The sequence below is a fragment of the Arvicanthis niloticus genome, chromosome 29 (assembly GCF_011762505.2).
Source record: "Arvicanthis niloticus isolate mArvNil1 chromosome 29, mArvNil1.pat.X, whole genome shotgun sequence".
Classification (NCBI taxonomy): Eukaryota; Metazoa; Chordata; class Mammalia; order Rodentia; family Muridae; genus Arvicanthis; species Arvicanthis niloticus.
The window spans coordinates 22,799,980-22,872,068 of record NC_133437.1 but is presented as its reverse complement, the minus strand read 5'-3'; the positions used below and the strand labels follow the sequence as shown (position 1 = coordinate 22,872,068).

The following is a 72,089-nucleotide window of genomic DNA, read 5'->3' as shown; positions in this document are numbered from 1 at the left end:
ATGATGCTGGTGATACTGGTCTGGGGACCTTACCTCAGAAATTGTCTTAGTCTATTTTTTTTTTTTTTTTTTTTTGAAGCTTTAAGCACATGCTTGAGGCTAGGTTCTTTTAGAAAAAAAATATATCTCTATCTATCTATCTATCTATCTATCTATCTATCTATCTATCTATCTATCTATTATATCTATCTATCTCACAGTTTTGGAGGCAGGAAGTCCAAGATCAGGCAACCAGAACTTTTTTGGCTTCTGGGAGGGCCTCATGGCAGATAGCATTACAGTAACCAAAACATACATAGAAGAGAGCCAGGTGGAGGGACAGGAAGCCAGAGGGGTTCAGGGACCTGCTTTTGGGAGAATTGGTTTACTCCAGGAATCACTGTTAGTCTCTTTTGAAGGTGATGTCTCTAATGACTTAAACAGTTTCCAGCACCTTTCTATGGTGCCGTCCAGAGGGACAAGCCTGGCACATGACTCTTTGGGGGTCACATTCAAACTAAACCCAAGCCATAGCAGAGACTTACTTTGGGAGAGTAAATCAGACAGGGCAGGACCCACGAGACTCTTTGTTCTTTAAATGGTCTAGCAATACTGGTGGAGCCTGGCTAGGCTTGCTGAGGGCATCACCTTTAACAGAGATATTTAATTTTTAGTTACTCCAATTAGAACCCAGCAGCAGAGCCAGGATGTGGTGGGTGGAATTCTAAAAAATGCCCTCCTCTAGGAAAAAAAAATCATTCCCTTATTTTCTCCCCCAACCCCCCATGGTGTGTGTGTGTGTGCGCGTGCGCGTGAGTGTGGGATATTTAATCACATAGAAACCAGAGTCCCACTTCCATGAGTGTGTGTGAATGTGTGTGTGTGTGTGTGTGTGTGTGATTTGAGTGTGTGTCTTTGTATATGTGTGTGTGAGAGAGAAAGAATGTACGTGTATGTGTGATATTTAACCACATAGAAACCAGAGCCTGATCCCTGTGTTTGTGTGAATGTGTGTGTCTGTGTGAGAGTATGTGTATATGTGAGAGAGATATTTAATCAGATAGAAACCAGAGCCCCACCTCCATGAGTGTATGTGTGGGTGTATGTGTGAGTGAATGTATGTGTGAGAGAGAGAGAGAAAATGAGAGAGAGAGAGAGAGAGAGAGAGAGAGAGAGAGAGAGAGAGAGAGAGTTAACTACATAGAAACCAGAGAACTTTCAATGGTTCTTGAGGCAGAAGGTCTGGCTGCAGAGGGCTGTGTGAGAAAGGCTGGGTACTACTAAAATTATAGGGTGACCCAGTCCAACCCCTGCTGGGGAGTAAATTCCTGCAGTGGACAGTTGATGTGTACATACACACATGAATCCCCAGGACCAAAGCACGTTTGCTGGTCAGGGCAGACCCACCCCTTCAGAATCTCCTCAGACCCAAAGCTGCGCCCATCCAGGGTGACTGTGATCTCTATTCCTGTTCTATCAAGTGAACATGGAGATCAATAAAGGAAAATGACTAAAAATTGTCAGAACATGCTGGAAATCACCTGACCAGTCCACCCTAAGCGAACACGGGCAGACGTCCTTCATGGAAGAGCGGTTCAAAGACACGTGAGGGAAACAGACCACCACCCCTCATCTGCTATTAAGCCAAACGCCTCCCTTCCTGCTTTTGAGATTAATTATTTAGAACGTGGAGGCCTCGCCCCTCGCCAGGAGCCTGGGAAGCCTGAATCAGGGGAAAGTCCAAACAGGCAGGGTTCACAGAGAGATGTCTAAAAGTGCTGGGATATTTTCCATTTTCAACAACACTGGGATAGTTAGAGCAATATAGCCATGAGATAATGGACCCGTCTCTTTATCTTAAGACTAATATTCATATGTTGCCATAGTCAGACATAAATAAATGAAACAGGTCACTTCATAATTACAACTACTGTTAACAACCCTCAAATGCCTCACACTGGACATTCACAAGAACTGGAGACTTCTCAGGGTTCAGACACCAGTGTAGTATTCTAAACCACTTTTTTTTTAATGCATTCATTGTTCCTCTTGCTGAAAGTCCTTGTGAAGATGCTGACAAGTCACCTCATCTTTGCTTAGACTCCCTGGAGGTCTTCATCCTTGGCCCCCTGAAGTCACAGAGCTACAAGATTTGTTTAACCCCACTCACTCCTCTGACATCTGCCTGCTTCTGCTCTAGACTTAGGGACCAGGCATGTCGTGATGCCTGGGCTGGATGGGATAGCAACATGTCTAGTTCCTGTGTTTCCGAGCTCTCAACTCAGATCCTGTCTATCTGTCCATGTCAGTCTGGAGGCAGAGCTGAGCCCACAGGTTAATCTGCTTTAGATTCTGTCTTCACCTGTGACTTTGCTGTTTCTTAGTTCTAGGGAGGATGGCCATGAATGCAGTTCCACCACACACAGCAGCGGCTGCCTCTGCAGTTTCTCTTTCTCCCCTCTCCACACCATGTGCTTCAGAGAGAGGAACTCACATAGGCCATTTGATGTTGGGGAAATGTTCTTTTCAATCTTGGATATTTCCATTTTTTCACATTCTCAAAGCTCATGAGTTTTACTGCACCATACGTGATTTAAACTAGGACATTAAAAAATGATTATAACCCCTTCTCTCGGGGCGCAGGAAAACACAAAGAAGAGGAGGCAGAAGGATTTTAAGAGTCAGTGGGGTTGGAGGACACCAAAGAAACAGTGCCTTCAGTCAACAAGAGGACTGCCACACATACGGACACACAGAGACAATGCAGCGTGCACAGAGCCTGCACAGGGCCAAGCTAGATGGGGTCCCAGCACTGAGACAGGACATGCACACATCCCTAACCCAGAAGTGACCTCCATGGGACATGCGCAATCCACACCCCTAACCCAGGAGTGGTCTCCAACTGACAACCACTAACTAACAGAGGAAAAAAATATCAGTTTTCTCCAATGGAATTACACTAAATATGCAAATCACACTTAAGGGTAGGCCCATGCCCAACAGCAGATGGCTAACACAGAACAAACTCAATGGTATTTTTAGAGATGTTCTGTCACATAATGTTTTTGTTTGGGTATTTTTTACCTTCCTCGTCTTTCACCTGCCTATTGTGGTTTTCAACTTTGTGTTTCTATGGGTTTTTGTGTGTGTGTGTGTGTGTGTGTGTGTGTGTCTTTGTGTGAATATGTTTCTAGTGCTTCCCCCCCCTTTTTTTTTTCTCTTCTCTATTCTGGTTTGCTTGTTTGGTTTTTTTTTTTTTTTTGCCTTTTACTTTTCTAAATAGAGAAAGAAGTCATGGATTTGGACGAGTGAGAAGTTGGGAAGGATCTGGGAAGAGACAAGGGGGAGACTATGATCAGAATATACTCTAAGAAAAAATTAATTTTAGTAAGTAAAAATTATCAGATGCTTGGTAGCTTTCCTCTGGTAGTCAGACCAGCCTGAGTATAGCCCACACTGCTGAGAAAACTCTACAAACGCAAGTCCTGAGCAGCTAAAGTTTTGCAAGCCAAATTTGTTATATTACTAAACTCTTTTGTTGTTGTTTGTGTGTTTTTAAACAAGGTTTCGTTGTGTAACCTTGGCAGGCCTGTAACCACTGTATAGATTAGGCTGGCCCATAACCCACTGTGCAGACCATGCTGGCCTCATGGCCTCAAACCCGTAGATTTCTACCTGCCTCTGCTTCCTGAGCTCTGGGATTTAAGGTTTTTTAAAGGCATTCACACACACACACACACACACTCCTGCTTGTCTCTGGCAGCCTCTCAAAAGTCCATTTTTATTTAATACCATTGCCCATTTATGTCATTGTTCTGTCACCGTAACAACATTGCACCTTTATCCAGGAATGTGGGTTGGTGGTTGCAGACAGTAAGTTTGATAGGTAAGTTCTGAGACACAGTGGAAATAAGCAAGGAACACAAGAGGCTTCACAATGTGGCACTGTTGATTAGTGGGCTGGTCACTCACAGCAACACTCATTAAGAGCTTGAGCCAGTGAAGAAAGAGGAAGTCAGAGACCAACCAGCGTACAAGTGCGTATGCACAGGGCCGATCTGAATATTCACATGTTCTTGAGTGCCCATGTGAACAGAAATCAAAGCAAAATCACGGACTACACAGAAATAGCTGTCCCTCTGTGGCAGGATTGGGCAGCTCTAATCCCCTGACCAACAGGTCTGTCTGCAATGTGACCTTCACATTCCTCTCATAGCAAAGAAGAATCACCTTCCCTTCCATCCAGTCTGGGTCGGCTTAGTCACTGAGCAGTGCAACGAAATGGAAATGTTTCTCTGGGATTTGCAAAGCTGGGTGGCCTGCTGTAAGGCAGTATGCAAATAGAACGTTCTCCTGGTTCTCTGTTCCAGCTGTGGATCCCTTCCGCCGCCGCCACAGGTGCACACGGGGAAAGGCAGGATAGTAAACACTTGCTTCTGGTCCCTTTAGGTAGCAGTGCATCTTGGGATACTATGCCGGACCTGTTGATGCAGAACTGATTTATTTTTCAATAGAGTGATGCTAGTGTGGATTGTCAACTTGGCTGGATTGAGGCGCACCTAGAGGATGGGCAAACATTCTTTGGGGAGTGACAAGAGTGTTCCTAGAGGGGGTTGCTGTGTAGGTCAGTGAACCGAACCAGAAGACATGGGCAGTGCTACCCAGTAGACTGTGGGTCTGATGAGACAAAAAAAAAAAAACCAAGAAGGGATGTCTGTACACTCTCTTCCCATCCTTGAGTAGGTACATTTATGTTGCTGCTGTTGCCCACGGACGTGGTACCAGCTGCTTCAGCCTTTGAGAATGGACTTAGTGTTTCTCCTGGGGAGCTTCAGGTCTTCAGCCTCCGACTGGAACTGTGTTATTGGTTCCCTTTGAGCTTCCAACTTCCTGGACTAAGTCAGTTCCTGTCTACAGATTGTCACTGTGGGACTGCTTAGAATCTGTGTTAGTCAGTCAAACATTAATAAATATACTCTTATAAGTAATATACAGAACTAATATAATGTAATATAATACATATAACATATATAAGTAATGTATGTATAACTTATATGAGTATATTTATTAATATATGTAATATTATATGATATATATACATATGTATATGTATATATATATTGCTGAAGAACTTGAGTACCCCATTATCACTATAATTTATTCAACCAGTCAACCATTGATGGGCATAGATAGATTATTAAAAGGCAGCTGTAGAGAGACAGAAGTTGGAGCGGCTTGGTCTGACCTTAGGCTGGACCAGGTTTCTGCACTGTGAGAGTACAGTCTTATAAGCCCACATGTGTGGATGACCAAAATATCTACAGAAGAAGATGGGATGCAGGCCCCTTATAGGGACAGGGATAAAGAGGTGGCTTTAGCCTTTTTTGTTAATTCAGTTTATGTTGCATGTAAATTATTTATTAAAGATTTGACATAACCGACTGCTTTCATCTTTTACTTGTTGGCTGAATGTATGGAATGAGAATGTTGTAGAAAAAGTTGAAAAGGTCCTGTTAATAGGGTTAATTTTATAAAAAAAAAAAAAGCTTGGTAAAATAAATCATTTACTCTTGACAAGGCAGACCTGGTCTCTGGGAATATTTAAATTGGAAATCGGAAATCATTTCTTTTGAGGGAATGCAACTTAAAATTAAATTTTCTTTTTACATGACCTGACATGGTCATTTAAGGTATTAGTCCCAATTTTTGATATTTAAAACAAATATACCAAGTCCATCATCCTTGGAAACAAGGCATCTCTTAGACACGTCCTGTCCAGCTTCATTCTTTAGATGCTAATTTTAACCGACTTCTTTTACAAAGCTTCCAGGTGCTTGTCCCTCATGCAGGGGTCTGAGATAAGAAACAGCTGATCATAGTTACCTTATGTTTCTATGGAACTCTGGTACATGGTCCAGTCTGTTGTACAGCTGTCCTTCAACTCATAGAGATCCTCCTGCCTTGCCTCCCAAGTGCTGGGATTAAAGTCTGGTCTAGCTGTAACTTTGTCTCTTGATGTTCTCCACAGAGCTGCACAGCTATTACCTCCTGATTTACACTCTGGATCTTTGCTAACCGTCACATTTTATCATAGACTCTCTTCTGAAGAACCCTGACTGCTGCTTGCCCTATCACCCTTCTGTCAGCCTTAAAGCAGTCACTGTTACCCTGAACTAGCTCTATGTCCACTTTCTCGCATTGACTGACTCTGTCTTTCCCACCTCCCCTCTTATCTCAACCTTCCCAGGAAATCTTTCATCTCTAGTCTGTAATGAAATCATCTACTTACAGCCCTCCAAAAAGCATTTTCCAAGGCTCTTCAACAATGCAGGGCTGCAATCATCTGACCCAGAGCAGCTGATCAAATTAGGACCTGCTACGTGACCAGAGGACCCAGGACTACTCCCTCCAATAAAGACTCTCCTCAGCAGAAAAACAGCTAGAAAGTCCTGTCCTCCGTTTCAAAAATATCCTCTCAAAGTTAGGAATGATTTTTTTTTTTTCCCAACACAAAGACGTCCCAGCTTCCTTCTCGAAATATGGAAGTCATCCAAGTGTAAGGATGGTCAAAATGCCTACAGAAGATGGGATGTGGCCCCTTGTAGAGGTGGGAATGACTTGTGTAGTCGCAAGGGAAGCTGGGAAATGTAGTCTTTTAGCAGGAAACTATCAGACCTTTAGGATTCCTCTCTCCAACCCATGCTTAGTTACTGCAGTGATTTGTTCTCTATTCTGGTAAAATATTCTTGCGAAGCTGTCTAAAGAGCACGTGTTTTAAGAGCTGGGGAAATGCACTGGTTAAAAGCACCCCACTTTCCCAGAACACTCACATTTGGTTCCTAGCACCCAAACGGCAGTTCTCAGATGTCTGTAACTCTGGTTCCAGGGGATCCAAAGCCCTTTTCTGGCCTCCCCAGAATGCATGGCCTCCTCAGGCGTGCATGTAGTGCATAGACATACACACATGCCGAGCACCCAAACACATACAAATAAAGTTTAAAAAGGAATATTATGATATACATAAGCATATTTATTTTTTATGAGTAATTCTTCTCTTTATTTTATAATGAGTGAGTTTCGAAGTTGCTTTCGGGTCTCTCTTCCAATATCTTACACAAATGCAGCCACACAATGTTGCTTTTGGGGAGCAAGGCCTGTATTAACTTCTATCTCCAATAAGATTCTAGGGATAGAATATAGTTTGGACATAATATATTATTTCTCTTTCCCCATCCCTCTATGCTTTCAACTTGGAGGTAGAGCTTAATTATATAACCCAGTCTGGGCTGAAACTCATAATTCTCCTGCCTCAGCTGTGGGGAGCCGACAGAAGGCGGATATCATCCTTGCAGCCATCTTGAGCCATATACCCGGATAAGAGACTTGATTACAATAGCCTATAACAGCTGAGAACACTCTGATAACATTTTGCTTTAGATACCCAGGATCTTCCCTTGGGTGTGTGAGACTTAAAGGTGTGATTTAGAGCCAAGGCTTAAGGGCGTGACTTAGAGATCAGATTTAGAGACAAGGCCTAAGGGCATGACTTAAAGGCATGACTTAGAGGTGTGGCTTAGAAGTGAGACATATAAAAGTCGAGAGGCAGACAGAAAAAGCAACAGATTACTTGACATTAGGTAGAAGACACTTGTCTCTAGGCAGTACAATTTGGAACTAGGAATTAGGTTAAAGAGTACAACTTAGAGTACAACTTGGAGTAGGAATTAGGCACTTGGAGGAAGAACTTGGAATTAGACATTAGGCACTTAGCACTTGGAAGAAGTAACTTGGAACTTGGAGGCACAAGGGGCTAGGAACTAGGAACTAGGAACTCAAGACTTGGGACTTGGACTAGGAAGAGAGACTGAAGAATAAACGGGATTGAATCACACTCTGTCTGGTCTCCATTCCTCGAGTGGTCCTCACTCTCTCTCTTGCTGAATCCCGACCCGCATATTGGAGCAGCATGGGGTAGAGCAGTACTCCACATTTTGGCCCCCAAACGTGGGGCAGCTCAGTTCTCAACACTCGGCCATATGCAACACCATACATAAGTATATTTATACATACATTAAAGTAAAATAATCCAGGTTGTCACCTTTCTCGGGGTTGGGGGGGGGGAGACAGAGAGACAGAGACAGAGAGACAGAGATAAATACAGAGACAGAGAGGGACAGACAGACAGAGATGGATTATGTGGGGACTAGTGGTGTAATCTGTAATTCCAACTTCTTGGGAGACTGAAACAGGAGGACTGCAAACTCAAATCTAAGCTGGGCAATGGTGCTGAGTTCAAAATCCATCTTGGGCAACTTAATGAAGCCCTATCTCAAGATAAAAATCGAAAAGAGGGCCCGGGACCACTCGAAATGTCAGAGCACTATCTACAGAAAAAGGACTTTTAACCTCCAGCTCTGTCATATTCCTAATTACACTGAGAGGTGTCTGTTTTCTCTTGCCAAAATATACTTTACTTTGCATTTAATTTTGAATTAGTGGTTAAGCATTGTGCACTCAGAAACACTAGTCTTTCACAGCTTCACAGTTACATGGCCTCTGATGCAGTCACATCCGGAAACTTGCATTGTACTCTGAAAGATTGACAGCTCACAAAAGTTGGGTTTGGTTGGTTGGTTGGTTGGTTGGTTTTTGGAGTGGGGAGGTAGCTAAGTGAGTAAAGCCCTCACCACACAAGTGTGAGAACCTGAGATCTTTGGCACCCAAGTAAAACCAGACATGAGAGTGTATGTCTATATTCCCAGTATTTCTACAGGAAGATGGGAAGCAGAGAGTCACTAGGAGGTCATAGGCCAGATAGTCTGGCATACAAAGAAGCAACCCTGTCTCCAAAAAAGGCAGAAGGTAAGCGCCAACATCTAAGGGTGTCCTCTGATCTCCACAAATGTTCATTAGCGCACGTTCTAATTCATCATGGGGGGAGCAACTCCCACAATTTGAGGGTACAGTTCATCACAAGGATGAATGTGCCCACATTCACACACACACAAACATGTAGACACACATCATACAAACATATTTACACATCTTACACGTCTCTCCCTTCTCCATCTCTCTCTGTTTCTATTTCTCTGTCTCTCTGTCTCTGTTTCTCTGTCTCTATTTCTGTCTCTCTTTCTCTCTCTCTCTTGTGTGTGTGTGTGTAGTTCCCAAATAGAACTCTTTGGGGAGATTCTAGAAACTTCAGAAATGGGAGCCTAGCTGAAGAAAGTAGGTCTTTGGGGAGCAGGTCCCTGGAGGCAATCTGTTGGTCCAGAAGTTTCTCTCTAGTTTGATCATAGAAACAGAAAAATACCAACATTACACCAATGATGAAATTTTTATGATTATTAAATACAGTTTCAAGTGATTGACAGACAGCCTTGGTGGCCAAGTCCATCTCCTGCCTCAACTTTCAAACTTTTTCTTATCTACATGCAGTATTGTATTAAATACTACCACATATAAATCACATATAACTTTAATCAAACTTTCCCTTACAGTAATTATTTGGGAATATGGAGCATTACAACTTAAAAACTATTTTTACTTAAGTGTGTTTTATGAGCAGCCATTGTAATTAAGGTGAGTAATTCTACTCACTATACCCATAATTTGACCCTGAGTCTGAAAAGACGGTGCTTTACTACAGAGATAGTAATTAATCATGGGTGTGCAAAGGCTGCCTGTTTCCTACCTTGTGTCTGTTTCACATCTGTCGAACTCACCTACACCTGACACACTATTTCCTTTCAAACAAAATTTTCCTCCCTTAAATTAAAATAAAAAAAAAAAAGCCCAAGTCAGCACAGTACTGTGCATTTGCGGTCACAGCACGTGGGGGAAGGAAGAGATGGCAAGCCTGAAGCCACCGGGCCACACAGTGACACCTACTTCAAAAGGCCACAGGAAGACAAAAAAGGAAGGAAGACAGGGGGAGGGATGAGAGATAAGGAGAAGAGAAAAAAGAAAAACACCCAGGCAAACTTTGGCTTGTGTTCTCAGTGAGTACAGAAGCTACTGAAGATACTAAGAACCCCATCATATTGAAAATGCCTTCCCGTTATTGTCCGGCCAAGCATTGCCCTGTCATCACAGAAAGCCCTTGTAGAAGCTGCCCTCTTAAAGGAGGGTGGGTGGGCTCCTCTTCTGTCTTCAGTTCCAAAGACCCAATGTACTAATAAGAAATACTTACAAGAAAGACTGATGGAGACCACTTAGCAAATAAACCATTTGGCGAGATGACCTGGATGTGTTTTGCATACATTTTTAAAACATCTAAAAAATGGCTACATTATTAATGTCTGTGCATTTATAGAAACATTAAGAGTTTCTATAGTCTTTTGCAAAGTTTCAAAAACAGCTTGTGAAGCACATTAAAATGCACCTGTGAGATCCCAGCAAGGTGACAGCTGCCTGTAATCCCAGCACTCAGAGGTAGAGGCAAAGGGAAGAGTATTTCAAAGTCATCCTTGGCTACTTAAGGAGTTTGAGGCCAGCCTGATCTAAATAAGACCCTGTCTCAAGCAAACAAAACTCTACATTTTTGGTGAGAACTAGCTTTTCATTTTGTCTGCCCTTTACCTAAGTCTCTCTTTAGATACATGTGGAGAGCAGGGTCTCTTCTTTTGTAAGGAACCAGTTCCAGATGGTGTTTTATCTGCTGGGTTACCATGGCTTACTCCAAGGATGGACTCACCCACTGCCTTTTTCACATAAAGAGATCACATTAACTTTACGATCCTTCAGCTTTCTTTCTTTCTTTTCATGTCATTCTTCCAAAATTCTTACACTTTAACTCAATACTTCGACAAGAATTAATGGTGCAATTACGGCTGGGAGTTTCTCAGATAAGAACTGTGACAGTAATGAGCTGCCGAGAATTTAGCTGCCTCATTTCACAGTCATAAAACCCAGAGTTTGAATGAGAATTCAGAGCCATCAGCTATTTATAGTGTGGTAAAGTATATTTTGGCAAGAGAAAACAGACACCTATTAGTGTAATTAGGAATATGACAGAGCTGGAGGGTCTTATTTAGGCCAGGCTGGCCTCAAACTTTCATTTGTGCCATGACATTCAGGGTGGATTTTCCCTCTTTATTTGACTCTTTCTGCACACACCCTCCTAGACACACCCAGAGCTGCGTCTCCTGTTTGGTCAGGTTGTGGGTGAAGATTAACTGTCATAGGCACTTAGTGAACTTCTTCCTTGGATAGTTCAGGTATGCTGGTTTGTGCTGGAAGCTTCAACCTTCCTCTTTTAAAAAGTAGCCCAGGGATGAGGATGCAGCTCAGCATCTCTTACTCAGTCTTGTGTGACAGATGCCGGCCCCCATCTCCAGCACCTATGGAAAAGAAAATAGTGGCCCGTGTGAGTTTTATTATCAGAGGAAGTTTAGGAAAGCTGCCTGGGACAAAAGGGCTGCTCTCTCGCCTCTGTAGAAGGAAGCTGATGTAATATTTAACCACCGAAAGGGGGGGGGGGGCTGCTTGGACAAAGTCTATCCAGGAAAGGAACAAGACCAGAGTTACTGCTCAGTGAAGGAAGAAGTTCACGGGTCTGTTTGGAAATTGTATAGTCAGTCATAAAAGACAGACAATATCACTGGGATCAGGCTGTCTTCTTTACTTGGGTTTGGTTGCAAAGCAGGGTAGGTTTAGAAAGGCAGCTGTCTGCCTCACCTTGGAGACTAGGATCTGTGCAGCCACCAGAGACAGGACCAGGCAACATTTCACCACATCTGATGCTCACACCATCAGATGTGTGTCAGCAGAGTGGCACACAGAAACTGTCCCCAGGGTGTGGCCTCCTTTGCAGCACTGGTGTATACCCCAGGGGCAGAGAGTTAGGAAAACACGGACCCCAGCCCAGGGCCTAACAGCTTCTCAGAGCCCTGTAGAGAGCTGACATTAGGGACTGAGTTTTGCTGTGTCTTGAGTGTGCTTCCAAGGCTGTGTGTTACTCATCCCCCGAATTCATGCAGCAATGGTATTTGGAGGTCAGGTCTTCAGGACATAATTTGGGGTGGATGAGGTAGGCAGTCAAGGAGGGGCCCATGATGGCATTAGTATCTTTCTGAGAGGAAGAGAGATGCGGGCTGATGGACCATAGTGTTCTCATCAGATTGAGACTGGAGATGGGACAGAAAGGAGGTCTTCACTAGATGCTAACATGCTGATATTGGCCCCAGAAACCTCTGGAACTGTGAAAAAAAAATCTCTTTGCTATGTAAACAACTTAGTCTGTGGTTTCCTGTTAGAAAATGGCCTGAGAGTCCTCATCTGCAGTGGAGATTCCTTACGTGGTTAAGTCTAGAAATACAGTGTATGGATCTGTTTCTGATGAGCCAGCCCAGACCAAAGTCGGGCTTCAAGCAGGTGGTAAATACAGAAGCCAAGAACTCCCTCCATATTGCACGCAGCACTGTCGTTTGCAGAAACCTTGCTTTGGTAGGGCAGAAACAGGACCACAGCGCATGAGTGACTATAGGAAAAGCACCTCCCAACATGACAGTGTCTTGAGAAGTGGGGCCGTTGCCGTCGTCGTCGACGTCACCGTCATCATCTGTCCGAATGAATGAACATAAAGTAGAAAGACAGCTTGCTATTGTTTTCATAAAGCAGAGACCTCCAGTTTCTGGAAACCTACAACCAAATTTCAGGCTTCATTTCTTGGACCTTTCTTCTTCTAAACAAAGTTCAGCCCTGTGTATGTTATACTCTGTTAACCACGGAAGCCCAAAGGTCCTTCTCTAACTAACCCGAGCCTGCATTCCCTGATCTCAGTCTCTGTTTCCTCTCATGTTGGACAGTCGCTGAGGAGCCATGGAGCACAGCAGTAATCGCCCAGAGGACTTCCCGCTTAACGTTTTCTCTGTCACTCCGTACACACCCAGTACCGCGGACATCCAGGTGTCCGACGACGACAAGGCAGGGGCCACTTTGCTTTTCTCGGGCATCTTTCTAGGACTGGTGGGGATCACGTTCACTGTCATGGGCTGGATCAAGTACCAGGGTGTCTCCCACTTTGAATGGACCCAGCTCCTCGGACCCATCCTTCTGTCGGTCGGAGTGACATTCATCCTGATCTCTGTGTGCAAATTCAAAATGCTATCCTGCCAGTTGTGCTCAGATAACGAGGAAAGGGTCCCGGACTCGGAGCAGACTTCCGGAGGACAGTCGTTCGTTTTCACCGGCATCAACCAGCCCATCACCTTCCACGGGGCCACCGTGGTACAGTATATCCCTCCTCCTTATGGTTCTCAGGAGCCCCTGGGAATGAACACCACCTACCTGCAGCCCATGATGAACCCCTGCGGTCTTTTACCTTCTAGCGGAGCAGTGGCTGCCACACCAAGTCCCCCTCAGTACTACACTATCTACCCTCAAGACAATGCTGCGTTTGTGGAGAGCGAGGGCTTCTCTCCTTTCGTGGGTGCTGGTCATGACAGGTATGCTGGGTCCTGGGATGCTCCCTTCCCTCCTCCCGTGCTGCATCACAGTTATGGCCTGTGGCTATGCTTGGACTTCCAGGCAGGTGATAGGGACGGTAAATCTTCGTACAGCCTGCCACGCAGTGTAGTGGCAATGGATCTCTGCAAGTACACCTGTGTTTTGTGCTCATGTTTCAGGCCCAGCTCTGATGCTGACCAGCTAGAAGGGATGCAGATGGAAGAGGAGGACTGTGTATGCCTCTCTCCTCCCCCCTACGAGGAGATATGCGCCCTACCTCGCTAGAGACTGCAAAGCTAAGCTAAGGGAACCGACATTTAAACCCTGTGATGTGATACTTGGAGAGTTTTATGTTGTGATCTTCAGAAGTTAAATCTAAAGCAGCTCAGGCGATCTTACAGATGTCATTCAAGGTGGGAAAGAAGTGTCCTGAGATTGCTAAATTAAGCTCCCCTGGGTAAATACCCCTGTGCTCCAGTTTTGAATTCTCTCAGCTAAGAAATCCTCTGCAACTGGAGAGTCGTTCTGTGGTAGAGTGATTTCTAAGCATGCTCAATGCCTTGGGTTTGATCTCTAAAGCCAGAAAACAAAACAAAACAAAACAAAACAAACAAACAAACAAACAAACAAAAAGCCCCAAGACCTCTCTACATAAATTGCAGGGGGAAAATTCACCCGTTTCCCCATCCCTCACCTGATATCCATTTGAAGGCATTAGTGTCTTAGTTTTAAATCCAGCAGGCATGGCAGTTTTCAGAGGATGGCTGGTGAGCAAGCAGGGAAAAGAAAGTAGGCTCAGGTAGAAACTTCCCTGCACCGTGCTGGACCTTCCACAGTGGAGTGACTTATCCCAAACAACTTGGGCTGTTATCTAGTCTCCCTTGAAGACTTTGGATTTTGAAGAGTCTGTAAAAGAAACAACAAAATCCATTAAGAAATAAATGAATAAATAGAGTGCGTTAAAACAATGCCTCACATTAGAATAGCATTGGATGGCTAATGTGACTGTGGAAGAGGTGACGGGAGGATAATGAATAAATCCATATGCTGTCACCAAGTTACAGCTACCCCTGCTCCTGATGTTTTTCTTCTGCAAGGCTGAAGTTCAAGGCATACTGTACACAGGTGAGCGCCTGCTCCCCCTGCCCACCCCCAGGCTATGATTCCCAGGCATGAGCTAGCTTAGCCAAGTGGCTTACGGAACACAGGTACGACTCTGTTCAGTTTCACAGAGACACACTGCCGTGTCACTGTGCCATCATGAATTGTGGAGACGATGAGTCTCCTCCGTGAGTAGCACTCGCCTTCATCTGAACGGAGGAAAGCTGATAGCCTTCAGCTTCCTGAGTCTGAACTGTGTCTTCAACCACAGAACAAAGCTGCAGACTTTAGGAGGTGTCTAAAGATTTAGAAGGAGAAAACAGTATTACAAAGATGAAAGGCCACGCAAGGTCAAGGTGGCTGCCCCCAAGAAAGAGACAGGAATTAGCAGGCCTTGAAGGGTTTGGTACTGTGCATATATGTGGGGTTACTTTGACTTTCTATCAGAAGAATCCAGTTTTTTTCAAGGATATCAGTAAAACGATCTTGGTTTATTATTGTGATTCATATTATGCCTCAGGGACAAAAGCTTTTATAATTATTTTTTCGCATTGACGATAGCTAGTAATAAAAAAACTAGACATCTGTATACTCAGTGTTTTGACTCACCATCCAATATGCTCATGAAATCCTGGATACTCACTATAGCAACTGTCCTGGAACTCAGTATGTAACTATGTAGACTAGGCTGGCCTCAAACTCACAGAGATCCACCTGCCTCTGCCTCCAAATGTGCCGGTGTAAAGGTTTTGCCACCATGGCCAGCAAAATCCCCCAATTCTTAGCTAAGGGTGTCTTAGCTGAAGGCCACTGACCTTGGGGAGGAAGTTCAGAGACAAGGATAGGGTGGAGCATCATCACTGATGGCATGCTGACTGACGACACAGCCCTGCCTCCCTCACCCCTTCTCTTCCCATCTGCACCTCCTTTTATACTCATGACTTTTGTCATAATGAGCATCAAAAGAAAAATGTCGGAAAAGGGCGTGTGTACCAAGCTGGATTGGACAAGACAGACAGTTGTTTTGCTGTTGCTGAGAGAGTCATCTCTTCAGGAATGGTACCTCTGGGGATCGTAGCTGCAGGCAGCAGATTACTCGACAGCACTATTCCAGTCCCTGCGCCTAGATGTCATTTATCTCTAACGATGCTGTTTCAGGACTAATGTCCTCGGAGTTCAAGGTGCAGGTGAGGTTTGCAGTAGTTGGGGGGTCAGACAACTGGGATTTGGGGGTTAGAGATGAAGCTCAGTTGATGTAATGATTGTAAGGCACGCCCAGAGCCCTGGGTTTGACCCCCGTCGCCATATATGCTGGGCAGAAGGAGAAGGGTCAGAAGTTCAAGGTTATTCTCTGCTAGAGACCAAGCCTGAGGCCAGCCTGGTAAACAGACTCCATTGCCAAAGAAAGATAAGGGTGGGAATTTGTTTTAACAAGCCATGCTTACTGGCTGAGCCTCCACGTTGTGCTGGCATAGCAGCCAACAAACCAAGAAAAAACAAGAAAAGAGCAGATACAGCTCTGCTCTCAGAACGCTTCCAGTCTAGTGGGGAAGTAGACGCTGGCGACTTTTTTTTCTATTATGTGTTGGTTATTCGCAGATTCCTTCCTAGAGTAGTAAAGTCCGTGCTATTGCCTTGGGTGACCCTAGGGGGCGCTGTTGACAAGATCAGTCAGGCTACCGATATTGATCAGGGAATGAGGACTGTGCATGGACCTAAAGGAGCACTCATATTCACTAGAAAGGGAAGACAGGATGGCACACACAGAAAGAAGCCTGGCAAAGCGGTGTAGGAGGCAGCAGAAGAGACACCGTGTGGGCTGGGGAAGCTGTCTCATCTGCTACTCCAGCCTTTGAAGGGAATGTCCCTAATTTTCTTCCTGTGAGATAATTCCACTCTGTTTTTGTATTTGGGAAGGGCTGAGGCTGAAATATGGAAAACTCACGGGGGACACTGGGCCTGTGACCACCAGCTCCTTGCCTGGACTCCTGATCAGCCAGAATATGTTCCCGACAGTTTCTGGTTGCTGTCTAGATGCTCGCCTTTGATCTTTCTTTCCATATCTTATCAAGTATGAATGTGAGACTGATCTAGGGACAGGACTGGAGCCAGTCTCCTGTTTTGCTGTCTCCCCCTTAGATGATCAGTTGGGAAGGCAGCCTGGCTCTGGGCAGACACTGAGGAGTCCAGTGTCCAGCTTGCCAAGGACTTAGGCTTTGTGTGAAAACACAGGAATATTTTGTTTTTGTCTTTTTGGAAGAAAACCACTTTACTCTGGTGAGCTCACAAACAGTAACTTTATCTGGTTTAAGGAGGCACGCCATTGTTTCCCCAGACCTCCAGTTCTACACCGTCTTGATGCAGTGACCAACAAGAGAGGTTTAACTTGTAGTTTTGCCCCCTATATGTTCATTAATGATTACATTTTTTTGAGATGAAATAACTTGGTGGTTAGGGTCAATTTTCCATTTCTTCAATTTGAACTTAAAAAAAAAAAAAAAGAAAGTTGCCCTCTCTAACTGCCTTCCCACGGTGCCATTGAAATTCTCCTTCCCACCAAGAAACTCTCCTACTGTGTGTATATGTGTACTGTATGTGCGTGTGTATTATATGTGTGTGTTGTATGTATATGTGTTGTCTGTATATGTATTGTATGTGTGTGTGGTATGTATGTGTGTGTATTGTATATGTGTGTTGTATTTGTGTGTATATGTTGTAAGGGTGTGTTGTATGTGTGTGTATTGTATATGTGTGTTATATGTGTGTGTTGTATGTGTGTGTATTGTATATGTGTGTGCTGTGTGTGTATTGTACGCATGTGTTGTACGTGTATGCATTGTATGTGTGTATTGTATGTGTATATACATGTGTCATATGTTTGACCCATTGAGTTTCACTAGAGTCATTTGCATGAGCATGGGGGTGAACTTGATTAGTCCAGTCCATGTGCAATCTGACATGGGTTCAGCACCTCGCTGAAACCATCACTGACCATCACTCAAAAAAATTATCTTAGCTCATAAAAGCAAGGACTGCCATGCTGCTGCTTCCTGAGACTCCTGATGAGGGGGCATCGGCTTCTGAGCTCTCAGCATTTCTCCCTCCACTGCAGCGATTGTGCTGGCCAGTGGGTGGCCTGCTAGCAACATTGGCTGTAATGACTATGATACAGGCCATGGGACCTGGCTGCTGGGTGCAGCGTTAGGGAGTCAGCTGAGATGGGGGCTGCTGGAGGTGGCAGAGCAGTAGGGTCTGGCCTGAGGACCACTCTCACCCAGGACTCTCACAGCACAAGGGTCCACGTGGGAGGTGTCTCTTTGGCTCCCACGGCATCCCAAGGGTGTAGTGACTCAGCAACTCGAAATGCAGGACTCTGTGGGAGTGTTTTAAAGAAAAGGGAATTGTGACCTGTTAGGCCAAGACCCAGAAGGTGTATTGGGGTGTAGTGACCTTGCTGGTGCAGTTTGAAGCTAAGTGGCCAGAACACTGTGAGTCAGGTGTCCTTTCCCCATCCACCCTGAGCCTCTAGTGGGGTTTTGTGGGTGGGCCACCTACAGAGAATTCAAAATATTGTTGATTTATAGGGAAAAAAGTGGGGTTATTTTTTTGTTTGTTTTGTAGAATACTTTATTAGTTGTTATAAGCTCACACAGATAAGACTTTGCAACTTAATACTGTTACCTCTGTACAGCTAGGAAAAAAAGTAAGTTTAACATTTTTAATAAAGCTGTTAACTCCTGTACCTGCTAACTCAACATGGTAAGCCTTTTTTCTAAAGTTGGCAACACAGTTTCCAAAAATTATGTATATATATATATATATATATATATATATATATATATTATATACATATATATGTATAGACATATATATACACATATATAAATTCATATATATTATTTGCATTAAAAGACGAATAACAGCAGTTATAGAAACATCTAGAACACTTCCCCTTGAAAAAAAACACAGGCCACACATAGGTGTAGGTGGGCAGAGGACACCCAGAGACCCACCAAGCACATGGCCTGCCTGCAGCAGGAGCCATTACGGTGTGCAAGCGTGTGGTGAACAGACAGAAGAGAAAGAAGCAGACCAGTTTGAGCATTCTGAAGGGAGGTGGAACTGGGGTCATGAAGGAGAGTATCCCAGCCTGCCACCAGAGGCCGTGATGAAATCCCAGCCCTTGCTGCAGCCAAGGGCCATGTCTGGGTCCATGGCCTTACAGCAGCAGGGGTCGGTGTCCAGGACTCATGTTACCACTGAAAGCCACCTGGACATTTCTCATCTGGGCTGCTGCCTGGGACCACATGGATGTTCAAGAGCAGTGCAGAGCTGGCTCTGACTTTCATTAGCTGTGGCACTCTGGAGAGCGGTCCCCACCTCTCACCGGCAGCAGCACTTGGGAGAGAGATGCCCTTGCCAGGGGCATCATAGTGCAGCGGCCCTTGGGGGTGGAGCTGGTGGGAGAACTGGTTCTGCCACTCATCTGCCATGAGGTGACATGGAATGTTTTCCATCCCTTTACCCCTTGCTTCCTGCAGCAGTCAGGAGAGCTGGCCCCTGGGTCATGAAAGCAGGTGAGCTCTCCTGGTCCCTTACCAGCCACCGCACTTGAGAGAGCAGGCCCTGCACCTCACCTGACAGCACAGTAGTGGCATAGGTGAGCTGGCCCTGAGGGCAGGAGATCAGGAGAGCTGTCTCTGCTTCTTGCCAGCTGCAGCACAGGGTGAGCTAGCTGAGGCAGTGCTGGAGAGCTGGCCCTGGTGGGGTGAGTGTGGGAGAGCTGGTGTGCTAACCAACTCAGCTACCATCTGGGCCCAGATCCAGGGCTCTGAGTTGACCCGCCCCAACATCTACCCCATCTATGAACTGCTAGAATGTGTGAAGGAACCAGTCCTGCTGATTCAAAGCTGCAGGATCTCTACGGCACAGAGCAGTAACAGGATATCCTAGAGGAGTCCAGGTAAGGATCTAGTATTGATGGGGCAGCAGAAGCCAGAGGCCTCGACCAGACCTTGAACTAGACTCATTGTGATGAACACTTGCAAATAAAAGATGTGTGGACAGAAGGGTGCACTGTGGGACACACTGTGACACACTGCAGCTTCTACAATGAGATGTTTTTATGCTTTATTTTCTTTTGCTTATTTTTTTTTTATTTGAGGGGGAAGGTTGCAAGGGCAGAGGGTGGCTACAAACGGATGGGGAGATGGGTGGGATCAGGGTGCGTCCTGTGAACCTCATAAAGAACACAGCCGGAAGGGAACAGAATCAGCTCAAGACCCCAATACCAAGTTCTCAGCATAAAGGAGATTTATTTGCCCCAGAGGGAGAGAGGGCAGGGAATAAGAGACAAAGACAGGAGACAGAGGACAGAGGAAGAGAGGGAAGGAGTATTTGTCCCAGAGGGACAAAGGCAGACCTGACCCATAGGAAATGGAGGTTAAGTCAAGGTACATGAGGAAACCCCGTGTTAGGATGCGGTGTTTAATTTTGATTGGGCATGTTACTTAGGTGAGCCAAAGGGGGCTTTTAGTTGCTGGACTTCAATATTCTGATACCTGGATCTTGGTGGTCAGCCTCAGGAAGGGCAAGTGACCAAATAAAGGACTAGACCTTGGGGGCAGCGTTAGGAATGCAATGTGAGGTAATGGTTTTTAGCAAGGCAGAGGAGACGGGGAGAAGAGCAAGGCTGCCAGAGCCGTGCCTGCTACACCCAGGCTGGCCAGAGACCCTTCAACAGGTCTATCGATATGAGGCTTGACCCATTTCTTTTTTTTTTTTATCACCTCTCAATTATCATCTGGACGGAGAACATTCTGGTAGCATCACTGAGAACAGCTCTGATAAGACCCCGTCACTACTGTACATTGTAGGATCTAACAGGTCTAAGCTGCTTTATAGGCACGGAGGTAATAAGGCTCTGTCCTGTCTCTACAGTAGTGGGAGACACAACAGAATGGGGACTGTTAAAGACTTCAGCCCAATTCCCCAGCAGAGGGCCCCAAGGAGAGCATGGAGAAAAGGCTTGTGAATGAAGCAAATAAGTTCAGAACTTCAGAACTTCCTAGATGGGCACAGTGGCTCTCTCCTGTAACCTCAACACTTGGGGATGGGGGTGGGGCATTGGGGCAGGAGGATCCTCACAAGTTCAAAGCTAGCCTGGGATACATAGGGAGTTTAAAGCCAGCCTAGGTCTGCAAAACAACAAAAAAGAAGTTAACATTATCTGGAAGCATATGGAAGCAGATGTGGGCCGGATCGGATCTTCTGTGGCAAAGCTGAGAGCTGTTGATGCTGTTGTTGGTGGGGCAGGCACACTTGAGAAGCAAAGCCAGAGGCCCCATAGGCAGATGCTTCCACAAGCCCTTAGAACACATCCTTTCTCTCCTGAGCCTGGACAGGGCAGATCCCTCCTGCAATGTGGGGTGGTACTTCTGCAGGTGCAGGTCTCCTGAGGTGAGGGGGTGAGGGTGGGAGGAGAAGGGACCCTTCACTCCCCCTGTCACCTTCCCTGTCACCCACCACCCCTTCTTCCGTTGAACCAGGTATGTAGCGACTTTCCAAATTCACCTTGTGGCTTTTTTTTTCTTGCCACAAAAACAGCCCCTTCAGCTTTCCCCTGGCTCTTCTTGATTCAGTAGAAAATAAAGCCTCTTGTGTGTGGCGTTCTGACCTTGGGTGTCTGCTTTCAGCTTTCAGCCCTGTGGGATTCCTGTCAGCCTTGTTTACTGTTAGATCAGTGGAGTAAGATTTCACTGCACCTCAATACTGCGGAGTGACTCTATCCCAGACAGGTGCCCCTCTGCAAAGCCAGGACATGGAAACCTTCTCTCAGCCATGAGCCGAGAGGTTCCAGCATCCATCAGATATGATATGGTCTAGATCCCAGCACTGTCCACACCTGTCACAAACAGCCTGCATGCTATCTCAATGACCATGGACCATCAACGCCACAGGGGCCTCCCTCACCAGCCCTGCGCACAGCCAAGGTTCTGTTCCTATTTAGTAGCAGGTGTGAGGTGAGTGTATAAAAACCTTCCCAAAGATGGCTGCTCTGCCTTTTGGTTGTTCAAAGGGTTTTGTTTGTTTTGAGATAAGAGTCTTGCTAGGTTGCCCCAACTGGTCTTGAAATTTGTGAACTCAAGTGACCCCCTCACTCAGCCTTGTATTATATGCGACTATGGTATACAGCCTCATATCTGGCTTCTGGACTCTGCCTTGTGTGTGCGTGTACATATATGTGTTTGTCTATGCAGGTCAGAGGTCAGTCTCTGATATTGTTCCTTGACTGACATCCACCATTTTTTTTTTTTTTTTTAAAGCAGGGTTTCTCATTGGCCTGGAACTCACTAAGTAGCCTAGGCTGGCTGGCAAGTGATCCGGGGTGTGCACCTGTCCTTCCCTCTCTGGGATTACAAACACATATACTGCCAAGCCATCCTTTTAAAAATTGCTTCTGGGATTTAAGGCTCAAGCCCAGGTCTTCAAGCTTGAGTGGCAAGCACGTTCTCGGACGAGCTACCTCCCAGGCCTTCCCTTCTTGGCCTTTCTACTTCCTTCCTTTTTTTCTTTTCTTTTCTTTCTTTCTTTCTTTCTTTCTTTCTTTCTTTCTTTTTTTTTTTTTGTTTTGTTTTGTTTTTGGTTTTTTTTTTTTTTTTGTTTTTCGAGACAGGGTTTCTCTGTTTAGTCCTGGCTGTCCTGGAACTCACTCTGTAGACCAGGCTGGCCTCGAACTCAGAAATCCGCCTGCCTCTGCCTCCCAAGTGCTGGGATTAAAGGCGTGCACCGCCACCGGCTCCTTTTTTCTTTTTTAAAAACAGGTTTTTATTATGTAGTCATGCAGGGCCTCAAATTCATGATCCCTCTGCCTCAGCTTCCAGACTGCTAGGATTATATGTATACACCACCATGTCTGGTCTGCTTTTAAAAAACAACAACAACAACAACAACAAAACCAAAACAAACAAACAAACACCATGACTAGTACAGTCAAACAACCAGAAGAGTGGTGACAATAGCTTATGAAGTCCATGTGGCCATGAGCCAGCCTCAGTGGTTATCATCTTACAGCACCATGCACAGTCACCTGGGTTTTTTTTTTAAATCTGTCTAATTATTTAATCTAAAATATTTTATTAAGCTGGGTGGTGGTGGCACATACCTTTAATCCCAGCACTCTAGAGGTAAAGACAGTGGATCTCTGAGCTCAGGGCCAGCCTGATCTACAGAGCAAGTTTCAGGACAACCAGGGCTACATAGAAACCATGTCTCACACAACTGCAAAAAAATATATATATATATTTTTTATTGTGTATCTTCAAAGAACAGACTCATAAACAGCTTCATCCCTGTAACACCCCTCATCACACTTAAGAAGTGTAACTGCCTCCGGTCATCAAATATCTACTCCTTAAGCAATTGCCTGCTTTCTTTCTCTCTCTCTCTCTCTCTCTCTCTCTCTCTCTCTCTCTCTCTCTTTCATTCTAACACCTTCTTTCATTTGCATATATTTAATACAAAGAGATGCCTTTACTCAATACCTATTCACCTAAACCTCTAGCTGGTTTTTTTTAGACCCCATCCTGGGCGGCAGTCAGGGCAAACACCTTTTACTTTCCAAACAAAAATGTTTTCTGAACTTTTTCCATTTCATGTCTGTGAGCCTTCCAGAACTGTAGGGTTTCTATGGAATCTGTGGATTTAGACCCTACTTTAAATACATTATTGGATTCCCTGTCCCAACAGAGCCTTACAAAATCCATAACGAGAGAAGAGATTTGGGTGTGGGCGAATGATCTGCCACAGAATAGTTTGGGGAACACCAGAAACCCTTGACAAGCTTCAACATTTTTGACCTGGTCAATACAATTTTTTTTTCTTTAAAAATCTCTGTCTAGGAACCATAAAACCTCCTTTGAACGCCTCGAAAGCAGGAGCTAAGCCTCCTGCTCACTCCCCCTTTATTAAAATATGGCCCTGTGTGTTTGTACTCTCAGGGGTGTGCACACATTCATCCACCTGTATTCTCTTATTATGCCGTCTGATTGATAGATTTCTTCCCCACTTACTGCTTGTAAATTATCAAAATTTTTTATGTCCCAAGCAGTCAGCAGTTGGCTATAAAATCAACAGAAAGCTGCAGTAAATAAAGCCTCTCCGGGTCCGCTGTGGAAGAACCGATGACAAACCAGAAGGCAGCAATGCCTCGGGACCCGTTCTGACCCGCCCCCGGAAGCCGCAGAGGTCTCAGACCGGGAATTTTGTTTGTCTTGAGTGTTTAAGAAGATAAATGACCAGATGAACTGGTAAGGAAATCCGTTCCCTGGGTTTCCGAAGTTTTGCTCTAACAAGGAATCTGCCCTGCGTTGCAAAACCTACCCGGGTGTAAATCACAGACTCAAACAAGAATGTACTCCCCAGCCCACGTTCATACATAAGGTAGAAGGAGAGGAATATTTACCCAGTCCAACTCTCTCATACCTTAGTTCAAAGGAATAACATTTTCAAAATGGACCCAAGAGTGATACATGCTGTTCGTCTCACCACTAAGAAGGCACAGGCAAGTTCTAGGCCGGGCAAGCCAAGGCTACACAGAGACACCCTGCCTCAAAGGAACATTAATGGTTCCTTGTAGTGGCACACTCAGGTAGATATTGAAGATTCAGAGGCAGGAAGATCATGAGTTCCCAGCTAGCCTGGGCTATACATTTTCTCATTTCCCCTTGGAGTAAAACACCTAATAAATAAATAAATAAATAAATAAATAAACACGTGCATAAATACATACATATATACATACCTAAATAAGGATGCCAATATACTTTTGTATGCTTAATATTATTATACATAGAAAAATCTCTTAAACTATATACAAAAACTGGTAATAATTATTTTTGGGGTGGAAAACGGAAGATTCATTTTTCACGTTACTCCAGCGTGACCACCGACTTTTAAAAATCACATTCATACATCATCTGATTAAAGTCATCTTTAAGATAGAAGAGAAGGGCCAGCGAGCTGGCTCGGTGGGTGGGGGTGCTTGCTGTGGAGAGCTGTTGACCTGAGTTCAATCCTCAGAGCCTACATAAAGATGGAAAGAGAACCAACTCAATGATGCTGTCCCCTGGCCTCCAGAGGCACACTCGGACATGCATGAATGACACACATCCATCCAGTTAGGTTTGTGTTGTTGTGATAAACACTGTGACCCAAAGCAACTTGAGGAGGAAAGGGTTTACTTGGTTTTCATGCCCATCGTCGTTGAGGGAAGTCAGGGCAGGAACTCAAGGAGAAGCAGAGGCAAGAACATAGACAGAAGCTGCTTACTGGCTTGTTCTTATGGCTTGCTCCATTTGCTTTCTTATTTTACATTTAGTTTTATTCTTAACTATGTGTGCGTATGTGCGTGGTGTGTGTGTGTGTGTGTGTGTGTGTGTGTGTGTGTGTGTGTAAGTGAATGTGAGTATGTCAGATCCCCCTGAAGCTAGAGTTACAGGAGTTTGTAAGTCTCCATGTGGGTACTGGGAATTGAATGCAGGTCCTCTTCAAGAAGCAATACCTGTTCTTAACCACACAGCCATTTCTCCAGCTCTTAGTTTTCTTTTTTTATGCAACCCAAGACCATCCACCTAGGGATGCCACCACCAATAGTGAGCTTGGCTCTCCCACATCAATCACTAATCAGGAAAACGCTTCCGTAGACTTGTTCGCAGGAAGCAGTTTCTCAGCTGAGATTCCCTCTGTGTGGTGAGTTGGCAAAAAACAAAAAAACAAAAAAACAAAAAAACAAAAAAACAAAACAAAACAAAAAAACTAATCAGAGCAAATAGTAAGTAAAATTAAACTTTAAATAAAGACAGAGGAAGAGAAAGAATGGCATCTCTCTGTGAACACCCAGTGTTGACCTGTGGTTTCCACCTGGCCGCTGGGCAGTGTGAACTCCTCTCAGGCAGATGATACAGGAAAGTGCTAGGCTATAATCCATCCTCGTCACCATAGGGGTTAGGGGGTGGAGGAACGCAGCCTAAGATGGGGGCCCCCAGCCCGGGCCGAGAAATGGCACTGGCTGAGGCTGAGGAGGCAGGGGTTCCCTAACTCCCAGGCGTCCAGTCACTGCTGAGAACCTCATGGAATCGTGAAGGAGGGGGCCCCAAGCAGGCCTCTGATGAGTCTGGGGCAGGAGGAAGGGGGAACTCAGGCTTAGCTCCGGGGTGAGTGTCCGGAATAAGAAGGGGCCTTCTGCAGGAGACTTAGGCGGCTTGGCTCTGTATGATGAAGCCTTTCCCCCACAGCGGTGCTTGATGAGAGAGACACTCCTTGCTTTTCCGAACTGCATATTCATTGTTCATTGTGGAAAATGGGTGCAAACAGCGTAGTCAGGGTAGACCAGAGATTAAATACCTTTTGCAGGCGGGAAGCTGATAGGCTAAACCCTTGGGGTGGGGGTGGGGGGGGCATCTAGATACCTCACTTGCATGAGAGCTCTGTGCTACATGACTTGTGATCACGACCCCTCATGTAGGGTGTTGTGCTCCGGGACAGGTCAGGAGTAGATGAAACTTCTACCGTTCTCAGATATGAGACAGATTGGGGTTTCTGAATCCGCTCAACCTTCCCAGTCTCTTCTTGAGTTCTGCTATGAATCGTTTTTTTGTGGCCACTGCTGCTATCTGTGTGATGGACACACACCAATCTATACACAGCACCATACCTACTATGTGCACAGCAAGCTTAACAACAATCAGAGACCCCTGGTCTCATAAACAGCTTACATCTGGTTTTCCCCATGTGCAGATGTGGCTGAAGTTCTCTGCCGCCATGACTAGGGCAGCAGCTGCATGCACCGGGAAGGTCACATGGTCTCATCATGCATGGTTCTTCCTTTGACGATTTCACTGTTGCACCCTGGGAAACTATGCGGTGCCAGTAGCAGCTGGGTCCTCCAGAGCCACCATCTTGTGCATGGAGAGAAGCTGGGAGGAGCCTAAGCAACTGGATTTCTCAGCAGGCTGGGAGCTGCTGGGTAATTAACGCCACACTAGAGGAGTAATGGGGAGGCGTGTGTGTGTGTGTGTGTGTGTGTGTGTGTGTGTGTGTGTGTGTGTGTGTGTGCGCGCGCGCGCGCGCGCGCGCGCGCGCAGCACCTGAGAGGCAGTCTGGCTGAACCACCTGGGACGTTTCCTGAAACTCTGGGCTTGGTGTGACCCTGGCTTCTCTGTATGGGACAGCCTAATCCCTCAAACAGCCTGGGCAGGGTATACAGAAACGGGCTAACAGGCTTGATCACTGTGACTTTGGCTAAACCCCGCCCAGGCCACTCTTGTATCCTTTACAGGCTTCTGTCCCCAGCTCTGCTCTCTCTGGTTCTGTTAGTCCAGACATTCCTCTTCACACCAGAAGCTCTTTCTTTCCCAGACAAACCTTATTGTTTCAAGAATCTGATCCTGACCCTCCTACCTACTGTTCACACCCATCAGGGCTCTGCAGAGCTCAGGCACACCTGCTGTTCACACCCTTCAGGGAAGGGTGTGTCCTGTGGGGATTCACATCTTTTATCCCCCCAAAGCCAGTACAAACACTAGATTACCTTCCTGGGCTGCTGTATGGGGAAATTTTGTCTACATCACCCTCTCTGGTTACCTATGTCAGCGTTTGTCAGATGTTCCACGGCTTCCCGGGACTTCTTGGGACACTTCCCCCCCCAAACACACACACTTTTTTTTGGTGGGGGCAGTGACCTCACAGGGTCAAAATTAATGAAATAATCAATCTAAAACATCCACTTTCTTTTTAAATCTTGTAGACATTTCACTGATGCTATAACAGCCAGAGTGAGTAGTTCAGAATATCAGCGCTTTGGCACTAGCCAGAGCAGCTGTCCTGTGCTAGACTGAAAAACATCTTCCTCACAGGGACATCAGACCTTAGCACTGAAACCTGTCACCTTTAACTTGTCTGGAGAAGGAGTCTAAGCAGGTATGATGGATCTAAAGTCCTCAAGACTGGGCTATTATTTATCCTGGGTCATCAGAGTAAGTCCTCCACAGGTCTCCTTATACAAAAGAGACAGAGGGAGATTTCTCAGCCAGAAAAAAGATCAACCTATAATGCTGGCAGAGATTGGAGAGATGTCAGCCAAGGAATGCCAGCAGCCACCAGGGGTTAAAAGAAGAAAGAAACAGACTATACACCAGGAATTTCCAGATGGACTGGGGCTCTGCCACAGTTGATTCCACGTTGATTTCAGACTGAGAGAATAAGTTTCTGTTGTTTTAAGTCTCCTAGTTTGTGGTAGTTTGTATTAGTAAGCACAGGGAAGTAATGAGCGTCACACTGCCAAGCAGTAGCAATATTCTTAACTAAGCATGGTAATACACACCCATATTTCTAGCACCTAAGAGGAGAAGGCAGGAACACTGTTAAGTTTAAGACCATTTGGGTTATATGTGGGTTTGGGGGAGCCATGGAGCCATGAGGAGGAGGCCTGGAACAAGAGTAGGGTTGAGGCATGTCCAAACTCTGGAAATCTCTTCCTGAGATTGGCAGGACTAGGGCTTCTCCCTCCCTGTCCTGGGCCTGGCATGTCCCACACATGTAGACCCATGTCCCCGCCTTTGTCCCACCAGAGGAGGTCAGTAGCCTGGTAAATCTGTTAAACTTCCTTTCCTTTATAAGATGATGTCCAGCAGTACCTGGAATTCCTGTTTATGCAAGTGAGGCATCCTGTCAAGGACCAGCCTCAGCTTGGAGAGGAGTTTTGGAAAAATGGGGTGTTTGAGAGTGGAGAGACAAATGACTCAAAAGTCAAATTGTGGCTCCAAGTTGTCAGTCTATGTTCTGTGAGACAGCTTTCCAGAGCTGCTCTCTCTTTTTCTCTGTGTGTATGCTCTGCTTAAGACAGCTTTTTAGACTACTCTCTGTGTTCTACTCTGCTCGAGAGAGCTATTTCTTGGTAATCTAAAAACTCTGGATAGCTCATTTTTTGCAGATTTACAGCCCAGATTTTTATTTTATTTATCAATTTATTTATTACTCCAGGTTCCCTTTTGATTATCCCATGAATCAACATCCTATGACTCCAATCCCTTGATTCTCAGGAGACAACAAGCACACATTTTTTTTTTTAACATTGTAAAAGAATTCAGAGATCTGTCTGTGTTAAGCACAGATGGTAAATTAGGTGGGTGGGGAGCCTACTCTGAAATGACCATTTTTACCATGCCTAGGTCTGGACCAAAAGTCCCTCTGTCCCGGGCTGACCTTGAACTCAGGGATTTGTTTGCCTTTATAAGCATAAAAGTCTGAGCGTGGCACAATCTCCTGCAACCACCACTTCCTAAATCTCTTTATCCCCTTCTTTAGTATCTTCCTGACAAGCTGGCTCACAGTGCAGCTGTTTGTTCCTTTAGATGCATGAAGCCCCTCATAAGATTCATATTGTGTCCTTATATTTTGCATAGTTGAGAAATTATGTATTTTTGAACTCATGTTTTCAGAGTTCTTTCTCACAGCCTTAAGGGCGAATCTGAAGGTCTCAGTGTTTACCATTCTCCTGAGACATTAGACACACCCTCACCTCCTGAACTTTTGCTCTCTATCATGGAGTCATTAATGTTAGTAGTGAGGACATTCCTTGAAGGAACATGAAATATGTACATTATTATACAAACAAGCCTTAGCCTATAACAACCATTGATAATCATGGGGGCCCACACCTGCTGGCCCTGTCCCAGGGGTAGAAACCATGTCATTCCACCCCTACCAAGACCATGCTAGACTCAGTAACATCCTCAGCATCCTGGCTTGGACCAGTGCTATACACTCATCCCATAGCCCCAAGAGGTTTAAACAGCCTTGGTTTCCCACAAATAAATGAGCTGCTCAATGAAGCCTGCCTCCCAAGAAGTCCATTTCTTGTAGTGCTCACAGTGGCCTGAGGTCTCCATGGCCACCCCTGGCCACCCGCACCTCAGTGTTCCTCTCAGGCCATTGGTCTTATGGGAGTGGGCAATCAAGCTGTTATGAGAAGAGGAGCAGGGTGGGAGCCACAGCTATGCAGTAAGACCTTGTCTCAAAACCCAAATAAATGAACTAACTAAACTACATTTTAAAAATAGCTATCTTCTTCATCAGTACTTATGGTAAACACAAATAAAAACTAAACCTGGCCTGTACTCAACTCAGGAAGCTGAGGTAGACGGGCTAAAAATTCAAGGTCTGTTAGTCAGAACCTGTTTGACAATCTAAAGCTTAAGAAAAGCGTTGGCGATCCAGCTGGTGTGCAGTTGTGTGCACATGGCTACCCAAGGGGCAATCCTCAATGTAGAGGGATCCAAAAAGACAGCTTCACTACAAAATGCCTTACTGAAAGGGTTAGCCATGAGGAACATATCTTTTTAGTAGTCTGGGGGAAGGCAAACACACACAACACACTTCTGTTGCGTGTCACTCCAAAGAAAGCAGGTCTGTGATTGAATGGCTTGCTGAGCCAACAGAATTTCTCTGGAGGGACATTTGCTTTTAAAGAATGTGGACTGGGGTGTGTCAGCTCATGCTTGTAATTCAAAAACACAGAAGGAAGAGGCAAAGGATCAAGGGTTCAAGTCCAGTCTGGTCTGTGTGGTAAAAGCTAGTTTTAAAAATAAAATACAAAGATGGACAGGCAGCTCCCAGTGACTCAGACCTGCGTCTGGAGACAGTGCGAGCAATGAATCTGTTACTTCAAGTGAAATGCCTGACAGTGTTTCTGACTAATCATAGCTCCACCTTTCACCTGAAAAGGACATCGAAAAGTCATGTTTGCCATCAGCTTGACAGCATCTCCAAAGTAGACCTAGCTTTGAAGATCAGTCGTGATTTTAGTCAAGAAATAGTATACAATGAAATGTGTCTGTTCTGAAATGTAGTATGATGAGGGGCACCTGGCAGGCCTGTGCCAAGATGTGCCCCTGAGTAATCACACCATGCAACAGATCTGAAATTATTGGGGGAAGGGAGGGAAGTGAGGACCAGGAGAAGGGATAGAGGCAAACAAGTGGGTATGTAGACAGGTAGACAGATGGGGCAGAGCCATGGTGAGGCAGAGAAGGACAGAAAGGAGGAGAGAGGAGAGAGAGAGAGAGAGAGAGAGAGAGAGAGAGAGAGAGAGAGAGAGAGAGAGAGAGAGAGCTGGGGCGGCAGGTGATGATATAACCTGTTGCTAGGTCCCTGAGAGAAGCCTGGTAGAATAGCCTGTGAGCTAACATTTCTTTCTTTTTGTTTAAAGAGGAACTAGGAAGGGGTGATGGTTGGGCAGGAGTGAGGGTGTTGTGTTCTTTAGACTGCTTCCTGCAGTCTAAAGATGTCTGGGGTGACATCCATCTTTGGGAACCCTAAGAAAATTGGGGTGCTGGCTAAGTCCTGGGTAAGCTTGCTGTTTCACTGCTGTCCAGAATCTGTGAGAATGTCTGTAGCTAGGAAAGTGCAGGCCCAGTTGAAGCATCTGTGGGGCTAGACCAGAGCACCCGTGAGTGTCCTGGATGCAGGTCTGGAGGAAACACCTGGAGTTGACAGGATCTATCTATCTATCTATCTATCTATCTATCTATCTATCTATCTGACCTATGGTCTTGGTAGTTGGGAGGAGAGGAGTCCCAAAAGAAGGGTACAGGGGAGGAATTCCACCCTCTGCAATAGGCAATAGGTGGGAAACTTAGGCTGTTGATTGACAGGAGCATTTATCTGGAGTCCATTTGATCCATGAGAGGTGAATCCGAGTGGATCCCTGAAGCTTACAAAAATCCTTTTAATTTACAAAAAGAGATACATTTTAGACATGTAAGCATTACCATTGCTCATAATCTATACTGAAACTACATGTACAAAAAGGCAGTAGACATACATCTTTGTGTCATAGTAGAGACTTAGGAAACAGTTTGCCTTAGTTAGGGCTTTACTCTATGAACAGGCACCATGACCAAGGCAACTCCTATAAGAACATTTAATTGGGGCTGGCTTACAGGTTCAGAGGTTCAGTCCATTATCATCAAGGTGGGAGCATGGCAGCATCCCAGTAGACATGGTGCAGGAGGATCTGAGAGTTCTACATCTTCATCTGAAGGCAGTGAGAAGACTTCCAGGCAGCTAAGTCTTAAAGCCCACACCCATACAGTTTCTCCAACAGGCAATGCCTCCTGATAGTGCCACTCCCTGGTCCACGCATATTTGAATTAAAAGCATGAACACTCTTTAAGGTGAGCTCAGGGAAGACAGAAACCTTCTGTGGAGCAGAAGGAGCAAAAGTTCACTTGATCTCAGTCTTCAGTATGGCTACAAACTGTGAAAGAGTGGCTTCTTCTCTCTCTCCAGAAGACTGAATGTGTATAAAGTTAGCAAAACAAGAAACACTTGTAAGTCTATACTTAATAGACACATAAGGGAAATTTAAAATCTCAAACTTGTGACTATGAAAGTGGAAGGCTTTACCAGAGTTAGACTAAAAATTTACCAGAATTCCATTGACTGTTAAAGCTTGGAACTTTTGAGGTCCTGATATAATAGTAGCGCAGCGAGGGGAAGACTTTTTTTTTTAACATGCCTTAAATCACTTTTTATCATGCTTGATGTTTTCACTTGCATTTACCAACCTTAAAACACCTTCCTAGATCCTAAAACACTTTCTTGGATCCTTATAACTTAAGACTGTTTATCTTCAGGGCTTTATGTAAACTTTACATCTTTTTCCTATCCAATTATTTACCACGAGTCATGGGTGGTTGATTCCTAGGAATGGTCACTGTTAAATGATTTACTTTAGATAAAGGAATAGTAAAAAGTTACTTTTGAAACCTGTTTATCTTTTAACATGTAGCCTGTGAGCAAGGTTAAAAAGCCTGTTTGCCTTTTAAAATAAGAGACCTAGTAGTTTTAGCTAGATAATGAATAGACTAAAGAACTAACACGGTGGTAGATTACCTTGAGCTGGTTACCTGTTCTCTAGCTGTTAAGCTGTAGTCATTTTAGCCCATCCATATGATCAGAGATGTGAGAAGGATAAATTATAGTCTAATGACCTATATGTAGGAGTGGTTCTGATACTAAGGTCCTGTTCCCCAACTGGTTCTTGATCTGTCAATAAAGAAGTCATAAGCCAGTTGCTGGGCAGGAGGAAATTTCGAGTCCCTGGAGGCAAGCAGACAGATGCTAGGGAGGAGAGACAGAGTTTGCCACGTTCTTATGGAGAAAAATTGACCAGCCATGTGAGATCTGGAAATGGAGTGACCACACAGGCCACTCCTACAGGCAAGTGGCCAGGGATGTTTAGCAGAAATTAGATGTAACTGGGCAACTAAAGTTTTAGGAGAGGGGAAGAGATAAGAATATTGATGAGGCGGTGCTTTTCCAGGTGGGAGATAGTAGCACCCAGCAATTGTGCCAAAAGGCAAGTTGAAATTGAACAATCGTATATGTGTCTTTTTATCTGCGGATTCAAGGAAAGCTGGGGGTGGGGTGGGGGGGGCTGGTTGCGTGGCCCATTCAAGGGAGCTTAGGCAGGAGAGGGAAAAGGTACACGCAACACCTATACGTTAATTAAGATGACAGAGATTAGTCCATAGTCCATTTACTAGACAGCTGTCCCAGGTTCTTGTGGTTTCTATGTCACCACGGGCAGAGGCAGTTCTTGGCTATCAGGTACAGAAGATGAGAGGCTTTTCTGTGCAGGAAGAACATGGGAGACCAATCTCACTGTGTCTTAGGTAACATGGGACAATTGACTCTGTGGGTGGACACAGTTCAGGCTGGGCTCTAGCAGTGGGGCAAGGCATTTGGGCAGTCTTGCTCAGTGGTTAGCATGGAGTCCTTTGTCTAAAGCTATATTATAGCTTAGTAACATCAGCAAAAACAAGACTAAACATATTTTTAAGGCAGTGATTTTTATTCTTTTTAATGTTGTAAACCTCCCAAAAGTTTGAAAAGAAGTTTAAAATCTCTCATTTGCGTTTTTGTAATATTAAAACCTTTTAAAGAGTAAAAACATAAAGCAACAGTGTAACTAATTTAATGTCTCTAAAATGAATATATCCCAATTTTAAAGTATCTTTGGAGACCTGTTTTCTTGGTCAGCTTATGTTACCTGTTGCTGCTCTTAGTCAAGGTGGCGGTGAAGCCATGACTCCACCTTCTTTATCCCATAGTCAAGATGGCAACCAGCCATGTGTTGTTAATATCCCAGAATGGAATCATATCACATGGTTTAAGATGATCTAAGCACAAACTTTCAAATACTAATTCCAAGTTACGAGTTTTAACCATATTCAATAATTTATAAGTCAACAATCCTGTTTTTGACCCTGTACCCATTTTCAGAGCCAGCAGTAAAGTAGAACAGGATAAAACAATTTTAATATTATCCATATTTAAATAATATTTGAATCCTTATTATATTAGATTGAGTGGCAAGAGAGCTAAGAGGTGAATTAGGGGGCTGGTGGCAGGAGAAAGAAACAGCATTTATTCATGCATTCAAGACCAGTTAGAAAAAAGCATGCAGTGCTCACGTCCAAGCAAAGACATAAATAGATACGTATTTTAAATTAGATTTTGTGAATGTGAATAGGTCCTTTTTTAACCTTGAAATCTCATCATCATATAAAGAATATTTTAAATAAGGGTTAAACCCCATACACATTATGTTGTCAAAATATAACTTTGAATATCTATCATCATTAAAATATTTGAAATTTCTTGGTTTCTTAGTCTAAGAGGAGGTACAATACTAATAAACTAAGGCTCAGTAGACCTGAGAAGTTTTATGATAGTTGCATTATATACCATGTGGTCACCTTAAGATGGTGAAATCACATGGCAGGTTGCAAGCCATGTGGCAGACATGGTTGCTATTTAAAAAAATGTGTATTTCTATAGATATATATTTTTTAAATGAGAGTTGCTTTCAAGTTACATGCACATATACACAGAATTACATACATACATACATACATACATACATGCATACATACATACATCCTAAGAGATGAAGCACATATAAACTTATGTATAGTTTCAATTGTAACTTTTATTATATATTTAAAGCCAAACATTGTTGGAGATTGTATATATTTTAAACCATACCCAGTGAGCAAACTATAAAGTCTTAGATAAGAGTTTACAGCATAATCTTAAGATATATTTTGGGGGGAGTTGAATGCAAAGAAATCAGAGACAAAAGATTTTTCAAGACTGGGGAAGTAGAGTCTCAGGCCTAAGAGACTTGGGGGGGGGAGGGCACAAAGCAGAGCAAATTTAGATAAGATGTTTGGGAGTCATTTGTCTATGCCAGTGAGAATCTGGAAATCAGGTGTACCCATCTATAATAAAATCTGAGTTCCTGAAGGTGGGGGGAGAAAGAAGGGGCAGGGAAGAGAGTAAGTAAGCAAGCTTGGCTTAGTGCAGGCCAGCTGCAGGAAGGGCACACAGCACACAGGACCATGTGGAGAGGCTGAGAGCCAGAGCCACGCGACGGTCTTGGACTCCAGCTAGGATTTGGAATAAAATCTACACACAAATGATCCTTATATACTTCAAGAGTGTATTTGTATTTCTGCTGAAGCAGAAATGTGTGTGTGTGTGTGTGTGTGTGTGTGTGTGTGTGTGTGTGTGTGTGTGTGAGAGAGAGAGAGAGAGAGAGAGAGAGAGAGAGAGAGAGAGAGAGAGAGAGAGACAGTCACAGTCCCTGGTCTCACCTGGTCCTGACCTGTTGCAACTTATAGACAAGATGTTTAAGCAGTGTAGGAAGGACCAGACAAAAAGAAACAGGGCTTGGAGAGAAGAAAAATAGGAACTCCCTTTTCATCTCCTCATTGATCGTAGTATTCGTAAAGGTCCCAAATAATATTAGAAATTCTATTGGAAAGGTGAATACCTTTAGAGCCCTTTGGATCAGACTTCAGGTGTAGATGCTGGAGGTTTGCTAAGAGGGATCTCAAGAGGGAATGAGAGGATGTGGACACTGACCTGTGATGAAGGGAAGGAAAAATGTCACAGCAGCCTGCAGTCCCGGGTGTCTCCAGGACTCCTAGAGGACCAAACAAGGACCAAGCTGTTAGTGGGTCAACACCACATTCAACCGCGGTCAGTGGCTTAGCCCGGTTAAGCCAGAGGAGACTTGGCACTTGGTACCTGGGCTTTCACAGATGCTAGGAGGGGAGGAAGAACACTGAGTTCTAGCAGCAGGGTCCCATCCACAGGGAAGGACTGAGGAACAGGAAAGCCACGAAGGCATGGAGGAGCTGTGGTATTTACAGGCAGCTCCAAAGTGGAGGTGGCAGAAGAGGCCGGAGAGGGGCAATTGCCCAGGAGAGTCTAAGGAAAGGCAGGGTTGCAGCTCCGAGGCTGGTGAGATGGGACAAGTGACAATGGTGCACCTCAGCCTTAAAGGCATGGTTGGGAGTATCTCTGCCTCCAAGAGTAACAGAGGAGTGACCTACATTGAAAGGTCACTTCCTTGGACTTAGGGATATGTTCACACAGACCAAAAAGGAAACTTAACTAATTGTCGCTGGTGGGTGAATATTGAGCGATCATTGAGCCGGAAAGCAGATTTATTGCAGGTGGCGTGGGCTGGAAACTAGGGTCCTGGTGTGTGGCTTAGACCCACAGTACAAGCACCAGGAGAGCCTATTAAGTCTTGACACCAGTGTTATAAAATATAATGGAGTGAAGGGGTACTTGGCAGGCTCATGCCAAGGTGTGCCCCTGAGAGATTACGCCATGCAACAGATCTGGTATAAGGGGGGTTATTGAGAGAATGGGAGAGGGGAGTGAGGAGCTGGTGAAGGGGAAGAGGACACGTAGAAAGGCAGACAGATTGGGTCAGAGCCAGGACGGCAGAGAACGGGGGAGGGGGCGCGCAGGGTGGAGGGGGTACAGATGACAGAAAGAGAGAGAGAATGTAGAAACACACAGAAAGAAAACCGTGGCAATAGGAAGAGGGAGGGGGAGGAAGAAGGGAGGACAGAGAGAGGGGGAAGGGGAGGAGAGAATGTGGAACAGAGGGAGCGAGAAAAAACCGTGGGAACAGATAGCGAGCGGGCTGGGATGGTGGGCAGTCTTTCTAGATGCAGCCCACACCTGGTGCACCTGGTAGTGGCAGATGATGACGTAAGCTGTTGCTAGGTCCCTGGTAGGAGCCTAGTGGACTCGCCTGTAACCTAACAGCGCCAGGATTCAGAAGATCTGCACAACTTGAAGAATGGATATTTTCCATATGACTGAGACGTGACATTGTGAAATAGTGGGTGAGAGAGAACACCGATTCAAGGTATAAGTGCATTTTAATGTAGTGAGCGCCAGAATTTTGGTGTCAAATAAAAAATATAAATAAGAAGAAAACGATCCAAGTTATCTTAAAAGTTAGTCTTGGATGCCTTAGAACTCTCTCTGTAGACCAGGCTGGCCTTGGACTCAGTAGACCCACCAGCCTCTGGAGTGCTGGGACAAAGGCATATGCCACCACCACCCAGCTATAAGAAGGTAAAACAAAACAAAACAAAACAAAACAAAACAAACTTCCCACTGAGTCCCCACCAGGCAGTCCAGGTAGTCGGAAGGAGATCCAGTGGCAGGAAACAGAGGCGGAGACAGCTCCTGCTACACTTATTGGGTGACCCACGTGAAGACCAAGTTGCATATTTAAGACTAGATGTCCCAGGGTAGGGTAGTACCCAAGGGGGCTCCTCCTCACTGAGGAGAAGAGGGGATAATGGTGGAGGGATTTGTAAGGGGTGGGACAGGAAGGAGAGGGGAGAGGGGCTGTGATTGGGATGTAAAAGTGAATAAAAATTAAATAAATTATTGAAAAAACCCACTTCCCTGTTTTCCAACTAAACATCTACGAGACGAGTTTATTAACATAATTTAACTAGTACAGCAGCACAACAGATTAAAGATAGACACAGATGTAATGATCTTTGACTCCTGTGAAGTCAAATATTAAATAAATTTTTATTTTAAAAATAACTACTTTTGCCGGGCAGTGGTGGCGCACGCCTTTAATCCCAGCACTTGGGAGGCAGAGGCAGGTGGATTTCTGAGTTCGAGGCCAGCCTGGGTCTACAGAGTGAGTTCCAGGACAGCCAGGGCTACACAGAGAAACCCTGTTTTGAAAAAAAAAAAAAAAAAAAAAAAAACAACAACAAAAAACTACTTTCTATGTTTTGTTTTGTTTTAAACTCTGACATGGCAAATAACAGAAGGTTATTACTCACAAGTAAAGCCCCTTGGCAATACTCAATACTTTTTAAAGGTTGAAATATTTCTAAGACCAAAAGACTATGGGAGATAGGTGAGAATGTGTCAATTTAAAGACAACATTTCCTGCTGAGCAGTGGTGGCACACCCCTTTAATCCCAGCCCTTGGGAGGCAGAGGCAGGCAGATCTCTGAGCTTGAGTCCAAACTGGTCTACAGAGTGAGTTCCAGGACAGACAGGGACACACACACACACACACACACACACACACACACACACACACACACACACACACAAAACCCTGTCTTGGAAAAACAAACAACTAAAAAGACTACATTTCCCAAGTACCTTTGCAGCTACACTTGGCTCTTCATATTAGTTCTGGCATCTTCAGATACAGGGTGAAATTTGGGGACGAGGCTCCTTGGATGCCTACCTAAAGGGCTGAGTTTTGCCTTTGCTGAAGAACATGGGTCTGTATGTGATTACAGGGTCTCCAGTAGCCATCTGTAGCCAAGTGACTGTGCTAAGTAGCAAAAGGAAGAAAAATAAGGCCTCTACGTCAGTAATATCGATTCTGCCCAATCGCCTACTTCAGGCTTCTGATAAGTTAAAGAAATACAAACTTGTTTATTCAGTTAGTCTTGTTTAAACCAGTATCATTTTATTCTCTATGCAGCCCTCAGTAGCACTGTCTCCCTTATGCATGCCTACCTGAACAATGCTACCTCAGTAGCATTGTTTTTCCATGTGCAAATACGCTCAGACCAACTGCACACGACCTAGCTATTTTTACATTAGATTCCTTCCTCCCCCTCCAGCTCCTCTATGAGTGAGTGTTTCTCCTGCATGTATGCGTGTACACCACATGTGTGACTGGTGTCTGCTGAGGTCAGAAGAGGGCATTGGATCCTTTGAAACTGAAGTTATAGAAGGTTGTGAACCACCACATGGGTGCTGGGAACTGAACACAGGCCCTTTGCAAGAACAGGCAGTGCTCTTAACCACGGAGTCATCTCTCCAGCCCCAGGACCCAGCCTTATATGGTCTGTGTAGCTATTTCTTATGCATTTTTAAGATTGGGTTTTATTCCCATGTCAACCATTGTCTTAACATGAGTTTGAAAGAACATTGAAGATTAGCATTAGAGGGATTCTGAGGTTTGTTCTGCTGTCTGAAGACCACTTAAGGACTTTGAGTGATGGGCAGGCTGAGCTAGGCTCTGAAGTATTAGCCCCCACAGTCCAGCCATCTATGGGGGTACTTATCTCCCCTCCAGGGCAGGACATGGTCCAGGCCCAAAAGTAGGATATCATACTGTTCTATGTGGGAAGAGGGACTCAGATGGCCTCTTGACTTAAGTGTTGTTCCAGGGGCATAGCCTAAAGTTCTCTTAGGCTGGGGACAGAACTCAGTGTTTATACGTATGCTTAGCTGTGTGCCAGAATTTTTCCCAAACCAAGTCTCCTGAATTAATTTCTTCATCCCTTAGCCCAGCCCCCATAAACACAGAGGCTCTCCTAAGCACTGGTGGGTTGCTCTAGCTAATCATACAGATGGTCTTGCTAGGTTTGCTCTCTCAAGCCATTATCAGCACAGTAACTGGCTGACTCTGCAAGTGTAGTCTGGAAAGTCAACCTTGACCATGGGAACTACTCAGAAAGTCAAATTCTCTAAGCAAGTGTGATACTGTGAGCTAGGCAGAGCCGCTGTGTTCCATGGCCAGAGGCCACGTGCAAGCCGCAGCTAAAAATAGCCAGCCAGAAACACCAACCCTTCTACCCACGAGATGCCAGCATGGGAGATGGCTCTGCAAATCTTCCATGCTGTCTCTGCAAGGCTGGGCATTGCTCAGACCATCCCACTAACCACGTGGGCTCAGTACAAATAAGACTCTAATGCTTAGGTTATTCAAAGGCTTTATGTATTTGGTAATGATCAATAACAAGATGCCCATACAATCAGAGGTATAATCCAATACCCAACCTAGATATAACAACTACCTTTGACTGCCAGAGACACGTGAACATCTGCCTCCATGTTCCCCTCTCTCATCTCTCTTGCTCCTCCTCTTCCTTCTCCTCTTTCTTTCCTTACTCCTCCTCTTCCTCTTCTTACTCCTCCCACCTTAGCTCCTCCTACATAGTGGCCTATAAAATATTTATTAACCTATCCCCATCTAACTTTAAACAAAGGAGACTTAAACTATGATATTTATTTAATAGGCTCTGTGCAATTACTAGGGAATTATCCCTAATCAAAATTTCTCAATGATCGTCTAGCTACTGGCTCAACTCTGCTCCTCAAATGCTTGCTATTTGAAAGTCTCTGAGTTATTTCTCCTACAGCAGTCTGGCATCCTGGGGAGGCCTATCGCTCTGGCACATGCCATTTGTCCATCACAACTCACAGAGATCTACTCTTCTCCAGTCTTCTCCTCCTCCGTGCTCCTTCTCTCTCTCCCTCCTCCTCCTTATAGTGCCTACCTGTGACCTCCATTCAGTAACTCATACTCTATCCCCTGTCCCCAGTAATTGGCTGTCACCAGTTTTATTTAATTAATAGTTTTAAATTTAAGAGCAAGGTTTACATACTATCACCTGGTATATATGAGAATCTGCTCATTGGGGGCAACCAGAGCTTGGGAGCCAGGACTTAGCATTTAAATACAAGCAACACCAGATCAAGCCCCTACAGTCTCATCGCTTCTGGTTCATAGGAGCTATTACTAATGAATCGGGGCATTGTCTTAGTTACTGTTTCTATGATGAAACACCATGACTGAAAGCAAGTTGGGGAGGAAAGGGTTTATCTGGCTTATGTGTCAACGTAGGTCCATTATTGAAGGAAGTCAGGCAGGAAGTCAAACAGAGCAGGAGCCTAAAGACTGGAGCTGATTCAGGGTCGTGGAGGAGAGCTCCTCATGGATTGTTCAGCAACCACTTATACAGAGCACATGTCCTAGACGTTATACGTAAGACGAGGTGAGTTAAAGTTCAAGGGCTCTGCTAGAAGTTCAGGTAATGCAACGCTGTGGAAAATAGAAGGCCTAAGCATCCGTGGATTGACAATTGTGTGGTGTCCTGGAATCGATCCCCCATCATACTAAGGAACGATTGCACTGGTTTTGAGAAACAGCTCAGTAGTACGAAGCACTTGCAGAGGACTGGCTCAGAAACCCACACGGTAGCTTACAAACACTTGTAACTACAGTCTCAGGAGTCCAGAACTTTCTTCTAAGTGCCTAAAGCACCAGGCAGTATGCAGTGCACATACATACATATACATACATACACATACATACATACATACATACACAGGTAAAACACTTATAGACAGACATAAAATAAAAAAGAAACAAATCCTTCCCTCTTTTTCTCTTTCTCAAGAATAATTGTACTTCTGTTTCTTCCTTATTGATGGAACTGGACCATATCAAGCTGCAAGGGAGTCTGGGAAAACAGTGTCTTGTTACTGCTCTGTTACACAGAGTCGACTGGGTATTGAATAGGTCTCAAACACTTTCTCACATATTTAGTGTTCTCTTTTCTTCCCCATCTCTGGGTCTCCTCAGCTTCTGTCTGGATTCAAATGTCTGCTCCAGGATTTGGAACTCAAGAAGAGAATGTTTTGTTTTGTATTTTTAAATCCCACAGCGGAACCAAAAACAGTAGTTGAGATGCCAAATATAAACAGACATGCCAGATGCAAGGCTTTAGCAGAGAAGGTTCACCTTGTACTTTCTGAGTGACAGCTGGGCTGACCAGCTTGAGAACATCAGCGAGTTATAGAGAAATAAACTGTAAAATGCCAGCCCTTGACTCAGCACAACACTGAGGACTTGTTTGTGTCACGTATTTGTCTTGTTTTGCTGAATTCTTGTGGGATTTTGGTCTCCTCCATCTGCCCATTAGTATCCGTGTGGTGGGATCCGACGATATTGACACATGCAGAATAAAAACCATGGCAATGACTGAGATCCAATGGGCTCTGATTTTCCAGAGTATAACTCCCTCCTTGGGTTGGGGAGGTGACAGGAGGGAAGGGCAAGAGGCTAGACACCTTGGGAAGCTGCCAGGACTTCACCAGGGCTTTAGGACTGGGTTTGGTGCAATTAAATTGCTAATTTGGAAAAAACAAACAAACAAACAAACAAAACAGACACAGTTCCCTTGTGGCCTGAGAGGAAAATGCAGCTGTTACAGTGGCTGATTTAGGAATGACCTGGGTACCAGGGGGAATGAACCAGATTCTTCCCAGAGTCTAAATCACTCTCGGCCAAGCAACCAAAGCAGCATGTTCACCTTGGGCAGAGCACTGGAACTGGGCAGCCTCTAAGATGGGGCCTGAAAAGATTCTGGGTTTTCAGCAGCCTTCGACCCCCATCTGCCTCTCCTTTGTCAGAAGGGAACAGGAAGCAGAGGAGATCCTTCGAGGATGAGGCTCCAGATCTGCACTGTCTTCAACCCCAACTCTGACCCAAGGGGAGAGAGAGGGAGGCTAGACCATGCATGCCTTCAGCCTGTGATCTCTTAAGTCATTGGGGATTGGGCGAGGTCAAGAGGGGGTGAGCAGGGGCAACTTGAAGGACTACACAGGTCACATACCACACATCTCAAGGTGTGTCACTCACAACATGGGTGGTTGTGGACCACATGTCCCCACTGGGTGCCATTTATAACTGTTTGGCTCTGTGATTCTCAACTGTGGCTGTTTATTAGAATAACCCAGTCAGTTTTAAAAGTCTCCAACCAGAGTGTATCTTAGATCCCTAAAATTTCACTATTTGGAGGGGATATCAGAGCACTAATGATGCTGAAGCCTAAGGGCACCCTAAGTATCTCCTACCTGCAGCTAGGAGACCCAGTCTTTGAATTCACAAGAACTCTGATCTGTTTTCTGCTGGACAGCTGTGCAGTTCTGAATTGGGGGTGGCGAAGCAAAGAGTTGGCACATGATGGTAGGAGAAAGAGATTCCTTCCGGAAAGAAAATAAATTGAGAAAAAAAAAAAAATCAGAAGTTGGGACTCAATCAGTACCCTGTGATCTAAGCCCTTGACAGACACATGGTTTGAGTTCCATGGTTTGCATGATTTCAAGTTTCCTCACTCTGAAATGTGTCCCATTTGTGTATATGTGTATGTGTGTGTGCATGTGTGTGCATGTGTCTATGTTTATGTGTGTGTTTCTCTATGTTTATCTGTGTTTGTATGTCTCTCTGTATGTGTTTGTCTCTGTCTCTCTCTAATTCTTTGTCTCTCTCTCTCTCTCTCTCTCTCTCTCTCTCTCTCTCTCTGTGTGTGTGTTTAAAAATAGATACTTTATCTAATTGGTGGGCTGTGGATGTGTCTCACTCAGTAAAGTAACTGCTGTGCTAAGCATGAGAACCTGAGTTCAAATCCCCAGCGTACATGTAAAAGGCTGGTTGCTGAGGTGCTGTTCTGTAATCCTGGCACTGGAGAGGCACAGATGGGCAGATGATGGATCTCTGGAACCCAACTTAGCCTAATTGAATGTGTGAGCTCCAGGTTCAGGGAGAGACAGTCTCAAAAGCAGACAACAAATGGACAACCCAATACAAAATAAAAAACATAAGACAGAAAGCAACTGGGGAAGACACACGACATCAAACTCTGGCCTCCACATGCACACACACAGCGCCCCAACCCCCAACTGTGTACTTTATGTGATTGAAACAATAGCCAGGGCTCAAGCCTCATTCCAGAATCTGTAAAGCATTTTTCATATCCATTATCTTCACAGGGTTGCCCATCTGGCAAAGCCCTTGTCCCCAGCTATGGAACTAGACACATCAGAACTGAGGCTTTTCATGAGTGTCTACACAAAGGTTTCCCCACATATGGAATCTGATGATATTTTTTCTCCTTCTTTAACTCTTCAGTTTCTAAGGAAAGACTTGGAGGAGGGGAACAAGGATGAGATGAACATCTGTGGTATGGTCTCACTCTTCCTGAGCTGTGCCCTCAAGATTCCCAGGTCAGGTGGGACCGCTCATCCCAACAAAGGCTCTGAATGTGTCACAATGGGACACTCAACAATGCTCAGTGAAGCCAATACAGAGAGAATGGGGCATTAGGAAAACACACTGGGAGACAGTGGGCAGAAAGAAAATTCTAGGGACTGAGAGAGACTGTGGCCATGAGAAGAGCTGAACACATGAGCTTGTATAATTTTGGGTCTCTCTCCCACCCCGCCCCCTCTGTGCTGGGGATGCAACCCAGGGATTTGTGCATGCTGGGTTCTATCACTAAACTCCAGCCCTGTGTGTTTCTATGGTTAATTCAGTAGAAGTTCTGGATTCAGCCTGCCTCCACCTTATCCAAAACAAGTGGAAGGCCCCCTTGTGGAGTGTGAATGTGGCTTCACACTCAGCTGTAGCCACTGTGTCTCAGTCTCTACTCAGGGGAGCAGGGGAGACAAGAACTGGCTTCTGGTAGCCAAAAGAGTCTGCTCCGTGCTGGCTGAATGATCTGGAACATGTCCTTGGAAAGCGTCATGTGTCTGATTCTGTGATCTATCTGTCTAGGGGAGTCAATAGTTGCAGCCCCTTGCTGTAGCTGCAAGCTCAGCTCCGGGCTTAAACAGGCCTGAGCCCAGGTAGGAGACCAGAGAGAAGCAATGGTGCTATTACCCACTGTGATCTTATTGCCACCACCTTTGAAAACAGAACCTGGTCACTGGTTGCCTGGATACCTGGTCTGATGGGCTCTCTGACACCAGGCCATGTTGTGAATTTCAAACCCAAAAACCCAAACAAACAAACAAAAGCAAACCAACCCAGAACTTTTAGCACAATGGATTGAAGGCTCAACCATAGCTACCATAAACTGACTTCAGCCTTATTCAACTACAAGGATTCTAGAACCACCCATTCCATTTTCTAGGAGTTAACATTCAGAAAGATATTTCTGGTAGAAATAGTACTCTCTTCCTAGGCACCAGCCCTTCATGAAATGATTGCAACATTTGATCACTTATCTCGACACACATAGTAGGTGGTCAGCTGTTAGAATCAGGGCTGTAGAAATGGCTCAGGTGGTGAAGAGTTTGTTGTGTGACTCTGAGGACTGGAACTCAGATCACATACCAGTCACATGGGCATAGTGGTTTGCCTATAATCTTACCTTGTAAGACAAGACTCCTCAGACCAAGCTGGCAAGCCAGAGTGTCTAATACAGCAAGCTTCAAGTTCAGCAAGATGGGGAACAGTGGAGAAAGACAGTCAGTGTTAGCCATGGGCCGGCCCATACACAAGCACACAAGTGTGCCTGTGTATATAGATATGTGTGTTTATATAGATAAACACACATATACACACACGCATAAATACCTCACATTTACACTTGCAAGAAGTAAATTAACAGAGGTTTTTTAAAATGCTAGAATCATTTCAAGTTATCTTTCTGCCTTGAAGTGGAAATTTATGGAGACTCAGTTGTGTCATGTGATCTTTTGTCTAAAAACCGTCTTATGAGAGCATGTTTTGCTAAAGCAGACATATGAGAGGATATTCTGATGAAGCAGACACATGAGAGGATGTTTTTGCTGAGAACAGACACATGGTGTTTTTCTGGAAGCTGGTATGTAATATTTTGCTGGAGCAGATGCTTGGGAGGACACCTGATGCTTGGAAAGGGTATAAATATAACCCAACAGACAGTGGATGACACTGTGGCATTGGTTCACCTTGCCACTCTCTACTTGTCTTTGCTGACACTGGTCTTCACTGACATACTGTGGATTGGTTCACCCTACTGTCTTCTCTGATCATCACTTGTCGTGACTTCATAGAAACACACTAAAGAACTTCTCATGATATCTGGTGGCTTCTTGCTGCTTCTGCACAGAGTTGGGCCGATTGGCAGAGCCTTGAGGTTTCTTCTGGAATGAGCAGCCATTGTTGTTGATTTTTGAATGGTGTTTGTGAGTGGTTCGAGCTACCACTGCTGATTTATGTGAACTAAACTGCTGATATCCTGATAACACAAATTGGAATTGTCCGAAAGAACTATTTCTAAACAGGTCCACATTCCTCTTTGCCCTACTAATCTCTCTTTTCCACTGCCTCTGGTGAGCAGCGGGCTAGAAGGAAGGTTCAAGCATGTAGGAACCCATATTAAAATAGGTTTTGAAAGCTCTAAGCCTACACTGCTCCGTTCCCATGTCCACAGTGGTAAACAGTGTCTTATCTGGGCCTGTATACTCATCCCAAGCTGCTCCTGCTACTTAAACATACATTTTTAAGCCATCCTGCAGCCTGCCAGACTATGCCATCCAAAACACAAAGCTTGTGAGGGGTTGACCCACACAGCTCGCACCTCCTAGACCCAATAATAACTTGCACCCTGTGGGATGAACTATTCTGTGTTTATTCATGGCCCGAGCCCCACCCACACCCATTTGACATCAATGTTTCCATGGCAAATAATAATCTTCAGATGTAGTAGACCAGGGTCTGCAATCCCACAGAGTACACAGCCAGATGAGGCAAACATGTTGCTTAAACAATGGTGCCGAGCAGCTGGCAGCCTGTGTGTTCATGTCCCACTGGGTTCACATCGCAGCCCAGGGGTTGCTCCACTAATGAGGAATGAGTAAAACGTGTAGCTCTGAACACGTGACGATACGCCGCGACATCCCACGTCCTGTGGGAGTGTATGTTTATAAGGAAAGACAGGACTGTCTCACTCAGACATATGGATGCTGCCCCGCATCGGGGGCATATGTTCACCCTCCACATTTCAAAGTCATCCTTTGGGCTTCAGTTTCTGTACAGAATTTAAAATAGACTCTGGAGTCTTCTTGCTCTCTGTTGTCTGCAGCCCTCATTTAACACCCAGGTCTGGCTTTGTGTAGGCGTCTGTACTTGAATGTTAACATGTTAAATACAAAACTCCATAAAAACCATGGACCCCATGCTGGGATGACACATGCCATGATTTCAGAGAAGCACCAGAGGACAGAAGACCTTACACACTGAAGTAGGGGATCATGTTTCTCAAGGGACAGGGCAATATGCTACCTAACAGGGAAAACAGTCCAGAAGAAAAGTTACTACATTTGAACACACTCAAGGGTACATTATTCCTGGAGACGCTAAAAGGACATCCAGGTACCATGGCACTCATGTCTCCAAGTGTCCTTCTGACTTTAAGCTGGCACCAGCCAGAGCTTGTTGGAAATACAATCTCAGCCTCCTCCTCAGACCTTTTGAGTCAGTGTCTGAGTTTTGACAAGGTCCTTAGGTCACGCACATGCACACTGGAGCCTGAGAAGTGCTGGTTTCTTTGCAACACCATGGTGTGGAGTAGAAAGTTGAAACCAGTGTTCAGGCAGGAAGGGAACAGAGGCAGAGGATGAAAGGAAGATGGAGAGAAAAGAAAAAGAATGACGAAGAAAAGAGGGGAGAGGAGGAAACAGAGGGTGCAGAAAGGACAGAAGGGGGAGCACACAATGAGTGTTCACTGTTGCAGGTGCTTCCTGACCCTTGACTCCTAGGCAAAGCCTGTAAGGTATGAGCTACCACATTTCCCTTTGACTGGCCAGCAGTGTGGAGATGCATCCGAAATACAGGACACATGCATGTCACATGTGCTAGGAGCTGCTGAAATCTCACAGAGATTACTATTGCTGTCAGGTATCTTTGGTACACGGAGCATGGCTCACACTGGGGAGGCTCTGGGCAAACCTTCATTCCTTATCCTTTAAAGGAAGTGTCACAGGAGCGTGGGCTCACATCAGAGCTGTTAGAAAGCACAGGAGACTGCTGGTGACTGTCAGCAAGGTTGCTGAAGGCAGCCAAGGCAGCAGCTTGAGTGCAGATTTGGTGAACGATAGATGGTACCTCTGTTTACTACCGAGAAAAAAGGCTAGAGGTGTGTGTGGTGCAGGAAAATAAGTGTTGGTGGCATAGCATGAACTGTGTGTGTGGTGGAATGCCCCAGCCTCTTGCTTCCCGGTGCCACCTCTACTTAGGCCCCCATGCCTTCATGCACTAACTGGCACTCAGGTGCACTCAGGAACCCATTCAACTTCACAGACTTCACACCACAGCAAGGCAAGCGTCACAACATGGGAGGAAGTATTCCTCCTCTGTGTAAGGGCCCGGAGAACAAGCAGCACAGACACCATAAGCATCTGGCCCTTCAAAAGGAAATTATTCAGTCCCAAATATGTACAAAGACTTCAGGCTTGACTCACAACTCCTACAGATCTATGCAAATGAGAGACCACAGAACAAGATGGTGCTGGCTCTGCTGGGGGAACACCCCAGTGCTATGCATGCTGGGTAAGGGCTGTTGCTGGAAGAAGGTCAGGGATGCTGCGATGCTCTTTTGCCTATCAGGACTCCTTGGCACTTTTAGAGTTCTTGTTATTGGGTTGCATCCAACAGCGGCCCTGGGAACAGCTTTGTTTCCATCTAGGCCGCCTTCCACTGGGCACTGCCATGTTCTTTTGATTGGACACTCTGCTATGGACCACCATGAACAAAAGTGACTTATGGAGAAAAGAGTTTATTTCTGTTAATGGTTCCAGAGTGCTAACATTCCATCTGGTTGGGACAGCATAAGAGCCTGTGGCAGGCATGGAGGCAGAAGCAGGAAGCTGAGGGCTCACACCTCAACCTTAGGCACTAAGCTGAGAAGGCAAACAAGGGGGAGGGGAGGTGAGCCTACAAACTCTCAAAGCTTGGAGCTCTTCTGAGTGTGATGATGTGGGTCTTATGGCCATAGAGTCAGTTCCATCTACTGAACCACACAGTCAAGTTCAAGAAATGCCAAACTGCTCTACATTTAAAAAACAAAACAGCCCGGGACTGGTGAGGTGGCTCAGTGCTCTGGTGTGTTCACACCCTTCTCCAAACAAACAAACAACAAACAAACAAACAAATATCTTTTTAAAAAAAATCATTGGAGAATGGAATGAGTGTAGCCCCACCATGTACAAGAAATTATAAAAAAGTAAAATGCAATTAAATATTCTTTGAAAAGTCAGCTTGGAGCTGGAGCGATGGTTCAGCAGTTAAGACCGCTTGTTCTTGCAGAGGACCCAAGTTTGACTTCTAGCAGCCACAAGGCAGCTTATGGCCATTTCCAGCTTCAGTTCTGGGGATCCAACATCCTCTTCTGGCCTCCATGGGAACTATGAATGTAAATGATGCATACACACACACACACACACACACACACACACACACACACACAGGCAAAACACTTAGAGAAGACAACTTAGCCTGAAAAGAATTAGGTTACTCTCTCCCCAGTATCATGGAAACCTACTGGGTATATGTGGTACTTTATGTCCCAGGTTTGGTGACTGTCATGGTTTGGATGTGATTTCTTCCTAAAGGATTTATGTACTGGAGGCTTTATCCCCACATGGTTATAGAACCTTTAAGAGGCGGGGCCTAGTGAGATGGAATGAGCTCACTGGGGCGTGGCCCTCAGGAGGGATTACTGCTGATGTTGTGGAGTGAGTGAGCTGTTGCAAGAGTGAATGCTTGCCATAGAGAGAGTTTGGTTCTCGAATTCTCTGCTTCCTGTCTTCAGGTGTTCAGGTCTCCATACTGCGGGCTTAAGTAAACTTCTTGATACAATAGCTTCAGGCCACATAAAATGGGCTGACACATTGTGCTGGCTAGTTTTATGTCTGCTCAACATAGGCTAGAGTCATTTGAGGGATGGGAACCTCTTTGAGAAAATTCCTCCATCAGATCAGGCTGTAGACAGGATGTAGGCTGTTATTTTAATTAATGATTGATGGGGGGAGGGCCCAGCGCATTGTGGGTGGTACCATCCCTGGTCTGGTGGTTCTGAGTTCTATAAGAAAGCAGGCTGAGCAATCCATGATGGAATCTAGCAAGCTGCACCCCTCCATGGCCTCTGAATCAGCTCCTTCCTCCAGGTTCCTGCCTTGTTTGGGCTCTTGTCCTAACTTCCTTTGATGATGAACTATGAGGTGGAAGTGTAAGACACATGAACGTTTTTCTTCTGGAGCTGCTTTGGTCATGGTGTTTCATCATATCAGTAGTAACCCTACCTAGGACACACATGCTCCTTTGGCTGGGTAGAGTCTCAGGTGATGCTTGACCTCATACGTATCTTGGGTATTCCCTCTGGGCTCAGATAGCCCCCATAGCTCTTTCCCCACATTCAATGCAGGCATCTCTGTCTTTTCACATCCTCTGACCCTTTATTCCCTCTTCAGACATGGGAGGACTCAGAGCCCTCCCCTGGGACCTGGCTGCTCCTCTCCATCAAGATATCCCCCCTCATCTTCATCCTTTCACCATTATCTCCGTGGTGAACCCCCGCCCCATCCCAAACAGGGCCTTCAGGAGGATTCTGCTGCTATGTCTCTTGAGATGGATGATAGAAGGCAGGTGCCCACATCAGAAGAACAAATATTTTCCATACTTGCTTCGATTGGATTCACCAAGTTTTTGGTAATGATGGAATCTCATGCCTCCTGCATCTTCAAACCCTCTATGATCTTTGGATTCCACAGAAGATGGGAGCAGGGAGTCCATCCAGGCAGAAGATAGGCTGTGTGGCAGAGAAATAAGTCATGCAGAACTGCCAGAGACTTTCTTGAATTCCACCACCATGGCCCTCCGCAACTCTGACCTTACCATGCAAAGCATGGCTGCCCTTGTATCCCAGGAGAGCTGAGATCGTTCAGATCCAGCACACAGCACAGGCTTCTGTTAATTCCCTCTTCTCTTGTCTCTTCCTCACAGCTTCAAACCTGGAAGAAACTCCAATCCAAAGCAAACACAGGTTTTACAGTCTTAGAGAACTCTGTCCCATGTTCCTAACACACACCGCTGGTCAAGAAACGAAGCCTGGCGTGTAGCAGAGCCGGACTCCATGTATGAGACACGCTTCCGGCCACTTCTATCAGGAACGCTTGGAAGGCATTAACGGTTGTGCTAAGTGACTTCCAACTCTTTGTTTCTTTGAGAATTGTTTTGTGGTGAATATGTCTTTTGACAAACAAAACAAAACAAAAACAAACAAACAAAAAAAACCGTAATGGTTAAAAGTGTTGTAAAATACAATCATCTGGGACAAGTGTGGTCAGCCGGGAGGTTTTCCATGAGTAAAATGCATTAACTTGTTCTGTAACAGCCACAGAATCAAGATGTGCGTACACACAGGAGTTTTTCAATAGCTCTCCGGTGGTAAACACTGGTCTGGCTCTTTAAGAATTGTACGACAGGTATATGGAGGCCTTGGAGGGAGGAAAGGGAGAGGAGAAATGATGCAATTATAATCTCAAAAATAAAGTTATTTTTAAAAAGAATCACAAGATGGCATCAAGGAAAACCAAATGTCCATAGTCCTTATGCCCCAACAGTTCCATCTCTATTGGTCCTGTTTGTCCCTAGAGCAACGCTTTGCCCAGGTGTCTGAAAGGGGTCACCTACAGCACTGAGCCTAGAGATGAGAACTGGAAGCAATGGCGCCCTCTACAGGGAAAAGGATGGTAAACGTGGCATGTTCGTGGGAAAGGCTAATCACCGCCAAACTGAAATACTTGCATCCACATATCCTGTGGCAAATTTTAACATTTAATACTGAGCCAGCACTAATTAGCAAGTGTGTCAGAGCAGGGAAGAGCACAGAGAGGACTCAGTGGGAGCACTCATCTACATCCCATTTCCCCAGGGCACACGGGTAGTGTCACTTCTGGACACTAACAGTACCTGACAGGTTGGTGGTAAATGGTGGGTGCCCCAACTGAGATCACAACACTTTATTTAATTTCTCAAAAGGATGCTTTGAAAGCTGGGTGAGGTGGCTCATGCTGTAAACCCGGTACTGAGGAGGAGAGGGCAGGGGAGTGTGCTCAATGCTAACTGGGTCTGGACAGTGAGTTCCGGCCATGTCGGAAAACAAATGAAACAAAAGGTTCACTTAAGCAAGCCAACGGTGACAACAGTTCAGCAATTGTGGGTGGTAGAGCTGGAGTGTTGATGGATTTGTTGTTGTTGTTGTTTTGAAGGTGTATGTGTTTGTGTGTTGTTTTGCATTTTGTGTTAAAAAGGATAGGGAGGAAGAAGAAATAGCAGAATAAGATGTCAAACAATAGACACACACCCACATAGTGCCATAGAGCCACAGATCTCTTGGCTCCAGCAGAAAAAAGTCACCTGTATTGAAAAATTATTAGAGGCTGATAAATTACCAGAGCAAACCAAAGAAACCTAGAAAGCGAAGACAGGTATGTCTGTTAGGGTGGCCGAGCTCTGGCTATGATAGCCACCACCTCAATCTTACTGTTTTAACAACTAATGTTTATTTATTTTTCATTTATACAACGTCCCTCGCACACTCAAGTGACTCTCCAGACACTGTCCTCCACACCGTGTTCATCAGTGACGCCCCCATCTTCACCCGAAGGCAGAAGAGGAAGGTCCGGTCTTCACTTCCTTGGCTGTTACTAACACACACCATCTCTACTACATTCTACCGGACAGAATCATTCACACACTGGTCTCTACCTATGACAATTCTGGAAGGCAGAGAGTATGTCATGCCCAGGAAGGTGGGGTGGTGGTGAGGTGGTGAACATGTCTCCTACAGGAAGGAACCTGAGGCCACCAAGTAAAGAAATCATTCTGGTCAGCCTATGCCCTGGGCTTTAAGAGGTTCTTGTCATCCCCTGGATCATTCCAGAAGTTTTGGAATCTCCACGTTGAATTCCTGGATCTGGACTGGCTGTCCTTGTTCCTTTGATGAGCAACTATTCCTATGTTGGATACAGAGGAGAATATCAAAAGGAAAGATAATTAAAGCAACATCCAGTGGGGATCTGGTCGAGAAATTACCTGTGCCTTGAAGTGATTGCCACTGTATACTTTGCTTCAAAGCTCCCATAAATCAGAAAGAAAATTTGTTGGCATTTGAACTTGTGTTAGATGTAAGTTGTGATTCTCATAGCTCAGAGCGCCTTAGTGTCAGCGGGCTAAGCGCGTCTCTTGGTTTTGGAGTGGCGGACACCATTTCAAATGCTTAGTGATGCAGTTGTGGTAACGACTGCAGACCCTACATTCCTGCTCACTTACAAGTCAAGTTTCAACAGAAGACAAATACCAATGGCTCTGTCATGTGTGAGCTCGAGTCTGGTATTTTTCACCAGGCTAGATGATTGACAAAAAATGGTGGTCAAAGTGTAGGCTTTGAAGGTTTCCTTGAGTCCATCATTTACTGACTCAATGACTTTATACACCTGCCTCACTTTCTTCATCTGTAGATAGTTTAATATTGTTAGCGCAAACATTTTAGATAAATTAATTTGTTAATTATTAGTAATCATTTATAAATTTGTACATATATAATCTTATTCATATTCTTCCTTTATTTTTCTTTCTTAATTTTTTTGACACCTTAAGATTTTGTTTGAGGATGAAATAAGTTAACACACAGTGTGGCAATGTTGGGGTCAATAGTATTCTCCCACACAGATTATAAGGGACTGAAAAATCTCTGTTCCCAGTGATGACATAACCATTGTGCCAAGGTGTTCGCATTTTCTTAGTGGTGTGGTGCTTCGGATATAAAAGTAAACACATGTAATTATATACAGTCCATAATACTTCACAATGATAGTAAACATCTATGTTGCTGACCTATGTATTTATTACACTTGATTTTGTTTTCTTAATTTTCCTTTTTGTTTTTGAGATGTGATTTAATATGTAGCCTTGGCTATCCTGGATCTTTAAATGTACATCAGGGTGAGTTTAAACTCACATAGATACACCTGCTTCTAGCTCCTGAGTGCTAAGATTCAGGGCGTGCGTTACCCTGCCTATTCATGGCCACTTCACTATAGTTTGTTTGCTACGGAGGCTGATGCAGCCCTTCGAACTCGTCACGTATCGGAGGATGACATTGAATTCCTGATCCTCCACTCCTTCAGCCGCACACCATGCCAGGTTTATGGGTGTATGCCACCACACCCAGCCACTCAACTACATACCTTCAGTTGTTATTCTAGAGTGTAGTCCCACTTACATTTTTTAAAGTGGATTGTAAAGCTGTATGCCTTGTTATCCCGACAACAGCTTCATGTATCTCACGATTACCATGTCTCTTGATTGTATCAGGTGCCCATGTCTCATGAGTGACCTGTGCCTTCTATGTTGTATAAGTGTACCCCATGATGTTTGCAGAGTGATGAAATCACCTAATGACAAGGCTCAGAATGATCCCAATCCCTGTCGTTAGGTGACTCGTGACAGTGCATCATTTAGGACGGACGGTGACTGACAGGCCAGAGTTGAGACCACAGTGGTTCCTGTGGACTCTAGCACAACCCTCATTGACAAGGAGATCAAGACTGTCTGTGCTCTGATTGATTTAGAAGAGACAGTATGAAATTGGATTCTTTTTGCCAGAGAATACAAAAGCATATAATTAAAACCTCCTCATTCTTTCAGGCACTAAGGGATGTCCCTGTAAAGCAGAGAATGAAATCCAGTAATAGAATTTTGTGAATGAAGACAACAGTGTCCTTTTGAATGGGAACAGAGCTAAGTGAACTTCTACCGCTTCCGTTCTTGAAACGTGGTCATGTGTGGCTTTGTCTAAATAGGGAATCATATTTGTGGTGTGTTTTTCATTGTTTTAAAAGGGCTATAGAACCTTGTAATAACTTCTGGGTCTGTTTAGTAAGCTCATTGGTATGCAAAGACATTACATTCTGAACTAGGAAACTTTTTTTTTTTTTTTTTGCCTAAGAAATTGGTTTTCTCTCCCAGACATTTACAGCACTCCTACTGACCTGGACCAGTATGAGATCCTTATATCTGATCCCACACTTTCTCATTGCTGTCCTGCTGGATTTCATTGCTGTTCCTTCGGGTCCCCAGAAGTCCATGCCTATTCTAGGTAACACTTTTCTTTATTTCTTTCAACACCCACCATTACGAGTTCACCCTTCTTTATTTTTAAGTTAACATTCATGTGTTTCACATTATTAAAATACTGCCTATATCTGTAAGAGGCCTTTCCTACTTCAATACGTGAGCTTCACATTACTGTGCCAGGTCCTGGTCACAGCAAAGGAGATACTTGTACAGCTGAAGAGAGCAGATACGTCTCTCAGTCCCCAAAACCACTCAACAGTGGCAGTGCCAGCTGGACGGTGGCCTCTCCTTACTGCATGGGTCCCCAACACCATACAGATGCCCCATTTCATGCGACTCCTCAGAGCTTGTTGTATGCTATGACACCCTCTAAATTATATTGGCTCAGCCACACTCCAACAAAGTTATGGTTCTGCCCACCTACCCTCTATCTGGCTCCTGGGTCTGGATAGACCTTCACCAGGATCTGCTCTCCCCTGGCCCCTGGCCAGCCCCTTCTTGCATCTGGTCCTCTTTATTTGTTTCCCGACTGGTCTCCCAGCGTAGAGTTTATTCTCTGTCCTTCACCCTGGAAGAACTTAAAGACAGACCTCAAAACTATAACAGCTCCCCCTACAGGATAGAGGAGGAGATTCTTAGGGTCTTAGAGCCCTCTCAAGAGGGACTCACACACACACACACACACACACACACACACACACACACACTCCTGTGCAGACTTCCAGCTGCTCTATAGTGCATATATGTTACGGTAAAGGAACATAGGCATGCAGTGTTCACCTCAGATCCCACCCCCTGAAAACTGCTGCAAGTTTAGGCATCTGCTGTCATCAGCAAGCAAGAGAATTGACAAGTGCATCTCATGCAACTTCGTTGAGTCTTGTCAGAACTGGAACACACACACACACACACACACACACACACACACACCCCCCAAAAGTCTACACTGAATGTCTCCTTCAGTTGCTTTCCACCTTATTTTCCGAGATAGGATCTCTCATTGAAACTGAATCTCTTTTTGATTGCACTAGACTGGCTGGGGGCCACACCCTAAAAACCATCCCATTTCTAGTGTCCTCAGTGCAGGGAAAACAGGCCTGCACTATCACATCTAGCTATCATGTGTGCACTCGAGACCAAACGGAGGTCTTCGTGCCTATACAGTAAGTACTCAGGTTTGGAAGCAAGCACGTTGACATCTGAGTCATCTTCCCAGTCCCTCACTTTTTTGTCATCGTTACGATTTCCACTGCTGTGATGAAGAACTTGACCCAATGCATCTTGGGAAGGGAAGGGTTTATTTAGCTTATACTTCTACATTTCAGTCCATCAGCTAAGGAAGTTGGAAGAGGAACTCAATCAGAGAGGGGCCATTTGGAGACAGGAGCTGATGCAGAGGCCATGGAGGGGTGCTGCTTACTGTCTTGGACCTCAGAGCTTGCTCAGCCTGCTTTCTTATAGAACCCAAGACCACCAACCCAGGGGTGGCCCAGCCCACAGAGAGCTTGGCCATTTCTCATCAGAAATCAAGAAGATGCGAGAATGGACTTGCCTACAGGCCGCTCTTATGGGACCATTTTTCGATTAAGATACCCTCTTCCTAGATATGACTAGGTTCAATCAAGTTGACAAAAACCAACCAGAATTTCTTCCTTGTATTTCTCCATAGTTTGTTTGTTTGTTTGTTTGTTTGTTTGTTTGTTTTTGAAATAACCAGACTTGTTTTTCCTCTCCTGGTCTCTGTTTTGGATCTGTTCTTCTTCTTCTCCATAAGGTGCCAAGTTCTCTCTCTCTCCTTTCTCTCTCTCCTTTCTCTCTCTCTCTCTCTCTCTCTCTCTCTCTCTCTCCATATATATATATATATACATACATACATATACATACATATATATGTATATATGTATATATGTGGGTTTTATTTGTTTTATGTATATGAGTTTTCTATCTACTCATACACTTGAGTGCCAGAAGAGGGCATCAGACCCCATTTTAGATGATTAGCCACCATGTGGTTGCTGGGAACTGAACCCAGAATCTCTGGAAGAGCAGCCAGTGCTCTTAGCCACTGAGCCATCTCTCCAGCCCAAGTGCCACATTAAGAGGTTGCTAGCTCTCTACCCAAAATTCTCTCTGTTGTGCTGAGCTCAAGCACAGCTTGGCTCTGCCCAGGCTCTCAGTCCATGGCACCTGAGCATACTGCCAACCCTTAGCATTCAAGTCGTGAGATAAATGCCCGTGAACTGCCTCTCAGTTCTTCCTGGCTTGTCTCCCTTTGTTTTCCCCCTCGGTCTGCAGCAGTTCTCACGTGTTCTGCATACAGGAAGTGATCAAAGGGCCCAACTCAGGCTGTTATATATGGACACACCAAGGGACTGTCCTCCAGAATGGCCATTCTCATTCTGAAACCCTTGAGAGGGCTTAAGGGGGCTCTGCAAACCCTCTGAATTGTGCAAAATCTTTAGCACGCACAATTTTATGGTAAGAGAGTTTAACAACTTCTTTCATCTCAGATGAGCCTATGACCTAAAAACCATGGAGAACTCCTAACCCTAGGCCTGCCAGAGCATGACAGATAAGCAAATGAAGGCCAATTGTTTCATCAAGTGGCCTAATGACTGGCATTTGCTTGTGCGTGTGCTCAGTAAATGGTAATTACTGCTTTCGTGTCCCTGTCCTGGTCTCAGAAATGCTCCCACTCTTGCCTCCGGGTCCTAAATCAGGGGGTTCCACACTATCGCAGGGGAAGTCCTTTTAACTTATTTACTTAGTGTCTGTGTGCGGTACACCAGAGCGTATGTGTGAAGGTCAAAATGCAACTTGCTGTATGTAGGTCCGTTTTCTCATCCCATCCCGTGGGTCCCAGGATCCAACTCAGGTTGTTAGGTTTGGCAGCCAAGCCCTCTACTCAATGAGCCATCTGGATGACCCCAGAGAACTTTAGAAAAATACAGATTCCAGGGCCCCACTTCAAGCACAAAAGAATGGAATAGCTACAAGAGGGCCTGATTCTTGGCACCTTTATCATTTGTCCTCTTTGATGGTTCCAGCAATCAGCAAGGCCTGGGGGGGGGGGGGTCATCATTCTGGGGCCCTTGTAAGCTCACAGGTCATAGCTTCCATATAAACAGTCCTGCTCACCCCATCTTTCTTGCTCTGGGAGGTACCTACCCTGAGAGTTGAGGCAAATTGCCTAAGCCTTTGAGGGACCGTGGGCTGCAAAACCTTTCCGAACAAAGGATGAAGTATCTTCATAATTATATCCAGGCCTAGATTTAGGCCACGGCTCATATGGCCTCTTGAACTTTAAATAAATACCTATTCTGCTCCTTGTTTAAACAGGTGTAAGAGCATGGTGCAGACTGGATTCATCCAGGCAGGAAGGCAGCTCCCACAGCCGTCAGGAGCACACTGCCCTTTCATTTCTTACAAGAGAGGAAGCTAATTATACTGTCACTGAGAAAAATAAATGTCCAATTCCTACCGAAGCTCAATGAACAGCAAGATAAACCTTCTGTGGACTGCTCTCCAGCGTGGCTCAGTGGCTCCGTGTCAACCCAGGTGGCACAGGTCACAGGGACTTTGAGGCCATTGCAGTGGAGAGATTGTAGGCTGTCAAAACTGTCCCCAGAATCAATCAATAGTCAGTCGATCTCTCTCTCTCTCTCTCTCTCTCTCTCTCTCTCTCTCTCTCTCTCCACACACACACCCCACACACATATCCATCACTGTCATGCATATGCACACACATGTAGACACTCTCACATTCTACAATGTAACTCACACATACCTTCAACACACATGTCTTTCTCAAACATAGTCTCATGCATGCAGTCAAGGAGACCTCATGTACATACACAGAAATGCACCCCACCCCCACCTCTCACCTCTGATCCCAGAGTGCCTTCAGACCCAACCAAGTTTTTACTTCCTTGGACTTCTGTTTTGCAGTTCCCTATTAAAACACCTGGACAACTCAGAGTTTTAGCGTTTCCAAGTCTCTGTCTCACCCACGGAGGCTCTGCTCAGAGGAACACTGGAGAACTAAGACTATTCTCCACCACCACGGCTACTAGGTCAGTGCATTTATTCATTCCGCAGTTGGTACCCACCTACTTGGGGGACTGAACAGGGCTGGATGCCCAGGCTTCACCAGGCTTCATTGGCTGGGGTAGACCTTGGCCACTGAGAGATACTTTTGTGGTGGTTGCAATGGGGACAGGGCTGAGAGTCAATGAATCAGAGCAAAGCATGTCCGTGAGGTCCTTCCCTGGGGACTTCCTTTCCCTCTGAAGAGGTACTTTCATGAAGTAACTCAGTGACTCATGTCACAGCGAACTGAGGTTTCTCCATCCTGGCCTTTGAAGTGGAGGATAACTATCAACTGCACACAGACCTGTGCATTGAGAGAACAGAAGTTCAATGTGCCGGTAATTTCCTATGATACCACTGGCCTAGAAACTTTCAGCGGAAACCTTATTTACAGCTTAAAACAGTTTTATAAGCAGTGGCAGGCAGGCTGCTTTCGTAGAGGAATCCCCAGGGAAAGGGAGCCTTCTGACTGGGAGTGGACTAGGTGATTAGGAGTTCCTGGGGGTGAGCTGGGGTGCTGCTGGGTGTGTCTCTGAGAAGGGAGATGGAGACCTGACAGGTAGAAGAGCGTTGGAATTCCCTGAGGAGACGTGTGTCTGAGGGTGCAGCTTCACGGGTGTGAACCACTTTAATTCTCAGTTTCCTCCTCCATACAAAGTTCCTCACAGTAGGTCCTCAAACATCTTAGTGCCGTTATCCAGGTTGTCCAGGTTTTTTAATAGGTTATCTTAGTTGTCCAGGTGTTTTAATAGGGAACTGCAAAACTGGCAGATGGCAACTCCTCTCATAAGGGAACAGCTAGGGACACGGCTTTATTCTTCATGTTGTACCCGTGTGCCCTTCAAATCCAAAACAAATACGGTATTCTTTTCTCAAGCCGTGTTAACAAGCTAACGGACACTGTGATGTCTTACTATTAAAAAGCAGCTACCAACTTCAGTGGCTTAAAATACTGCAGATTTATTAGCATACAGTGCGGGAGGTCAGAAGTCTGAAACGGGTCTCACTGGATTCAAATCAAGATGTTGGCAAGGCTTGCTCTTGCTGGAGCCTCTCAGGGAGAATCCATCTTCCTGACTTCTCCAGCTTCTAGAGGCTTCCTGCATTCCTTGGCCCACAGCCTCTCCCTTCATCAAAACTAGCAATTTGGCATCTTCAAATCTTTCTGTCTGTCACTCTCCCGCCTCTCTCCTGTACTTACAAAGGCCCTTGTGATTACATGGGCTCCACACAGATCATTCAGGAAAATGTCCCCATCTCAAGACCCTTGACATAGACACATCTCAAGCCTTCTTTGCCAGGGAAGGTAGCAGCCACCAGTCTTCATTGTTAGAATGTGGACCTGCCGGGGAGGCCTACTTTATCTGAGACTGTAATGAATTTAAACGTTTTACTCTTCTGACTTTCACCCCCAAATGTTGACACTCACTCCTACTTGCCCAGTAACAGATGTCGGTAGAGGGCTAAAGAAAATATTCAACAAATAAACTTCACCAGGAGATTCACAAACTGCCAGTCGGGGAATTTGGTCATTTCCCTCACAGAGACAGGCATGAGTGGACCTGTTTACTTGTGGCTGTGATTTTATAGCTCTTGACACAACAAGATCCTAGCCTTCGCTTGTAAAATCATGCCTAGCACATTTGAGAGGACTGATGGTTTCCGTGGCAACCTGCGGAGATGACTTGAGTTTGCTGATAGTTTGATCTCCAGGGAGTCTGAGGACCACCCCTGGGGGTTAGAACCTGACTGAGACCAGTCCTCTTCTGAGACAGGAGCAGGCAGGAAGACTCCAATGCCAGTCAGTGTAGACTTTGTGACTTTTATTTTAAATGCCTTTCAACCAGTTAAGAACTCAGATGTGTCGTTTGGACTGGAAACTGGAACTCTGTGGGAGGTCTGTGCGGCTGGAGGATGGGATGCTCCAGGCGTTCACAACACGAAACAGGTGCTTTTCAGCAGTGTGTTGGTGGGGAGGCAGGAGGGAGGAAGAGAGGGGTAAATACTGAGGGGGCGCTCTGAGAGGATGAGACGCAGCCTCCCAGACCTGCTCTGGATAACATAAAGTAACAGATGAGACTGTGACCCTTTCTGGGACTACTAGGGGACAGCAGAAGACTGTCCAGAGGCCCAGGGAGGAACCCGAAAGCCAGTCTGGCAAAGGCTTCTCTGTACGGGAGAACCAAATATAGCTCAGAGGCCTTGAATGAGAAACACACAGAAATGGAAGTCTAGCCAAGCAGGAACTTCCCCCAAAGAAGACTAGAGAGCCCCGTGGTAAATCTTTCCTCCTTCTGAGCTGTGATGTGGAGTCCAGCCACAGGCAAGACCAACCGAGCCTGTGACAGGCTTTAATTATTTTAGGGTAAGAAATGTGCACTTTGTAAACACACCAGATGTCTTCCTTTTGTTTATTTTAATTTTTTGTTTGTTTTACTTTTTGTTGTAGTGGATGTTGTTGTTTTAGTCGAACTTTAAATAAGGACCCGGTAACAGGGTCCTTACCCTTGTTTGGGAAGGCCCAGCTGGAGAATCAAAGAATCTTTTTACAGCTCAAGACTCTGGGGAGATAAATCATGAAAATGTGATAAATCAGGATCCCAGAAGTGGCTGCGCTGGGGTTCCCCAGGGGGCTCTTAATAACCTCCTCAGCACATTGTGTGGATGGGGAGACAGTGGGATTGTGGAGGATACAAAGGGAAGTACCCCGTTAGGCATCAAACAGGACAAGTGATCCAAGCTCCACCTTCTCTCACAGGCCCAACAACATCCTCATTCCTGGGTAACAGGAAGTCCCTCGTGGTTCACCCAATGCCTTAGCTGACCATTCCCTCTTTCCACGAAGAACACAACAAATCTAAGCCTGCAGTTTCTGAAGCAGAACTGCCTGGCATCAGTTAGCACTGGCTTCTGGCGAGTGACAACCCTTAAACAAGCATCGAGATGTTCCCAGCCTGAGTATTTAACACCATCTATAAATGAGCACCCATGACTTGGCCTCACAAGGCAACCAGACTCAGGCAAATTGTGACCCTGTGACCCAGGGATAAGCCCGTGGCCAGAATCAAGTCCAAGGGTATAACGCCTCTCATCTGGCCCAAGCTTTTCAGCCAACCACACACACACACAAAAAATAGATTTCCCAGGACTGACAACTGAGAGATTGCGTCTAACAATTCTTGTCCTAAGATGTCCTCAAAAACAAACACCAAACAAACAAAACCCCACGACTTCCCTGTTCACAGTGGGGGAGAAGCTGAGGGTTTGGAAGCAGAGGGGATGAGTAATTTATTCAGGAGCTGGGAAGCTGAGGAACAGATTTGAAGACACATACTTCAAAGCCCTCTAGAGAACTTATATAAAACACAGACCCTGTTCGGCAATCAGCGAGTGAGTTAAGCCCACTCATTTGGAGTTTAGCTAGGGAGGAGAGTTTACCAGCACCACGAATAATTTTTCATCTGACACGAGATCCTGAGCCAGCAGAAACCTGGATGGCTACAGGAAAACGGGTCTCCAGCTGATCTTTGTTTCAAGCCTGATTCGTCAGGGGGCAGCAAAGACAGGAAGCCTACCCTCTTCAAACGCATTCGATTTTGACCTTGTATGACAAACGGAGGACAGTATATTTTTTGGCAGCTGAAACCCAGAGGGCTGACGTGGCCACGAGAAAGACCACGCACCCACACTCGACCAGATGTGGAAGTCCTTTACAGGCAGTAACCTGAAACACCTTCTTGCGCCTGGCCCTGCCAAAGGCAGGCTGGTTCACCTGTGTCGAAACTATGCCCATGTTCATCTCCTAGCTCCATACCGCAGATCCACTGTCCTTCCACAATGATCACGTGACTGCCCACGAAGCCAGTCAGGTCCTTGGTCAACTGCCTTAGATGGCCAGCTATAGAGGACCTTTCTCCTGTCAGAGCCCATCAGGTCTCCGTACCTTAGGCCCAGCGTCACCCACATCGACTCAAGTGTCTGCCATCCCGACTGTAGCTGTGGCAGCACTGGCCCTAGGTGACCGAGAGATCCACGCGGTTTCCCTAGAATGGCCACGAGGGGGCAGGAAAGAGGCCCGAGGCTACGGGTCAACCCAGAGGCTGGTGGCGCAGAGAGGCGCGGAGCAGGGACAGAGCTGGCGGCCAGGAGGCGGCCGGGTTCCCCGGAGTCCCCGGAGGACAGGGAAGAGTCGCAGCTGGTCCGCACCCACCCACGCCAGCCGCCCTGCGATTGGTCCGGGCACCCGGGTTCTGCTGGCGCGGGGACCTCACACCGAAGTCCTGCAAGTGGTCGCACCGGGAGCTCGTGGCTCTGAGTCGGGAGGAAGGTCGGGTCATCCCTCACACGGACATTTCATCCTGGGAAGAAAGCTGTCCAGTTTCTTCCCGCCTTCCTTCTGCCTCTGTCTGGGAACCTACCTACCCTGAAACCGGTGACCACTGTTACCCTTCCATCCTCCACCTGACCCCACTACATTTTTGTATACACCAAGTGCAGAGTCTCTGAAATTTGCTGATTAGACTTTTGTGGCTCTTTTGATAATGAATTTGATGGGCCACTCCTTCTTATTTCCCGTTCCACGCTGGCGCCTTCAGTTTTTTTTTTTTTTTTTTTTTTTTTTAAGACAGGGTTTCTCTGTGTAGTCCTGGCTGTCCTGGAACTCACTCTGTAGACCAGGCTGGCCTCGAACTCAGAAATCCACCTGCCTCTGCCTCCCAAGTGCTGGGGCCTTCAGCTCTTGGTACCGCTTTCCACGTTTCTGTCACCCCACCCCAAGAAGATACCGCTCAACCTGTTCTCCTCCCTTTGCCAAACTCCAGCTTTCTTCTCTGGGATTCTAATGCACTCTGAATCTTTGGAACCGGAGCTAACCAGTGGTTCTGGTCCAGCAGGGTCAACATAAATTTAAAAACATGCAGATCAAAATTCAGTGGAATCTTTATGTATTGTGTGCTTGTGAGTGGACATTTAATTCTTTAATAAAAATATTTTCCAGTTTTTTCTCTTAAGGAAAAAGAAAACTCTTGGCGTTAAACATATTTGCAGTGCTTTGTTTCCCTGATGGTAATTATTTTGGAATATCTAATAAAATTACTGATAATGTAAAAATTGTATTGTTTCTTCAAAACAGACCTGGCCCAGAGAGATTAGGGAACTATTCTGATGCTAATAAACAATCAAGAGTAAGAAAAATATTTTTTAAAAGCCTTAACAGCAAAACCAAAGAAAGCCTGCTTTCCTCCTCTGGGCCTAGCTATCTGATGTTGCCTCTCAGTGGGAGAGAGCAGGTGGGCCCCTCCCAGGGCTGGGCTTGTCTGGAGCTAGAGGCCCGAGCTGGCTTCAGGTTCCACTCTCTCCCATCCCTTCCAGGATGAAGCGAGGCTCCTTCATGACATTGTCGCCCAGGGCTCCTGAGGTCTGCGCATGTGGTTTGCTCCTTTAATGCCAGGACCCTGGCCTTCGGTCACTCGGTCACTCGGTGTCTAGCTCTCCAGCAGACCAGGCAGTCGGGTTTTCCACTCTCTCTGCTGCTGGCTTTCTCCCTCCACCCTTTGGAAATTCTGCGATTTGTTTGCATCTCCAGCAGAGGGTAGGCAGGAGAAAGAAAAACTCTTGCATTTCAGAGTTGCCTCTTCCAGGGTTGGTGGGAAAAGAGCCGCGCTGTTGGCTAAAATGAGATTTGGGGATTATCAGTGGATTTAATCTGGTCTCACATCTACCATCTCCACAAATAATTAAAGATTACTAGTCACATTCAGAAGTTGCATTAACCTCAGAGAATTCACAGAAAATCTAAATAGGCTTAAATTCCATCCTGGAATCCAGGATGTAAAGTACATGCTACCGCTCCAGATAATTAACATTTTAGGCTCTCCCTTCCCCGGGGGTGGGGTTACACAACACCTAGGTGTGTGAATAGACTTGAAATACAGTATGGAGAGAGTAGCCCAAGGAGAAAGAAGACTGGCCGTGGTGCAGCACTGCTTCTCTGGTCCCCAAGAGAATAATATTCTGATTCGGGAGGTATTGAGAAGAGCCTTGTTTTCAGCACATGTTGGAGGCCACCAGGCGGAGGTTGGTTCATAGAGCACTACTCTGCTTGTGAAGGCCATTCTGGACACAGAGGCTCCGGTGGGGTCAGAGAAAAGGAGAATGGAGAGCGTTAGGCCAGAGGCTCGGTGAGAACCTTACATTGGCAGTCAAGTGAGAATGCTGTTGGTCCTATAGGATGCTTAAGAACGAGCTGGTAACTGGGCTCTCTGTGTTGCTGTGGTGGTTAACGGTTTCCAGAGGTTTATAACTGTTCTTGGCATGATTTCCACAGTTAACTATGAGGTAGGAGAGGAGTTGTAACGAGGAGAGATCTGAACACTGAGAACAGAGCAGAATTGGAATGCCATCCTGACGACCCCTTCCTTCACCTGCCATCCGATTTTATAACACACTGTACCTTCTTATTTGGCTGCGTGTCTTTTAAATGTCCGCTACACTAAAATGAGCTCACGTCTACTCTTTTAATTACATCAGTTCTACTCATGAAAAGGAAAAATTCAATCCCACCCCTTGACTTCTACCCTTTGACTGCATTTTTCCACCTTAATAATCAACAGGGCTTAGTCTAAGTGTGTTGGGCAGCTCCCAAGCGACTGATGAAATACCATTCAGAATCCATTTTATTCCCTAGGGTTTTCTTTCTATGCCTGGAATTTGAGTGGGGACTGAGATTCTCCAAAGAATTGAGTAAGCTCACCCAAGAATCCCCAGGCACCAATAAAATGCTTAGTGTGTAATAACTTCAAATTGTTATATCCACTGATATTTTTAGAAAGATTGATTTAAAAAAATACTCTGACATAACTCACAAGCTGATAGCCTGATCTGTGCAAAAAAAAAAAAAAAAAAAAAAAAAAAAAAAAAAAAAAAAAAAAAAGCCAGAACCAATCAACACCATTCATATTTTGGAATACGGTTGTGGTACAGACCTCCCCAAAGTGTTTCCTTCAACTTCTGCCAGCCTGTAGGTGGGGGTAAGGAATGGCAGTATTATTATATAAATATCTGCACTGAGTTCTTGGATAGAATTGCATGATGGCCATATATGGTGAAAGGTACATCCCCCCCACCCCCAGACGCTGCTGTTGGAATATGTTAAAATGCATATGTCTCCGTTCTGCTCCCAAGAAGCTGGTGTGCAGATGTGAGCGAGGGGCTGGGTTGTGGAAGCGCTGCTCTCTACAGCTTCCATGCTGTCTACTAGGCTTTCCAGAATGTGTTTAAAAGGCGTTGTGCAGAATGAGGCCAGGACCTTCTTTGACGTAATTGTCTTTCTTTGGAGAGACATCTTGAAGGAAAAGATGAAGATTTGAAAAGGGAACTAATTTCCTCAGATTTATAACTTCCCCTGTACTTCATAGGAATTCTTTAAACACAACAATAACCATAGTAAATCCATCCCGCTGTGGAGTCCTACCTGAGCAAAGTTTCTGTGTAAGGGGCTGGACATCCTTCTTTGGTTTCTGACCCTGTCGAGCCAATTCTGTCTAAACTGCTGCTGTGAGCCCAAATTTCGAGCTTGTTGTGGTGTCTCCGTTATAAAAGTGGAGCTCAATAGCCTGCCATAATTCAAATATAATTTCCTCTCTGTTTTCTGTGCTCGATGGACTGTATCTAGTACGATGCATTTTGAGATGTGATGTGGTGAGGTGAAGAGGGGATGGTGTTTGAGGGGACTTTAAAGACCCAGTTTCTTGGTACGAACGCTGGACAGATGTCACAGTGGTTAATAGGTTTGTACCTATCTTCTAAATGCAACAATCTCTAACCACTGCTTGATCATTACAGATTTACAGTCCCTATAATTTATGTTAACTTATATCTGGGATTCTTTTCCTCTCCAATGTTTGGCGGCCAACTGCTGGCGACTGGCATGTTTCACATTAGTCTGCAGACCTCTTAAATTATTCCTGTGAAGTAATTTATGGCGGATTACAAATTCTTATATGGCATTTTAAGTTAATGATTAGGCAGAGAGATATATCAAAAGCATGGCTGGTCATGTCTTGTATCTGTCTTGTGTGGCTCAAACTCTGTGTGTGCTGTATAAGAACTGCTCTTTAAAAAGATATTCTGGGGCTTATGTACTTTTCCAGTGAAAGACAAAATATTTTTGAAGAAAAGAGGAAGAAAAATGGGCACGTTCTTCTAGGCTCTCTCCTCTAACGTAACACTCACAAAATTATTTCCTATTTCACGAGAGCCATTTGTAAGAACTGTATGCAACGTAAGCTCACAAGAGGTGATGACAGCATTCTGTTGTTTCCTATTCAAAGTCCAGTTTATAAAAATTCTTTTAAAATATGAGATGTTTATTGACGATATTAATGTCTCCCACAGAAAAGGAGTTGGTAATGCGACGAGATAGAACCCCATGTTCCTCATTGACACCTTCTTTTCCTTTATCTGTGATGTGAAGCCTCTCTGTATCCCTTGTCATTTATCACCCAGGAAAGACATACACAGAAGGACAGCCCTGAGGGCTTCCTTACTGTTCTGTTTACGTAAAAGGGACATCAGTCGGACTTCTTTGCATCTGAGGCACATATTTCTTTCTTTCCCCCTTCTACTCTCAGCCTGAGGCTTTAACACAACTATTTATGATTCCGTTTCATGAAGGGCTGTTTTCTCTGCGGTCCTAAAAAGTCTTAAAGTTGTTTTAGAGACTGGCAGCAACAAGGACCGATCTTCCCTCACGCTATAAAACAAAGTCATTGTCAATAGTCTACAGCCTGCAATAAACTATTAAAAAAGGAATTTATGATAGCTGGTCATTATCGTCCCCGAAGAAATGATGTTCTGAGTGTACCCTTTTTGGTTATCCACAGGAGTCATAGTTGAACAGCAAACAAAGAGAGTGGTCTGCGCTCACACAGGGACTCAGGCAAATTGCCCAGGGAAGGCCTTGTCTGATAGCCCCTTATGCCTGTCCTCACATCTCAAAGCTGCGAACAATAGCCACAGACGTACTTTGTACTGATTGCTTGAAAAGGCACCAGTTTGCCAGGAAGAAATAAGGTTGAGAACTGGCAAATGATTTGCATAGTTAGTGGCAGTGGATGTGTGGAAGGCCTGGAGGGAGCGGGTGACAGATAGGATCCTGCTTTACATCCTTCTCTTTACATCCTTACATCTTCTCCTTCCTTCTGTTACTCACAAGCGCTTCTCTTTGATGAAGCCATATATACTGCTGAAGCTACTGTGAAGGGGGGGGGGGGCGCAGCAGGGGGCGGAGAAGGAAGAGGTGGGGCTTATCGCGGGGAGGGGGGCGGGGACTGAATCCTGTGGCTCTAAGACAAAACAACCGAAGGGTCTGCTCATCTTAGAGACTCCTAAAGTCAGAGGGGTCACCTAAAAGCAGGAGTTATGGACAGTGACTTTGTGTTTGGTAGAGTGCAGAGCAAACGGACGTGCAACGAGAAGCTCAGGCAGAAAGCAGGAGGATGTCTGAAGAGAACCAAAGACCTGGTTTTACTTGGATTCCAACGACCGGCCGAAGATGTAAAAATTCCTTCATAAAATCACATCTTCAGTTCCCAAAGGTTTCCTAAGTGCCGTGTCTAACGGAAGACCTGGAGTCCACTAAGAGAGTAGTAGAAAGACAGCACAAAGAAATGCAATGAAACAATAAGTGCCCAACCAGTGCTAATTTATATTAATGCGTTTAGCTTCTTGTGAAATTCCAGAGCAGGCCCTCCGCATTCACCTTTATTCAGCAGATGCTCAGTTTCCAGAGAAAGTAGCAGAATTTCACTGGCAAACTGATACTTTTCCTTATTAAAAGGAAAATACCCGTCGTGTTTGCCAGTGTGTGCCTCAGTGGGCGGGGAGACGCTCCTTAGCATTTAAGCGGACATTGCTTAACCCTGGATGTGAAAGCAATGAAAACAGATTTTACAATGAGACTAAGAATTGCAGGTCCTACTTTTTTTACACCTTTAATTTAAACACTGTGCCGTGCGTGACTGGCTTCAGAAAGGTGTCCGCGGTATCACTGGGGTATTATGGCTTTGAAAGTCCAGACTGTCATGTCTGCTGGTAACGCCCACGTGAAACAGAAGAGCGTGTATACTCATTCGATCCCATTGGCTTGAATCTTAGAAAAGACTTGATGCCACCTGGAACATCAGTTTAAGGATTTTCAATGGAGGAGAATAGAAATACATGTAATAAAATAATAAAATATGGCCTTCCGATAATGTTAGTTTAGATGAACTGTTTTGTTGTTGAGACGAGCTCTCATTGTATAGTCCTGGCTGGCCTAGAACCCACTAAGTAGATAAATCTAGGACTCAGTGAGACCAGAGATCTGCCTACCTTTGCCTCCCAACTGCTTGGATTAAAGGCTTCCATCAAGGATTAGCTAGTTAGCTTCTTATACAAAGTTTCAGAGCATTGCCTATGTCCTGGCATTTAGGGAGGGTCAGCCAGTGTTACCAGCCCTGTCCGGTCTATATCACACCCCTGGTCCATGTTGGAATGCTTTCCACGGCTTTTATCAAGAGTCATTTTCAAGAGCTTGAAACTATCAATGGTAGCCTCTTAGTGAACTGTCTACTCTTTTTTTTTTTTTTTTTTTTTTTTTTTTGGTTTTTCGAGACAGGGTTTCTCTGTGTAGCCCTGGCTGTCCTGGAACTCACTCTGTAGACCAGGCTGGCCTCGAACTCAGAAATCCACCCGCCTCTGCCTCCCAAGTTCTGGGATTAAAGGCGTGCGCCACCACCGCCCGGCGAACTGTCTACTCTTGACCAAATGCTGGCATAGAAGTTACCTCACTGAACTGGCATGGATTATACCTGCAATTATGTTGTCAAAACAAAGCGCATTTAAGATACGCAAAGAAGAGAATTTTTAAATTAGGATTTCAGGAAAATAAAAAGCAAGGAAAAAAAAAGTGAGGCAGGGCTCACTTTTGTGAGACAGCCTATCACATGTTATTCTATAAATAAGCAGAGCAGAGGAGGCCTGAGCCAGCAGTTCTCCGGTCAAATGATGGAGAATCTGATCTGTTTCACTATTGAAAACTTACCAGAACTTGTCACTGTGCTAGAAAAATAAAAATCCAATAGAATATGGCTTTCTAAAATATTTTTCTAATTATCACCTTGGCTTTCTGTGGTTCTGCACATACAAACAAATAGAAAGTGAAGTCCTTCATTTCTTCCCAATTTCGGACGTAGCTCAAACAGCACTGAATGAAAACAAAGCTCTCCGGTGTTCTGAGATGTCAGCCAGTGGAAGAACAGCCACATCGGTGCTTCCGGGGAGGGTTGTGGGGGCTGCAGAGCAGGTGGGGAAAATTTTGGGGTGTACCGGAGAAAGCCAGTGTTTCAGGTTGTCCCCTCGGCACTCAGATGCATTTGCAGGGGTTTGGAAAAGAGCCAGTTTTTTTGTGATGTGACCTGGAAACAGTATATTATCAAAAGAAACATTGTAGCCGCCCACTATGACCAGGGTTACCTTAACCCCTCCTAGCGAGTAAGTGCTGAATCAACCAGATGTTGAATGACTGGAAGATGCATTGAAAGAGGCTTCTGGGAGCAGGGGAGGGGGGTGGCTTAGCTCAGTGACCTGGTACCTGCCTAGCATGTGCAAGGTCCCACACTCTATTTCTAGCATTAGAAAAAGGGAAAGAGAGAGAGCCATCTTTCTGGGTCCAATTTTCAGCTAACAATGGGACACTTGTACAGTGCAATAATGGATTATCAGTTCATAGCTCTTTACAATGTCACCAATAGATGAAACATTTTAACATCCATTGTCAGATGTGTACCGAATTAATTAATAATTAATTAATTAATTGTATTATAAAATCGAGACCAGTTCCCTAGAATCCCAGATTAAGCTCAGGTCATGTTGTTCTCATCTAAACCATGGACACTAATGCTGTTCAATAGAATTCCACACCGTGGGTCAGCTAAAGACTAAAACTTTCTTATAGCCCCATTTTTTAAAAAATCTAGAAAGAAACAGGCAAAATCAGCTTTACACTTGACCCTTAGCCAAAGGCTGAAAAGTGACTCAAAATCAACCTTAGAAATAGCACACTCCTTATTTGATGCTACAACAGTTTATTTCAAAACTTCTCCGATAAAACCTTCATTGTTTGTCTGTTTTACACACACACACACACACACACACACACACACACACACACACGAGAGGCTGAGCTTGGTGGTCCTGGCTCAGGGGTTCTCCTAAGTCTACCTTTACACTGTGGGCTCTGTGACAGGCTTTGAAGTGCTGACAGGGACAGGAGAGTCTCACTCCCAGGACCTAACCCTACTGTTGGCTGTCACCTAAAGTGCCTCATTTCTCTTCCATGTGACCTCTCATCCTTTTTGTCTTGGTTCACTTTGTATTGCTGTAAGAAAATACCAGACACAAGGTAATGTATAAGGGAAAAGGTTTATTTGCCTTCTAATATGGTAACTGTGGCATCTAAGCTCCAGGGCGTCTGCATCTGGTAAAGGTCCACTGGCTACATGGCAATGCCCTGGGAGAAAGAGGCTTGTTGGGAAGAGGACGGAGAGTTAACTGAGACACCAAGCTTATTCCTTATCACTCTCCCAGTAACCAATCCAGGTCCTCGAGACTGAGCCCACATTTAGGGGACAGGTAGGCATGAAATGTCCTTTCTGAGGACAATGCTCCCAACCTGATTATCTCTTAAAGACATTATGACTTTAGTGGTGATACTCTGAACCTCAAGACTCCAGCACATATAATTTTAGGTGGCAAACCAGAGCAGTGTCCCCTCTGTCTGGCATCCTCAGCATGGCATTCTGTCCTGGGTGACTGGGATCTAAGATAAAAAGAAAAATAGAGAAGAGTTGAGGTAAGGCTGCAAGAAGGAAAAATCCAAAATGGCAGCCGCAACCTCTCTATGATCTGAGCACGGAGATGACAGTGCATAGATTGAACCTTGTTCTATACTAAAATTGTGCTACTCTGTAATCCAAGAGTAGTGGCTCAGCACTTGAGAGGCTGAGGCCGGAGGATAGCTGTGTGTTTGAAGCCAGCCTGGGGGTACACAGTGAGTCTGAGACTCCATCTCAAAATTATGAAAATAAATAGGAGATTGCAATCAGAAGAAACCTCTTAGAGGCCCCCTAGCACATATATATTTTATCTAACTTAATACATCAAGGAATTGTTTAATATAAAATTATTGACATACGTTATAATGTTTTATACCATCCTTGCTATGGACTAGATGTTACCCCTCCCAACCTTTTGTACACATGGTGAAGTTCTAACCCCTAATACAAAGGTGTCTGGAAGGGAGTCA

At 45.1% G+C, this 72,089-nt stretch overlaps 1 protein-coding gene and 1 long non-coding RNA gene across 2 annotated transcripts; both read left to right on the top strand.

The window, feature by feature from the left end:
• Positions 1-12,748: 12,748 nt before the first annotated feature.
• On the top strand, positions 12,749-14,039 carry Tmem174 (transmembrane protein 174). The gene is made up of 2 exons (XM_076927259.1): positions 12,749-13,427; positions 13,608-14,039. The coding sequence occupies exons 1-2, from the start codon at positions 12,802-12,804 to the stop codon at positions 13,711-13,713; spliced, it is 732 nt and encodes a 243-aa protein (XP_076783374.1). The 5' UTR covers positions 12,749-12,801; the 3' UTR covers positions 13,714-14,039.
• Positions 14,040-19,063: 5,024 nt separating this feature from the next.
• Positions 19,064-54,456, top strand: LOC143440440 (uncharacterized). Its single transcript, XR_013108133.1, has 4 exons — positions 19,064-19,492; positions 21,225-21,551; positions 23,639-23,837; positions 50,519-54,456. It is a non-coding gene; the product is annotated as an uncharacterized LOC143440440 (long non-coding RNA).
• The last annotated feature ends 17,633 nt before the right edge of the window (positions 54,457-72,089 follow it).

Bases quoted from the DNA above. Each gene is read 5' to 3' on its own strand.
- Tmem174 (XM_076927259.1), top strand. From the start codon at position 12,802: ATGGAGCACAGCAGTAATCGCCCAGAGGACTTCCCGCTTAACGTTTTC. The intron at 13,428-13,607 runs GTATGCTGGGTC...CTCATGTTTCAG, and splicing joins GTGGGTGCTGGTCATGACAG to GCCCAGCTCTGATGCTGACC.